General features: G+C 43.4%; 3 protein-coding genes across 7 annotated transcripts; 1 reads left to right on the forward strand and 2 right to left on the reverse strand.

Annotated features, from left to right (window-relative positions):
* The first annotated feature begins 26,339 nt into the window (after positions 1-26,339).
* On the forward strand, positions 26,340-29,584 carry LOC110528627 (L-rhamnose-binding lectin CSL3-like). 3 transcript variants are annotated; one of them, XR_005052683.1, is made up of 10 exons: positions 26,340-26,454; positions 26,744-26,779; positions 26,860-26,904; positions 27,045-27,180; positions 27,304-27,422; positions 28,640-28,684; positions 28,785-28,920; positions 28,998-29,105; positions 29,347-29,448; positions 29,481-29,584. XR_005052683.1 is itself a non-coding variant. In XM_036984242.1 (9 exons), exons 1-8 carry the CDS (start codon positions 26,424-26,426, stop codon positions 29,101-29,103), a joined length of 654 nt encoding a protein of 217 aa, XP_036840137.1. In that variant the 5' UTR covers positions 26,340-26,423; the 3' UTR covers positions 29,104-29,105; positions 29,347-29,584. The 3 variants fall into 3 exon arrangements, 2 of the variants coding, with proteins under 2 accessions (XP_036840137.1, XP_036840138.1); XM_036984242.1 differs by having other exon boundaries at positions 29,347-29,584; XM_036984243.1 differs by lacking the exon at positions 26,744-26,779 and having other exon boundaries at positions 26,388-26,454; positions 29,347-29,584.
* A 6,857-nt stretch (positions 29,585-36,441) lies between these two features.
* Positions 36,442-53,264, reverse strand: stl3 (rhamnose binding lectin STL3). Of its 2 annotated transcripts, XM_036981845.1 has the most exons (18): positions 53,128-53,264; positions 52,800-52,835; positions 52,678-52,722; positions 52,415-52,550; positions 52,180-52,298; positions 50,909-50,953; positions 50,673-50,808; positions 50,494-50,596; positions 50,201-50,255; positions 39,596-39,700; positions 39,268-39,303; positions 39,146-39,190; positions 38,883-39,018; positions 38,648-38,766; positions 37,334-37,378; positions 37,098-37,233; positions 36,913-37,020; positions 36,442-36,679 (listed from the first exon to the last, which is right to left on the reverse strand). In XM_036981845.1, exons 1-17 carry the CDS (start codon positions 53,156-53,158, stop codon positions 36,915-36,917), a joined length of 1,434 nt encoding a protein of 477 aa, XP_036837740.1. In that variant the 5' UTR covers positions 53,159-53,264; the 3' UTR covers positions 36,442-36,679; positions 36,913-36,914.
* Positions 53,265-61,868: 8,604 nt separating this feature from the next.
* LOC110528630 (L-rhamnose-binding lectin CSL3) lies at positions 61,869-65,112 on the reverse strand. Of its 2 annotated transcripts, XM_036984244.1 has the most exons (9): positions 65,013-65,112; positions 64,685-64,720; positions 64,560-64,604; positions 64,284-64,419; positions 64,049-64,167; positions 62,764-62,808; positions 62,528-62,663; positions 62,343-62,450; positions 61,869-62,109 (listed from the first exon to the last, which is right to left on the reverse strand). In XM_036984244.1, the coding sequence occupies exons 1-8, from the start codon at positions 65,041-65,043 to the stop codon at positions 62,345-62,347; spliced, it is 654 nt and encodes a 217-aa protein (XP_036840139.1). In that variant the 5' UTR covers positions 65,044-65,112; the 3' UTR covers positions 61,869-62,109; positions 62,343-62,344. The 2 variants fall into 2 exon arrangements, with proteins under 2 accessions (XP_036840139.1, XP_036840140.1); XM_036984245.1 differs by lacking the exon at positions 64,685-64,720 and having other exon boundaries at positions 65,013-65,076.
* Between the last annotated feature and the right edge of the window lie 6,392 nt (positions 65,113-71,504).

Raw genomic sequence — 71,504 nt, forward strand, 5'->3', positions numbered from 1 at the left:
AGAACTGAGAGTATTTACCTGTCATGTTAGGATATGTCAGTTATCCAGTGAGAAATGTTGTGCCGAACCCACTAAGGTGTTTCAGATGCCAAGTTATGGTCATGTTGCAGCACTGCGTAGGAGGGAGATTCCGAGATGTTTGCAAGAGGGCATGGGACAAAGGAATGTGTAGTGTAGGTGGAAAAAACTGTGTCGATTGTGAGGGGTGCCTATGTTGCTGGGGATAAGAAGTGCCCAGTGCAAGAGAGACAGGTTGAGGTTGTCAGGGTAGAACAGAAGGTGTCATATGCTGAGGCAGTGAAAAGAGTAGAGGATGATGGGTAAAGGGTGAGCACCAGGCCTAGGCCAATACAGAGTGATATGAATTTGTGCTTCAGTAAGATTGGCTTCTTAGCATTCATTGCCATGGTTATCAAATGTACTGCAGAAATGGAACATCAATCACAGAGAATAGATGTTGTGGAGGCAGCTGCAGAGATGTACTTGAGCGTATGAGGTTTCACTGCATAAGAGTAACAAGGTGTGTTGAACGAAATAGTCCCGTCCTCCCAGGCCGTGGAATGGGGTGGGGATTGGTCTCTTTTTTTTAAGTAGTGCTATATACAGTGACCTCCAAATGTATTGTTTTTAACTCTGTTCTCCAGGACTTTGGATTTGAAATGATACAATGACTATGAGGTTAACGTGCAGACTGTCAGTTTTATTTTGAATGTATTGTCAATCATATCGGGTTGAACCGTTTAGAAATTACAGCACTTTTTGTACATAAAAAAAAATATTTTGACAAATTCACTTGTAATATGTATTAAAGAAGTAAAAAGTTAAGTATTTGGTCCCCATATTCATAGCACGCAATTACCACATCAAGCTTGTAACTCTACATATTTGTTGAATGCATTTTCTGTTTGATTTGACTGTTTTAGATAATTTCCTGCACAGTAGAAATGTATGTTAAATATCGTAGTATTGTGTCATTTGAAATCCCTTTTTATTGTAAAAAAGAATATAATATTTTTCTAAACACTATATTAATGTGGATGCTACCATGATTACGGATAATCCTGAATGAATTGTGAATGAGAAAGTTTGTGACGACAGATGTTCAGGTTGAATACCTGAGGAGAATTCCTGGTGTAGTTGGTACCCGACGTCTGACCCGTTGGGTGAAATTAAGAAAGTCTGTCGGTCCTGTTGTTTTTTGATAAAGAGCAAACACCACCTCATGTGAAGATTGGTTACGTAAGATAAACTTTAAGAGCGTTCGTCCCCAAAACCATTGCTGTTTAAGAATTAGAAATAATTTTTCCGTGTTTCAAATGTGTGCAGAAGAACAGAGTATATTGACAAACTGTGTGTAGAAGAATGACGGTGTTGCAATTGATCCTGAGTTCCTGGAGTGCCCTGTAAGGGTGAAGGAGATTGAGGTGGCAAAATTTAGAGCGGTCAATGGAAGCTCCTATGCGGAGACGATCAAACTAATTGAGAAAACAAGTGATGGTAGCGGATGGATGCACCACAGCTTGTATTAAATGTTTGCTGCCAGTCAAAAGATACCCTGTTTGTTAAAATAGTTGATAATATGGCGTTTATTGTCACATTTATAAACTTAGCGGCACAAGTCTCAAAGAAGTCTAAGAAACTAGACTTTAATGTGGTAGAACAGTTCTTGGAACTTAAGGATTTGACATCTGAAGACTTGCGAGATGTACTGGGGCTGGAAGACTAGCCCTCCCAGGTTCCCCTTGAGCCTGTTTCATTTTTTTAATAGATAAGTTGTTTGATTTTTTTTTTTTTTTTTTGGGGGGGTGGGGCTATTTTGTCCCACCTAAAATAAAAATTTTCAACTTCACTTGATTTGATTTCTTATCTAAACTTTCTATGAATTGACACTGGCATTCTTGCGATTCTAAACTCCATAGTTTCTGTTTTGCAAAAAAAAAAAACACAAACATCTGCTCTCCCAAACTTCAAACTAAGATAAATCGTATACTTTGCCCAGCACTGTTGAAGTCAGCACACTGCAAAGTTCAACCATTGTTTCTCGACTATACATTACATGCCTCCCTAATTTGAAAGCCAGCCAACAGCTCCATCCTCAGCGCTGTGCCGCTTAAAATGTGAATTGGAAAGATGAAAATACTTCACTCTATCAGCTTTTTACAGTCCTGTCAGCATGTGCCACACATCAAGAGTACAATGTAACCTACAACACATCTATCACATCTATGATGGATCGCCCAGAGGGGAGGCAGGTATAAATGGAAAAACACACAACATGGTTTCTGTTCAAAGCAAGGTTAACACCATCCGAGTCCAAGGGCTCATTTCAATCAAACCCACATTGCAGTATTGAGGCAGGAACAATTTTTCCAATGGTCAAATTAACTCACAGACTGGTCACGGGTAACGTATAAAAGCCTACAGTACTACCAGGTGCGACGCCCCTCACAAGTAGTATGCTTTATCTTTTCAGATTTAGAAGTGGACCTGAGATTAATATTGTAAATAAAGGCATAAACATTACTATGGCAGTTTCGAAAGAATCCGAAACGGCTAATGCCGAAACATTAAAGCAAGAGTTTTTAAATGAGATCATCAATAAATAAATATTAAATTAGATCATACCATAACAATAATAGGTATTTCAAAATACGTTAAATATGAAGGGTGCCTTAGCTCGGTTCTGCTCTTCACGTTTGGACCAAACATCGGAGTGTGAATGTGTGTTTTGGAGAGGCATCAGGGCAGATATAGCAGCAGGTGACAGGTCTTAAGCAACAGGGCCACCAAGATAAGTGAGGTCGGCGTGAAATATGATTAACGCACTGCCATTAAAGCACCGCCTTCCATTCGCCTTTATTTTAAAAGGAACACGTAGCAAACAATTTATCTTCACAACCCACACACGCAGTCAGCTACTTCTGAAGGAAGAAGAAAGGCAGAGAGAAAAAAAACAAAAACAAAACAAAACAAAGAAAATGTCCTCTTCAGCACTCCCTAAACTAAAGTATATAAAAAAATTGTCTGTTTGAATAGATTTGAAGAAATTCTAGAAAAAGTGGATTGTAACAATATGTGGTATATTGTAGATTATTAGTGGTTTAGAACCATTAATTGTATGGCTGACAATGGGCTATTTACCAGTCCCACCTAGCCAGGTCTGAATAGGGGCGTTCCAGGTCGGCCTTATTGCAGTCCTTATTGAGACCTCAAAACACCTCTTATAATGCAAAGAAAGTACAGAAGTTTCATTACAATAATATAATTATTAATAATAATAATAATAATAATATAATTGGCAAATAACAAGCAGATCCGTAATCTTGATCTGACTTGAACTGTTATACTGGCTTCAACTTTAACAGATAAAAAATTAAAAAAATCAAATAACAATGGGAAGATGATTGGATCATATTGTTTTTGGTTTATCATTAACGTCTTTGAACCAATGGTTTGGAGCCTAGTCTGATGCTAATCTGCACATCTATTCACTGGTGGGGTTTCATCAGACACCTCCATTTCTGACCAAGCTTTTAACCCACTGTGTCAGCAGGAATCCACTCTGAGGTAAAAATCCACTCTGAGAGTACATCCCAAATGGCACACCTATTCCTTTTGGGCCCTGGTCAAAAGTAGCTCACTACATAAGGAGTAGAATGCCATTTGGGACACAGACTGAGAGTATATATTTCCTGGGTTTAATAGAGTGTTTTACTGGTCCATCTCCTCCTTCCTGCTTCCTGCTCTCTGCTTCTTCCCACGTTGTTGACGTTGACAGACTGTCTAACAACAGGAGGGGTTGGCTGCTGGCAGGCACAGCTAGCTACAACATCTATGGGAACATTAGTTGTTTCTCATACCCATAGAGAATACATGAAGATAACTAATTGGTTGGAATATAAGTACTGTTATACTGTATGTGTCTGCTATGTACAGTGACTTGCGAAAGTATTCACCCCCCTTGGCATTTTGTTGCCTTACAACCTGGATTTAAAATATATTTTGGGTGGAGTTTGTATCATTTGATTAACACAACACTTTGAAGTATTATTGTGAAACAAACAATAAATAAGTTAAAAAAACAGAAAACTTGAGCATGCATAACTATTCACCCTCCCCAAAGTCAATACTTTGTAGAGCCACCTTTTGCAGCATTTACAGCTGCAATTCTCTCTTGGGGTATGTATTTATAAGCTTGGCACATCTAGCCACTGGGATTTTTGCCCATTCTTCAAGGCAAAACTACTGCAGCTCCTTCATGTTGGAAGGGTTCCGCTGGTGTACAACAATCTTTAAGTCATTCCACAGATTCTCAGTTGGATTAAGGTCTGGGCTTTGACTAGGCCATTCCAAGACATTTAAATGTTTCCCCTTAAACCACTCGAGTGTTACTTTAGCAGTATCCTTAGGGTCATTGTCCTGCTGGAAGGTGAACCTCCATCCCAGTCTCAAATCTCTGGAAGACTGAAACATGTTTCCCTCAATAAATTTCCTGTGTTTAGCGCCATCCATTATTCCTTCAATTCTGACCAGTTTCCCAGTCCTTGCTTCACTGTGGGAATGGTGTTCTTGGGGTGATAAGAGGTGATAAAAGGTGTTGGGTTTGTGCCAAACATAGCGTTTACCTTGATGGCATAAAAGCTCAATTTTAGTCTCATCTGAACAGAGTATCTTCTACCATATCTTTGGGGAGTCTCCCACATGCCTTTTGGTGGACACCAAAGGTGTTGCCAATTTGTTTCATTAAGCAATGGCTTTTTTCTGGCCACTCTTCTGTAAAGTCCAGCTCTGTGGAGTGTATGGCTTAAAGTGGTCCTATGGACAAATACTCCAATCTCTGCTGTGGAGCTTTGCATCTCCTTCAGGGTTATCGTTGGTCTCTTTGTTGCCTCTCTGATTAATTTGCCAGGTCCGTAAGTTCTGGTGGGTGATCCTCTCTTGGCAGATTGTTGTGGTGCCATATTCTTTCAATTTTTTAATAATGGATTTAATAGTGGGATGTTCAAAGTTTCAGATATTTTTTTATAACCCAGCCCTGATCTGTACTTCTCCACAACCTTGTCCCTGACCTGTTTGGAGAGCTCCTTGGTGCCGCTTGCTTGGTGGTGTCCCTTGCTTAGGTTTGTTGCAGACTCTTTCAGAACAGGTGTAAATATACTGAGATCATGTGACACATCATGTGACACGTAGATTGCACACAGGTGCACTTTATTTAACCAATTATGTAACTTCTGAAGGTAATTGGTTGCACCAGATCTTATTTAGGGGCTTCATAGCAAAGGGGGTGAATAAATACGTACTCACCACTTTTCTGTTGTTTTTTTTTGTTCCATTTTTTGAAACAAGTTCTATTTTAAATTTCACTTCACCAATTTGGACTATTTGGTGTATGTCTGTTACATTAAATACAAATAAAAATAGATTTAAATTACAGGTTCTAATGCAACAAATTTGGAAAAAACGCCAAGGGTGATGAATACTTTTTGCAAGGCGCTGTATGTTGTCGTATCATCTGGTTGTTGATTGGCCGTCTTTTGCCCCGCAGTTCGTCCAGGTTTGGGGGAAGGTGTTTACCTCCTGTCCCTGGTATTCACCTCAGACTGGCGATATTCATTTATGTATAGGGTATGGAGGTAAAGGGGCTTGTTTGCACAACACCGCTGAATGGAAAGCTGGCGAGTAACTTATCTCCAGAGGCTAAAAATAAATCTAATCTTAGCACTGTGCTACCAAATAAACAGTGCTTCTTCTTGGAGGATCAACTGGACACAGTGTACCGTAATGAGGGTGTCGCTGCACGATCATGTAATGTGGTCACAATGCTGCAGATGTATTAAATATATTTGCTGCAGGACCGTGGAGGCGGGGAAGCCGGCTTCAGATAATCTCCACCAAATCCATGTGACGGCTGATTTTTATGTCTGTTCCAATGAACTATCTTGGCGCCACCTCTGGTTGACGTTGTCCCGGACCAACCGATGCATTTAGATGAGCCAGTTTCGCCAAAAAGGTTGTTTGGCCTAGCTGTGGAGTACTTACAGGCCCGTTTTGAGGAGAAACAAAAAACAGGACCAAGCTCTACCCGTCCTTTTCCCATGAAAATCCTTTGTGGGGGAGGCTCGGCAGTTGCTGAGGCATGAAGGAAAGGGTCCAGGCCAGAGGCGGGTTGCCATGGTCACTGGGGCAGCTTTGAGGTCGGTTTTTGACCGTCTTAGGGATTCTGGGCAGCTGCGAACGTCTTGGCACAGGCGCCATGCTCGGCCGTAGGATAGCGGGATGAAAGAAAATTCTTACGCGGCGCAGGGGACGAAGCAGACCTCACGACCATAGCTTGAGGCCGCGGAGGGGAAGTGTTCTCGACACACTCATCCCCAAGCATTACTGTGGCAACGCTGCTCCCAAGTGGCTTGGTCAACGGCCTCAAGTTACTGGTTGCTGAAGTACCCAAAAGTTCCAGAATGAAAAGCATATTGTTTCTACCCAAGGTTCCTCTGTGTTCACAGGTTTTGCGAGTGCGGTATCATCCAAGTGTGGACATATCAAACACAGTTCATTCCCCACATTCAGACATAGGGTTGGCAAGAGTGGGGGATATGAAAACAAACATGACAAAACAAAAACAAATCATCTAAGTCCTCAGGGTGACTCTCTGCCTCTTCAGGAGATAATGAGACTGGCAACATGCTCTGTCCAATGGTGGGCATGCAAAGTTTCATTATGGGGAATGGGGACGGGGGTGAGTCGGTACGGTCTGCAGTTCATTATGTGTCCTCCTCCTTTTCGTTGTGTCATTACATCAATGGTCCCGAGGTCCTAGCTCCTGTCTTATTTCCTCTCTCCTTCAAAAGCAGGTTACTTTTCAGAAGTACAGAGTGGTTGGTACAGTCAATTCCCATTAGCTTTGTTCCCATTCCATACAGCTTAGGTCCCATTAGCGCTGGAATGTTGTGTCCCATCCTTGACTTGCTCCTCAATATTAAAATGCTCTCACTTTGCTGGCTATTTCATTCGGTGTGTCCTAGTGATTAGTTAACCCCATAGATCTGAAGGATGCGTATTTTAATGTCGCTGTACATCCTCCCCACAGAAAGTTTTGGAGGTTTAATTTCGAGGGTGTGGTCCTTCCTTTCAGACTCTCCCTATCGCCAGTCAACTTTTCCATGCTGGTGGTGGCGGCTTTGGCTCCAGTGTGGTGGGATCAGAGTGTTGGCCTATCTGGATGATTGCCCGGCCATAGCGGAGTCGAGGGAACAGGTCGAACTGATTTCCCATATTCAGTCTCTGGGGTTCCTAGTGAATCACAAGAAAAGTTTCTGGGTCTCATTCTAGACTCGGTTCTGAATCATGTGTTTTTGTCCCAACAGAGGTGGGTCGCATTCCGGCTCTGTCTGGCACAGTTTCAGCTAGGGCACTCGGTGCTTTTTAGCTTGTGCCTGCAGTTATTGGGTCCTGATGGCCTCTATGATAGCTGTTGTACCTCTGGGACTTCTGTTGATGCACCTGTTTCAGCGCTGGGTGATTGCTTAGCGACTGGACACATCTCATCACTGCTCAAGGTATCCCTGTCATGCCTCAGGGCGTTGACTCCTTCGAGGAACCAGTGACTATTGTTGCAGGGGTTATTAATTTGTCGGGTAGTGTCTCGCAGGGCGATCGCGACAGACGTATCCTTACCGGGATGGGGAGTGTTGTGTGTGGCCACTCGGATAAGAGGGAATTGGGCAACAGCGCAAAAGTTCACTGCATATAGATTACCTAGAGCCACGGACTATTTTGCTAACACTGAGGCATTTCCTTTCAATGTTGGAGGGCCAGCATGTGTTGGTAAGATCCGACAACAGACAGGGGGGACGCAGTCTATCTCTCTCCTAAACCTGCCTGTTATCTGCTTGTATGGAGCAGTTCGCATTTCCTGTTGCTCAAGGTGACATATCTTCCAGAATCTCTTAAAGTTGGTGCAGATCTACTTTCCAAGAGGGGTCCTATCTCTACAGAGTGAAGACTGTACCCCGAGGTGGTTGGCCAGATATGGGACCGGTTCGGCAGGGCCGACGTAGATCTTTACGCATTGTGAGAAATCACACATTGTCATATGTTGTTCTCAATGAGGGATTTAGGCAATTTGTTGAGAACGGATGCTTTGACATATCAGTGGCCTCGAACCCTGCACTATGCATTTCCTCTAGGGGACCTTATTCAGAATACCATGGAGAGGATCCGTCAGGAGGATCTGTTGTTGATTCTGCTCCCCGTTGGCCAAGACAACCCTGATTCCCGGAGATCATTTGCATGTTGGTTGAGGACCGGTGGAGGGTTCCGTGTTATCGGGATCTATTGTCGCAGGCACACGGGAGAGTTTGGCACCCACGTCCGCAGATATGGGATCCGTGGGTTTGGCCTCTGAAAGGTTGAATTGGATTGGTAGGGGTTTACCTTCAATCGTAATTACGACTATACGGTCGGAGCGTGCACTGTCTCAGAGAAGGTTGCATACATATAAGTGCAGTGTGTTTGAGGGTTGGTGTCAGGTTAAATGTATTTCTCCTTTTCAGAGCTCTTTAGTGAAAATGTGGATTTCCTTGCAAGATATTTTTTAGCTGGGCCTTTATTTATCCATATTTAAGGTTTATATGGCAGCCATCTCAGCATGTAATGTAGGGAATGACGTCTTTACCCTGGGTTCTCTGGTGGTGCGGTGCCTGACAGACGTGCGTCGGCTCAGACTAGTCTCTAAGCCTATGGTACCAACCTGGGACCTGGCGTTTGTCCTGGACACTCTGTGTGAGCCTCCTTTTGAAACCATTGGAGTCTGTGGGCCTGAAGGTCCTTTCCTACAAAACTGGCCTTAGCATCGGCTAAGCATGTTGGGGATCTCCACATGCTATCAGTACACCCTCACTAGAGGTGTGGCAGCTTCTTGGGCGTTGTTCAGGGGCCTGATAATTGGGGCAGCGAGTTGGGGTTCCCACATACCTTTGTGAGATTTTATCGCTTGAATGTAACTGTGCCCAGTCTGACTCACAGTGTTCTTATGGCTGGGTCCATGAGTGGGTGTTAGGCAGCGTGCAGGTTGAGCATTTATCCGGGTTACTACAGTTCCCTGTGGGTTTGAGCCTTGGGATAGTTCATTGACTTTGATTGATGCTATGCAGCGTTCATGTGCTCTTTACCAAGTCATGACAGATATTCTGTTGTTTTGGACATGCAGTTTCTTGTATGAGGTCTGACATTTCAGACTCGAAAATACAGTGCATTCAGAAAGTATTCAGACCCCTTGACTTTTTCCACATTTTGTTGCATTACAGCCATATTCTAAAATGAATTAATTCTTTTTTTTTCATCATCAATCAACACACAATACCCCATAATGTCAAAGCAAAAATAGGTTTTTAGACATTTTTTCACATTAAGGGTTCCTAACTTCTTCCATTTAAGAATGATGGAGGCCACTGTGTTCTTGGGGACCTTCAATGCTGCAGAAATGTTTTGGTACCCTTCCCCAGAGCAGTGCCACTACACAAACCTGTCTCCAATCCTGATTTGATCTAATATTCTTCCTTGTGTCTATCATCAGGTACTTTAATTTATTAAATATTGTACTATTGTCGTCATTGTTGTGATGTTTAATTACAAATGTCCAGTCTGATATTGACGTGCAAGCGACAAATCACAAGTCTACTGCACTTCTTCAGTTTTCTTCTGGTGATTGGTCATTGACTCCCATAGTATGTAATACCTTGTTCCCTCCTTCAGGGATCAGCAGTTATATTTGGAACTGTTTTCCCCTAAAGCTAAACACACATTTGCATCTAAATCTCTACAGTACTCTTGCCTATGCATAACTGAGGATACTAGGGTAGTATTCACTAGGCATCAAACAGAAGGAAACAGACTGAAAAAGGGGAAGGACATGTGCAATAAGAAACACTAATAACTGTTTTTCGTTGCATGCTAATGAACACGACCCAGGCAACGCTGGCTCCAAAGAGCCAGACCAAACTGCTGGTGAACAGTAGAACGTTTCTGCCTGTATAATGTAATGGAATCCCAAGTTCTACAGCTAGGCTAGATAAGCCTCATGCAGCCTGCTCTCTGCTTGTCACAAAACCCTTTCAATTTCAGAAGCCAATATTTCCATATCCAAGGTTTGCAGTATTCTGCAACCTTTGAAACTACTTTGGAAAATTGTAATCTAGCCACAGACAGAAACTGACCTTGTTTAAGGTCTAACACAGGGGGTGTCAAAACTAATTCCATGGAGGGCCTAGTGTCTGCGTTTTTTTTTTTTCTTCTTTCAATGAAGACCTACACAACCAGGTGATAGGAGTTATTTACTAATTAGTGACCTTAATTCATCAACCAAGTACAAGGGAGGATCAAAAACCCGCAAACATTCGGCCCTCCGTGGAGTTTGATACATGGACTAACAGGACTTCCTCTTTTATCACTGATTTAAGCCTCGTTCAAATAGCCATATGACCCTACTGGCTAAGCCTTTTGCTACGTGCCATGTGATGTCTACTGTCCAAGCTCATCTCTGTCCTGGCTGCCCAATGGTGAAATCAGCTGCCCCCATGAAACCAGCACAGCAGAGTTCCTGCCCATCTTCTGAATAACATCTGAAACAATACCTCATCGTATTGTATCTTAAATATTCCCCCCTCCAAAAATAAAAAACACATTTTAACCTTTAGTGAACTAACACTCAAACTTGACTTTTCCAACCTAACTAGCTGATAGCAACCTAACAACCTGATAGCTGCTTTAATGAAGAATAATGTACTTACTATGACTGCGCTATGTGGCCATTTTTAGATGAATGCAATAACTGTAAATCACTCTGGATTAGAGTGTCTACTATATGACTAAAATGTAAAATGTACTGACCACTGAAGGTCAGGACCTTGGTTGGAACATCTCATCCCAAGGATATTAAAGAGAATATGTTCTCAGTGAAATACTTGTTAGACAATGTTAAATAAATCAATTCTGTAAGCTTTACAGCTGCTGAAGTTGTTCTGTATGTAACATGCAAATGAAAGAACTGAGAATCTTACGTACTTTGGGACATATTTTTCAATCCACAGGCTTATGCCAGTAGATATCAGGTTGACAGACCATATCACTGTAGATATCAGGTTGACAGACCATATCACTGTAGATATCAGGCTGACATACCATACTACTGTAAATATCAGGCGGACATACCATACTGCTGTATAAATCAGGTTGACAGACCATATCACTGCAGATGTCAGGTTGACAGACCATATCACTGCAGATGTCAGGTTGACAGACCATATCACTGCAGATGTCAGGTTGACAGACCATTCTACTGTAGATGTCACGTTGACATACCACACTACTGTATATATCAGGTTGACAGACCATATCCCTGTACAGATGTCAGGTTGACAGACCATATCACTGCAGATGTCAGGTTGACAGACCATTCTACTGTAGATGTCAGGTTGACAGACCACACTACTGTAGATGTCAGGTTGACAGACCATATCACTGCAGATGTCAGGTTGACAGACCATATCACTGCAGATATCAGGTTGACAGACCATATCACTGCAGATGTCAGGTTGACAGACCATATCACTGCAGATATCAGGTTGACAGACCATATCACTGTGTAGATGTCAGGTTGACAGAAAATATCCCTGTGCAGATGCCAGGTTGGCAGAACATATCCCTGTGCAGATGCCAGGTTGACCGACCATGCCTCAGGACAGCCCTCTCACTGAACCTTTTATCTCTCAGTTATGTCCCCAATAGAGTGTTTACATGCTTTATCCTGGAGGATAAGTGTGTGTCACTCTCTCTCGCTCTCTAACACAGTTCACTCACCACAGCTAGTCATAATTGAACATTTACTGTACGACAGGCAGACGGGGAGTGAGAAAGAGCCGTAAAATCACAGATATATGGAGAACCACAAGAGAGAGTCCCCATGTTAGCGTACTGTTGGGATGTGAGAAGACGATACAGGTGAGTGATATTGCCAGAGAATCACATTACCACTCCATGACGGTATGACTATTGGGTAACCTTACATTGAGAACACTGTGGGTGTTCATGTTTTATACAAACACCTGACAGACACTCTTAACTACACCATATATTTGAGCAAAATTTGTCTGATGCATAAATCTATACACATTTCATGTACAGGCTGGAAGTGTGTTATCTGACAGAGACATAGGCCTATGTAACTTTCAATGTCTTCTAATCAAACAGTGTGAGTGGATTTGTCTGTACATTTTTCTCTCCGAGATTGCTACATGTTTTTCTGCACTGCACTAGCCAAGCTAGCCAACGGGGAATCTGTGCTCTACTTGACAGACACGGCGGGGGCCTACTTTGCATTCAGAGTATGGGGATACATCAGATCAAAGTGCCCGTGGTCCAAAATATTGGAACTGCTGTTGTCCAGAAATATGCTGCTTCACAGAGGTGCCGGGTTCAGACAAACGTCATTTCCGTTCAACCCAGTTTTGAAGAACCAGCACAATATAGCTAAGCTTTTTTTGTCGTTGATTTTGTCTTTTAACTTGTTTCTGTTTCAATTTCAACTCCTGCAGTTTAGAATAATTCATATTTTTCATTCAAAGGCTAGTTTTATATTATGAAATTAAAACGTTACTTTTTGTTATCAAACGTAGGTACAACTCTAAAATATAATTCCTTGCTTGGTATTGTCATTTAAAGGTCAAACTACAATACACCTTTTAAAATTAAGATTTCATTACAATGGTTGACCAATGAGCATGAGTTATTCTTATCAAGCAATCAAACAATGGACAACAACCAGGACTGCTGGTCCCTACGCACGGTAGGCTGCATTTCTTGCTGTTAAGTTGCGTTTGCCTGTCTGTAAGCGCCTTAGAGGGATAATTTGGGATTTTGGCAACGAGGCCGGTTATATACAATGACAGTCAAACGTTGGGACACACCTACTCATTCAAGGCTTTTTCTTAATTTTTTACTGTTTTCTACATTGTAGAATAATAGTGAATGAAATCAACACTTTGACATAACACATATGGACTCATGTAGTAAACAAAAAAAGTGTAAAAAAAAATCTGAATGTATTTAGATTCTTCAAATTAGCCTTTGCCTTGATGACACCTTCATTACCTTGTAAATGGAGAACATTGCCAATCAAATAAAGTTCTATCACAGCGAACATGTTATTTTTGGGAGAGAGAGAGAGAGAGAGAGAGAGAGAGAGAGAGAGAGAGAGAGAGAGAGAGAGAGAGAGAGAGAGAGAGAGAGAGACAGAGAGAGAGAGAGAGAGGGAGAGGGAGAGAGAGAGAGAGAGAGAGAGAGAGAGAGAGAGAGAGAGACAGAGAGAGAGAGAGAGAGAGAGAGAGAGAGAGAGGGAGAGAGAGAGAGAGAGAAAAATCTTGAATGGTCGTTCTGTTTGTCTGTTGAAAGAAAATGCCTGATTTAGGGTTGAGCCCTAGCCTTGATCGCATTACTCCTGTCCTTGACACCTTTAGGTAGCAGAGAGCTCCTGGGTTGTGCGGGTTAATGGAATTGAAAGGGATGTGCAGTGAGCACGACCAGATTGTTTGTTTCCCTGCTGAGCGAACTGAGAGGGAGACTAAAAAAATAAACGTCCCAACACATTACAACAACCCACCTCACCTAGCAGCACAGGACAGATAAGAGTAGGTGTGTTCCTGTAGAAAATGTTCAGGACCTCCATCAAATCACAGTCAGCGGTGAATACAATCTTATTCTGTTTTCCTCTGAGCCTGTTGATGGTCTCCATATTGTCCTTTTTACATCCATTGGACTGATGTAGTGTGTAAATTAACAACACTACAACGATCATTTATTCAACAATGTTTGGTTCACATGAAGTGATTGTCCAAATATTACAACTTGAACAACCAAATGGACAGGATGAGAACGGAACACGATGTAATTAGCATTGCATTATGAAGGGCTCACGGCTTGATTACATTATGAAAGATGAACGTGTCAGAACCCCCCTTGATTGTGGTGTTCATTATGTGGCATCAAACTGTAATAAAATGACGTAAGAAAAATGTCCTCATGTATGCAAAAACAAGAACAAGTGTGTGTGCTTTTGTTATTGTTATTGGGAAGTTATTGGGAAGAAAATATCAGAGTATGTGAATCTTAAACTCATTCATAACAAGATGCACCGATTGTGTCAAGGTCAAGACCAACCTGTGTAATGGGAGTAAGATATGATTTAAATAATTTAGTGGAATAGGAAGCGTCATTTTTCACTATCATTTAGCCATAGTAGGTCAAGATCCTTCTGTTTTGGTAAAAAGCTGAAAGATGGGACTGGAAAAATGTAACCAGTCTCATATTCACATTGTAGTGGCTTCCTTTCCTCTTTACCATTCTGTATTTTACACAAATATGTCCAAATCAGCTCTAACACACATCATGGGGGATCTGTAGACGTCTTCTTCTTCTTCTTATTATTATTGGTTTATTGGTAGACTATGTTGGGGATGAATCAGAAATTGTTGGGTAACATAGATAAGATGTTTTATTTTCATAATATGCTTGTGAGATACTTGTCATTAGAATGTATCTCTTTGGACTATAGGGTTGGCAGTTTGCAGTTATCCCTTCTCAGCTAGCTAGCTCATCTATACTAACGTTTACCTTTTCTAACAACCTATACAAACATGTACAGTGCCTTGCGAAAGTATTCAGCCCCCTTGAACTTTGCGACCTTTTGCCCCATTTCAGGCTTCAAACATAAAGATATAAAACTGTATTTTTTTTGTGAAGAATCAACAACAAGTGGGACACAATCATGAAGTGGAACGACATTTATTGGATATTCCAAACTTTTTTAACAAATCAAAAACTGAAAAATTGGGCGTGCAAAATTATTCAGCCCCCTTAAGTTAATACTTTGTAGCGCCACCTTTTGCTGCGATTACAGCTGTAAGTCGCTTGGGGTATGTCTCTATCAGTTTTGCACATTGAGAGACTGACATTTTTTCCCATTCCTCCTTGCAAAACAGCTCGAGCTCAGTGAGGTTGGATGGAGAGCATTTGTGAACAGCAGTTTTCAGTTCTTTCCACAGATTCTCGATTGGATTCAGGTCTGGACTTTGACTTGGCCATTCTAACACCTGGATATGTTTATTTTTGAACCATTCCATTGTAGATTTTGCTTTATGTTTTGGATCATTGTCTTGTTGGAAGACAAATCTCCGTCCCAGTCTCAGGTCTTTTGCAGACTCCATCAGGTTTTCTTCCAGAATGGTCCTGTATTTGGCTCCATCCATCTTCCCATCAATTTTAACCATCTTCCCTGTCCCTGCTGAAGAAAAGCAGGCCCAAACCATGATGCTGCCAACACCATGTTTGACAGTGGGGATGGTGTGTTCAGCTGTGTTGCTTTTACGCCAAACATAACGTTTTGCATTGTTGCCAAAAAGTTCAATTTTGGTTTCATCTGACCAGAGCACCTTCTTCCACATGTTTGGTGTGTCTCCCAGGTGGCTTGTGGCAAACTTTAAACGACACTTTTTATGGATATCTTTAAGAAATGGCTTTCTTCTTGCCACTCTTCCATAAAGGCCAGATTTGTGCAGTATGCGACTGATTGTTGTCCTATGGACAGAGTCTCCCACCTCAGCTGTAGATCTCTGCAGTTCATCCAGAGTGATCATGGGCCTCTTGGCTGCATCTCTGATCAGTCTTCTCCTTGTATGAGCTGAAAGTTTTAATATTATCGCTTGCACAGTGCTCCTTGGGATGTTTAAAGCTTGGGAAATCTTTTTGTATCCAAATCCGGCTTTAAACTTCTTCACAACAGTATCTCGGACCTGCCTGGTGTGTTCCTTGTTCTTCATGATGCTCTCTGCGCTTTTAACGGACCTCTGAGACTATCACAGTGCAGGTGCATTTATACGGAGACTTGATTACACACAGGTGGATTGTATTTATCATCATTAGTCATTTAGGTCAACATTGGATCATTCAGAGATCCTCACTGAACTTCTGGAGAGAGTTTGCTGCACTGAAAGTAAAGGGGCAGAATAATTTTGCACGCCCAATTTTTCAGTTTTTGATTTGTTAAAAAAGTTTGAAACATCCAATAAATGTCGTTCCACTTCATGATTGTGTCCCACTTGTTGTTGATTCTTCACAAAAAAAATACAGTTTTATATCTTTATGTTTGAAGCCTGAAATGTGGCAAAAGGTCGCAAAGTTCAAGGGAGCCGAATACTTTCGCAAGGCACTGTACTTCCATAGACACCCTGGAGATGGGGGCCCTAGTCCAAAGCAGGTGTTTGAAACGGTTCAGGGAACAGAACAGAAAACAATAAAATAACATTTTTAGAGGAACAGAATCAGAACTGGGAACGAAAGTGATCTACACTCTGAAAAAAATGGCTCTTTAGAGTTCTATGTAGAACCTATTGGAACCTCAAGGGTTAAAATCCTACCCAAGCATGTAATGGGAATTTTAGAAATCAACAGCTAATAAAAGCTAACCCAGTCGCATCAAACTCTGAAATGAGAGCTAACATTCACTTAAACAAATTTGAGCTATTTTCCATTGACCATTGTCAAATGTGAATTCCATAAACTTGAATACCCCTCGGTTATCAAATCACATTGAAGGATTCGGCTATTGACCGACAGCAACCAAAACCCATGTATGTCTATAACATTCCATCGGTTGTTACCCTGAAAGTGATATTGCCATTGGGTGTGGCCTAAGGCTAATAGCGAGATACTAAATGGTGCAGTTCTATGCAATCTAATAGCAACTATATCAATATCAACCATCAGACAAGGCCTGCATCAGCTTATTGAGCGTAGCTTGTTTGAGTTGGAGATTCAGGTAACTTTAAAAATTGTAAAGGACTTAGGTTGATGCATCTGAACATTTGAAGCTTACTTCCTTAATTGGATTACATCCAGATTTGACCTTTGCAGACGAATCCAGACGTTCTGGTATTGACTGAAACTCGGATCTCTGGAGACAAGCTGGACTCCGATATGACATTTTAAGGGATATATTGTGTTCAGGGCTGACAGACAGGGTAGAGGTGGTGGAGTGGCCATTTTCATAAAAAAAAATTGTATCTGTGTCTTTACTGAAATCCATATCCCTCACCAAAAAATGTAAGCTATTATCTTTAACCTGTTGAGTGTAGGGGGCAGTATTTTGATGTTTGCGATGAAAAACGTACTCAAACTAAACTGCCTATTTCTCAGGCCCAGAATATGCATAGAATTGTCAGATTAGGATAGGAAACTCTAAAGTTTCCAAAACAGTCAAAATATTGTCTGTGAGTAGAACAGAACTGACATTGCAGGCGAAAACCTGAGGAAAATCCAACCAGGAAGTGGCTTCTATTTTGAAAACTCCATGTTCCATACCCTGCCTTCGCTCCATTTAAAGGGATATCAACCAGATTCCCTTTCCTATGGCTTCCCCATGGTGTTAATGTCTTTAGACATAGTTTCAGGCTTTTATTTTGAAAAATGAGTGAGAAAATCACATTGCGTAAGTGGATGGCTGGGTGCCAGCAGCGTTTTGCATGAGCAACAGCTTGGAGCTGCAGTTTTTTCTCTCTCCTATTGAAGAAGCTACAGTCCCGGTTGATATACAGTGGGGAGAACAAGTATTTGATAACCTGCAAAATCGGCAGTGTTTCCTACTTGCAAAGCATTTAGAGGTCTGTCATTTTTATCATAAGTACACTTCAACTGTGAGAGACGGAATCTAAAACAACTCAGAAAATCACATTGTAGGATTTTTAAGTAACTCATTTGCATTTTATTGTATGACATAAGTATTTGATACATCAGAAAAGCAGAACTTAATATATGGTACAGAAACCTTTGTTTGCAGTTACAGAGATCATTCCTTTCCTGTAGTTCTTGACCAGTAGTTCTCTTCCTGTAGTTCTTGCACACACTGCAGCAGGGATTTTGGCCCACTCCTCCATACAGACCTTTTCCAGATCCTTCAGGTTTCGGGGCTGTCGCTGGGCAACAGACTTTTAGCTCCCTCCAAAGATTTTCTATTGGGTTCAGGTCTGGAGACTGGCTAGGCCACTCCAGGACCTTGAGATGCTTCTTACGGAGCCACTCCTTAGTTGCCCTGGCTGTGTGTTTCGGGTCGTTGTCATGCTGGAAGACCCAGCCACAACCCATCTTCAATGCTCTTACTGAGGGAAGGAGGTTGTTGGCCAAGATCTCGCAATACATGGCCCCATCCAGCCTCCCCTCAATACGGTGCACTCATCCTGTCCCCTTTGCAGAAAAGCATCCCCAAAGAATAATGTTTCCACCTCCATGCTTCACGGTTGGGATGGTGTTCTTGGGGTTGTAAACCAAATCACATTTATTCATATAGCCCTTCGTACATCAGCTGATATCTCAAAGTGCTGTACAGAAACCCAGCCCAAAACCCCAAACAGCAAGCAATGCAGGTGTAGAAGCACGGTGGCTAGGAAAAACTCCCTAGAAATGCCAAAACCTAGGAAGAAACCTAGAGACGAACCAGGCTATGTGGGGTGGCCAGTCCTCTTCTGGCTGTGCCAGGTGGAGATTATAACAGAACATGGCCAAGATGTTCAAATGTTCATAAATGACCAGCATGGTCCAATAATAATAAGGCAGAACAGTTGAAACTGGAGCAGCAGCACGGCCAGGTGGACTGGGGACAGCAAGGAGTCATCATGTCAGGTAGTCCTGAGGCATGGTCCTAGGGCTCAGGTCCTAGGAGAGAGAGAAAGAGAGAAAGAGAGAATTAGAGAGCACACTTAAATTCACACAGGACACCGAATAGGGCAGGAGAAGTACTCCAGATATAACTGACCCTAGATAAAATTGCAAATTTTATCTAATATTGCACTCATCCTTCTTCTTTCTCCAAACACAGCGAGTGGAGTTTAGACCAAAAAGCTCTATTTTTGTCTAATCAGACCACATGATCTTCTCCCATTCCTCCTCTGGATCATGGTCATTGGCAAACTTCAGACGGGCCTGGACATGCGCTGGCTTGAGCAAGGGGACCTTGCGTGCGCTGCAGGATTTTAATCCATGACGGCGTAGTGTGTTACTAATGGTTTTCTTTGAGACTGTGGTCCCAGCTCTCTTCAGGTCATTGACCAGGTCCTGCCGTGTAGTTCTGGGCTGATCCCTCACCTTCCTCATAATCATTGATGCCCCACGAGGTGAGATCTTGCATGCGGCCTCAGACCGAGGGTGACTGACAGTCATCTTGAACTTCTTCCATTTTCTAATAATTGTGCCAACAGTTGTTGCCTTCTCACCAAGCTGCTTGCATATTGTCCTGTAGCCCATCCCAGCCTTGTGCAGGTCTACAATTTTATCCCTGATGTCCTTACACATCTCCCTGGTCTTGGCCATTGTAGAGAGGTTGGAGTCTGTTTGATTGAGTATGTGGACAGGTGTCTTTTATACAGGTAACGAGTGCAAACAGGTGCAGTTAATACAGGTAATGAGTGGAGAACAGGAGGGCTTCTAAAATAAAAGCTAACAGGTCTGTGAGAGACGGAATTCTTATTGGTTGGTCGGTGATCAAGTACTTATGTCATGCATAAAAATGCAAATTAATTACTTAAAAATCATACAATGTGATTTTCTGGATTTTTGTTTTAGATTTCGTCTCTCACAGTTGAAGTGTACCTATGATAAAAATTACAGACCTCTACATGCTTTGTAAGTAGGGAAAACCTGCAAAATCGGCAGTGTATCAAATACTTGTTCTCCCCACTGTATTATCGATTATATATTGTAAAAACAACCTGAGGATTGATTATAAAAAACGTTTGACCTGTGTCTACTAACATTACGATAAGGCAATAAATCGGCCATAGTGGCAAAATAATGACAATATAGCAATTAAACACTGGAGTGATAGATGTGCAGAAGACGAGAGAGCAAGTAGAGATACTGGGGTGCAAAGGAACAAAATAAATAAAATAAATAACAGTATGGGGGATGAGGTAGTTGGATGGGCTATTTACAGATAGGCTATGTACAGGTGCAGTGATGCTCTGACAGCTTGTGCTTAAAGTTAGTGAGGGAGATATGAGTCTCCAGCTTCAGTGATTTTTGCAGGTCATTCCATTCATTGGCAGCAGAGAACTGGAAGGAATGGCGGCCAAAGAGGAATTGGCTTTGGGGGTGACCAGTGAAATATACCTGCTGGAGTGAGTGCTACGGATGGGGGCTGCTATGGTGACCAGGCAAAGACTTATAGATGGTGCCAGTGGGTTTGGCAACGAATATGAAGTGAGGGCCAGCCATCGAGAGCAGACAGGACGCAGTGGTGGGTAGTATATGGGGCTTTGGTGACAAAACGGATGGCACTGTGATAGACTGCATCCAGTTCACTGAGTAGGGTGTTGGAGGCTATTTTGTAAATGACATCTCTGAAGTCAGGGATTGGTAGGATTGTCAGTTTTACGAGGGTATGTTTGGCAGCGTGAGTGAAGGATGCTTTGTTGCGAAACAGGAATCCGATTCCAGATTTAATTGGAGATGCTTAATGTCAGTCTGGAAGGAGAGTTTACAGTCTAACCAGACACCAAGGTATTTGTAGTTTTCCACATATTCTAAGTCAGCACCATCCAGAGTAGTGATGCTGGATGGGCAGGCAGGTGTGGACATCGATCGGTTGAAGAGCATGCATTAAGTTTTACTTCCATTTAAGAGCAAATGGAGGCCACAGAAGGAAAGTTGTATGGCATCTGGAAGTTAGTTAACACAGTGGACAAAGATAGGCCAGAAGTATACAAATTGGTGTTGTCTGCAAAGAGGTGTATCAGAGAATCACCAGCAGCAAGAGCGACATCATTGATGTATACAGAGAAAAGAGTTGGCCGGAAAATTGAACCCTGTGGCACCCCAATAGAGACTGCCAGAGGTCCGGACAACAGGCCCTCCAATTTGACACAATGAACTCTGTCCGAGAAGTAGTTGCTGAACCAGGCGAGTCAGTAATTTAAGGAAACAAAGACTGTTGAATCTGCCGATAAGAATGTGGTGATTGACAGAGTCGAAAGCCTTGGCAAGGTCGATGAATACAGCTGCACAGTATTGTCTCTTATCAATGGCGATTATGATATCGTTTAGGACCTTGAGTGTGGCTGAGGTGCACTCATGACCAGCCGGAAACCAGATTGCATAGCAAAGAAGGTACAGTGGGATTCTAAATGGTCGGTGATCTGCTTGTTAACTAGGCTTTCAAAGTTTTAAAAAGGGCAGGGTAGGATAGATATAGGTCTGTAGCAATTTGGGTCTAGAGTGTCTCCACCTTTGAAGAGAGGGATGACCGTGGCAGCTTTCCAATCTTTGTGGATCTCTGGCGATACAAAATAGAGTTTGAACAGGCTAGTCATAGTTGTTGCAACAATTTCTGCGGATAATTTTAGAAAGAGAGGGTCCAGATTGTCAAGCCGAGCTGATTTGTAGGGGTCCAGATTTTGCAGTTCTTTCAGTATATCAGCTATCTGGATTTGGGTGAAAGAGAAACGGGGGAGCCTTGGGCAAGTTGATCTGGGGGGGTGTAGGGCTGTTGACCGATGTAGGGTTAGCCAGGTGGAAAGCAAGGCAAGCCGTAGAAAAATGCTTATTGAAATTCTCAATTATCATATATTTATCGGTTGTGACAGTGTTTCCTAGCCTGGGTGTAATGGGCAGTTCTCAATATTGATGGATTTAACAGTGTCCCAGAACTTTTGTAGTTTGTGCTACATGGATGCAAATTTCTGTTTGAAAAGCTAGCCTTAGCTTTCCTAACTGCCTGTATATTTTGGTTCCTAACTTCCTTGAATATTTGCATATCGCGGGGGCTATCTGATGCTAATGCAGTACGCCACAGGATATTTTTGTGATGGTCAAAGGCAGTCAGGTCTTGAGTGAAGCAAGGGCTGTATATGTTCCTGGTTCTACATTTTTTGAGTGGGGGATGCTTATTTAAGATGGTGAGGATAGAACTTTTAAAGAATAACCAGGCATTCTCTACTGTTGGAATGAGGTCAATATCCTTCCAGGATATCCGGGTCAGGTCGATTAAAAAGGCCTGCACGCTGAAGTGTTTTCGGGAGCGTTTGACAGTGATGAGGGGTGGTCGATTGACCACAGACCCATTACGGACGCAGGCAATGAGACAGTGATCGCTGAGATCCTGGTTGAAGACAGCAGAGGTGCATTTGGAGGGCAGGTTGGTTAGGATGATATCTATGAGGGTACCGTCTGAATGAATTTGGGGTTGTACCTGGTAGGTTCATTGATAATTTGTATGAGATTGAGGGCATCAAGCTTAGATTGTAGGATGGCCAGGGTGTTAACCTTTCTGCGCACGGAAACCAATAGCGGGCTGAAATTCCACAACATACGGTGATCGCTACATAAATAGTCATATTAAACATTCATGAAAATACAATTGTCTCACATGTATCGAAAGCCTAGAATCTTGCTAATCCAACTGCGTTGTCAGATTTAAAAAAGGATTTACTGCGAAAGAATACGATGCAATTATCTGAGCATGGAGCCCCAGAATTTTATTTTTCTTAACCAGCACAGGCGTAACATAATCACAAACTGCATTAAAATAAATCGTTTACCTTTGACGATCTTCGTCTGTTTGCAATTCCAATGCTCATTGTTACACAATGAATGATCTTTTGTTTGATAAAATCTGTTTTTATAGCCTAACACAAAACATTTTGTGAACCGCTTGTGTCGTGAATTCCGTCTCATTCCATTTTCAATCACACATTCCAGGTAAATAACCCAAACAGAACGTGACTTTTTCAGTCATGTTTGGTTTCACTGCAATCAACTGTTTTGTTTGTAACACAATCAAACCTGATTGGCCATTTTGCGGGACGTATTGACTGTAAGAAACCGATTTGAAGACAACAAGTCATGACATCAATGTGCACCAATGATTTGCCCGCTGTTTCGCTTATTGACTGTCTTTTAACCCAATGACCACTGATCGTCTTGAAATCTAGCTGGGTAGATAGCCAATGAGCTGAGCTAAACAGCAATACGCCATGTTTATGTGCTGCAAGACCAACCCATGTAGTAAGCTCCAGCGTAAAGTGAGTCATTCGCTATTGAAGTTTCATACCGGATGGAGCTACGCATATTACGCACCGCATTGTTCGGTAAACGCGCAGATTCAGCTGTTTATATATCAATCATTATGGCGACTAAGTCAGGGAAAGCTAAATCTAAGTCTAGATATACAGATGTACACACAATTTTAGAATAAATTGATTGTGAAGTTGAGACAGAGATTGTTGCAGGATGCTTCATTTAGCAATTGTGGAGGAATATTTTTTGAACGGGAGAGGACATCGTTTTGGACTGGTAAGTTCTTATCATGCTAATGCCCTTGTTTGAAATTAATAATATAAAATATTATTGTGTTTTTTTTCTTGTTTTTTCGAAGCAATATATAAACATGTAATGTCATGAAATGTGAGATGCGTGTGTCTGCCGCCCCACCCCAACCCACATGAAATAGCCTATTTGAGGCTGTTGAGGAGAGGGCAGGACCACATCAATGGCCAAAGTGAAATGGAGACAGTAGATCTAGCTGAAATATCATAATGTAAAAGAGACGGTAGATCTAGCAGGTAATAATAATATAATAATATATTCAACCTAATATATTCACCTTCAACCTTCAACTCTCTATATTTATCTGTTTATTATACCTGTTGATACAGGGCTCATATGTGAAACTATTCTAACTGAATATTTTCATTCACAGTGACACTGACTCCGAATGGGAGTCTTATCTGGTGTCCTGTGTGAATTTAAGTATGCTCTCTAATTCTCTCTTGCTCTCTCTCGGAGGACCTGAGCCCTAGGACCATGCGTCAGGACTACCTGGCATGATGACTCCTTGCTGTCCCCAGTCCACCTGGCCTTGCCGCTGTTCCTGTTTCAACTGTTCTGCCTGCGGCTATGGAACCCTAAACTGTTCATTTTTACTCTTGAGGTGCTGTCCCTTTGCACCCTCTACAACCACTGTGATCTCCACCCGGCACAGCCAGAAGAGGACTGGCCACCCCTCATAGCCTGGTTCCTCTCTAGGTTTCTTCCTAGGTTTTTGCCTTTCTAGGGAGTTTTTCCTAGCCACCGTGCTTCTACACCTGCATTGCTTGCTGTTTGGGGTTTTAGGCTTGGGCTATATAAAAATATTTGATTTCATAGAGGACTGAGGGTATTCCAAATATTGAAAGTGTGTAAATAGTTACCCATGTTATTTTGTATATGTATATATATGTATATTTTCATATTTTTTTATCAATAAATGTAAAAAAATCTTTTTTTTTTTCTCAATTTTTTTGGGGGGTGTGTTAGAATACCATTTTGGTATTTTGTATATAGTTATTTGTTTCTAAATGTACACCTTCACCAATTTGGCCACTTGGGTACATTTGGGCTACTTGTTTGGGACACCTGGGTGACTTCATAATAAATGTCATGTAGCACACTCATTTTGGAAGTTATCATTCTGAAACTTTGCTACTGTTGTACTGTTGCCCTCTATTATTTTTCACTCAAATTGTCCCCATCATCCTATCTGAATGTTTGTTTTATGTTGTTCATTGTAAAGATGATGATATAAAAATATCTAAAAAATATCTATTTTGTTATATTCTCCTACATTCAATTCACATGTACACAAACTTCAGAGTGTTTTCTTTCAAATGGTACCAAGAATATGCAAATCCTTGGTTCTGTTAGATTTGGGTATGTCTTCAGGCGGAAATTGCACAAAGTAGTGGGGGAGCTGTAAGAGGTTAACGATGTCCCAGTTTAGGTCACCTAACAGCACGAGCTCTGAAGATAGATGGGGCAATCGATTCATATATGGTGTCAAGGGCACAGCTTGGGACAGAAGGTGGTCTGTAGCAAGTGGTAACGGTGAGAGACTTGTTTCTGGAAAGGTAGATTTTTAAAAGTAGAAGCTCAAATTATTTGGGCACAGACCTGGATAGTTAGACAGAACTCTGCAGGCTGTCTCTGCAGTAGATTGAAACTCCGCCCCCTTTGGATGTTCTATCTGTTAGAAAATGTTATAGTTAAAGATGAACATTTCAGGGTTTTTGGAAGTATTCCTAAGTCAGGATTCAGACACGGCTAGGACATCTGGATTGACAGAGTGTGCTAAAACAGTGAATAAAACAAACTTAGTGAGTAGGCTTCTAACGTTGACATGCATGAAACCGAGGCTTTGACGGTTACAGAAGTCAACAAATGAGAGCGACTGGGGAATGGGAGTGGAGCTAGCCACAGCAGGGCCTGGGTTAACCTCTACATAACCAGAGGAACAGAGGAGGAGTAGGATAAGGGTACGGATAAGTGCTATAAGAACTGGTCGTCTGGTACGTTCGGAACAGAGAGTAAAAGGGCACGTTTCTGGGCACGGTATAATAGATTCAAGGCATAATGTACAGACAAAGGTATAGCAGTATGTGAATACAGTGGAGGTAAACCTATGCATTGAGTGACGATGAGAGAGATATTGTCTCTAGAAACATCATTTAAACCAGATGAGGTCGCCGCATGTGTGGGAGGTGGAACTAAAGGATTAGCTAAGGCGTATTGAGCAGGGCTAGAGGCTCTACAATGAAATAAGGCAATAATTACCAATCAAAACAGCACTGGACAAGGCATATTGACATTAGGGAGAGGCATGCGTAGCCGAGTGATCATTGGGTCCATTGAGTAGCTGGGCGAGCTGGAGACACAGCGATTCAGACAGCTTGCGGGCCTGGGCTTGCAGGCTAGCAGAAGGGCCTTAGAGGGACTTTGCGATGGACAACGTCATTTGTAGCCCCTTCGTGCGGTTACGTCGGCAGATCAGTCATGATGGATCAGCAAGACTCCGTGTAGTAAAAGGGTCCAGGCCAATTGTCAAAAAATTTATAGTAGCCCCCAGACGGGCCGACCTCGGGTGTGAAGGTAGGCAACAACACATCCGCCACGTTGATCCTCAAGACTGTGGAACAACAAGGGTGTGATCTAAGCCTCCTCCTGTCCTCCCTGTTCACCCATGACTGAGTGGCAACTCAATAATCAAGTTTGTTGACAACAGTGGTAGGCCTGTGGTAGGGTACTTTAAAATGTTGGAAGACCTCAATGAAAAATGGTCATGCCAACGTGGATTTCATCCATCTAGAGTCCTCTATCTAACTCCATGAGACTGACTCAATAGCCAGGTTTTGACCGGCAAACACTGGCCCCTAATTGCAATGAGGTGCACCTGGAGACAAATAGATACACCTGGGTAAATTAAGACATGTCACATAACATAAATACCAGGTGTATTGGAGCTTGTTATCATCAGTTGCTTTTTCTCTGTTAGTACCACTCCTGTACCTGGCATCATGTGCATTTTGAGACTGACGGTGGTCACATGTGAGTATACAAAATCTGTTTCTGATGCAGATTAGAATTTAAATATATATGCCAATATTTATTTTTGTGAGTAAGAAGTACATATAATATGATTTGAGTGACATTCAGTTCCTTTTGGGCAAAAAGGTATTCAAAGCATGGAATATGAGACCAAATGCTGAACTTGAATATAATAAACTTAGTATAACTGAAATGCTTGAGTATAGAGCCCAATGCTGAGTTGTAGCTTAATGGTCCAAGTGCATATGATGTTGAATGTTGCTGAACTAGCTGTGTGATGTTGTTTCAGTGCTGGCTACAGCTTGCTGCACACTAACAGATGGAGGTACTGTATGTAATAATGATGATACTACTTAACCAAGCTAATGTGAGTGGTGTGTAATTCCTGTTTATTTGTCGTGGCAGCAATCAGCATCACGTGTGAAGGCTCTGATGCTTTACTGCAATGTGGTAAGCTAGTCCACACTGCTGAACAGTATACTCACCGACCACCTATGATCATTTATACTGTAGATTAGCGTCACTAGCCCACACCATAGAGACCCATACTTGGCTCTCCTTCGTGCCTCACTGTTCTCCATCTCCCTCAGATGGAGGTAAGATCCATATCAAGCGTGCGAACTACGGTCGTCGTCAACACGATGTGTGTTCTATTGGGCGCCCTGATCACCAACTCACCGACACCAACTGCCTCAGCCAATCCTCCACCAGCAAGATGGCAGAAAGGTACTAGAACCTGTAACTCCTTGGCTGTAGTGTAAACAACCACCAGCAAGAGGGCAGAAATGTGCTGGAACTTGTGTTTACCTGTATGAACTCATGTCCTCAACCTGTCTTTGAAACACACAGATGCGGTGGGAAGAGCGAGTGTATTGTCCCTGCATCCAATTTCGTTTTTGGAGACCCCTGTGTCGGGACTTATAAGTACCTGGACACCAAATACTCCTGTGTCCAACAGCAAGAAACAAGTCAGTCTCTGAATGTGTGCTAATAATATTTAGTGGTGGGCACCGATATCCTAATTTGGATTCGATGTATTGTCGGTATGACTGTGGCATGTTGGGATACTGTTTAATTCTCCTACCCACTATTAATCTTGTAAAAAACTAAGCTCAGCTGATTGCTAGAAAATGAATTTAATGGGTTGGTTCCCCTATGGTACCAGCTTGTTAACTTTTGTTTCTCCAAGTGTAAACCACCCTCACCTGCTAACTAACCCTAGCAAGCTGTGGATATGCAGCTTGTTTAGTTTGAGTAGCCTATAGGGAGGTCAGAGACCTGGCAGTGTGGTGCCAAGATGCCAAAGGAACTGGTAGTTGACTACAGGAAACTGAGGGCTGAGCCCTTCCCTGCCAGGAGGCTAAAATGATTGGTATCAGCCCTCCGATCCTGAATTCTAAACCATTGAAAGCTTCTTGACTGGCTGCATCACCACTAGGTATGGCATCTGACCACAAGGTTCTACAGAGGGTATCGCTTACGGCCCAGTACGTCGGAGGCCGCGCTCCCTGCATCAGGATTTCGACACCACGTGTGTCAGCAGGCCCTACATTGTCAATAACTCGCGCAACCCAAGTTATACTGGTCTCTGTTACTCCATAACAAATGGTACGAATGTACCAAGTCTGGAACCAACAGGACCCTGAACGGCTTCTACTTCCACCAAGCCATAACTGCTGAGTTACTACCCGACTCTCTGCATTGACCCTTCTTGCAGTAACTTTTGACTTGTCTCATATGCTGCTGCTGTTCCTTTAAATTGACATATCTAGCTCAATTAGCCAGCAAGAACATGGAAGGGTTAATCTGGTTTACCATGTTTCAGTGAACGGTAACTTGCTAGCGCAACTCCCACAGTTTTGTAGGGTTTATAGCCAATCTGACAGCTGGCACAAACTGCGTAGAAATACAGATTAGGTGTAGCAGGTCAACTTTATTTTTTCACCAGTTTAGGTCTAGCCAGCCAGTTTGCTTAACATGTTAGCATTTTGAGAACTGCTAGTAAGTGGCAGATGACGCGCCTAACTTTTTGTACTTTGGTTCATGCTAACGAGTTTATAATGACTTTTAAAAAATGCACCTGAAATCAACATTCCCTTTTAGTGCCCATCACTAACACTTCACCAGGCTAATGTATGTCTTAATGTGTCTGGCCAGTGGTGTAACTCCTGTGTTGTCTTTGCAGTAAGCAGCATCATATGTGAAGGCTCTGATTCTCAACTACTATGTGGTAAGCTGGTCAACACTACCGTACAGTTTAATTATGTGGTGCCGTGTATATTAGTCACTAGCCCACACCAACACCCAGGTTTGTCCTTTCTCTTCCTCAGATCGAGGTGAGATCCGTATTCAGCGTGCCAACTATGGTCGTCGTCAACACGATGTGTGTTCCATTGGGCGCCCACATAAACAACTCAAAAACACCAACTGCCTCAGCCAATCCACGACCAGCATAATGGCAGAAAGGTACGGGAACCTTCAGTGTGCATTTAGCTGTAGGAAGTCATTGGCTGTGGTGTTAACCTCTACCTGTTGACACACAGGTGTGATGGAAAGCGCCAGTGTATCGTCAAGGTATCCAACTCTGTGTTCGGTGACCCCTGTGTCGGAACCTATAAGTGCTTGGATGTGGCTTACACCTGTGACTGAATGTGAGTTTTGTATATGTGCACATGACTGGGAACTAGACTTTGTATTTTATTTTACCTTTATTTAGCAAGTCAGTTAAGAACATCCTTATTTTCAATGACTGCCTAGGAACAGTGACTGCCTGTTCAGTGGCAGAATGTAATATTTGTACATTGTCAGCTCGTGATTTGTACTTGCAACCTTTCGGTTACTAGTCCAATTCTCTAACCACTAGGCTATCCTGCTGACGCTTTTGTCTTGCAGGATATCTTCCTGGTGAACGTGAAGATGTACAAGGCTTCTGGAATGTCTTCATCAGGTCGTGCTGTTTTCCTCCAACCTCTAAATCAACTTCAATGACCATTGTAAACCTATGTATATTGTGCTGAAGCTGTTCTTAAACAATTTCTGAATTGTGGTTGTTGTCTGACTTAAACGAAGCGGCAGGAAGACGATACTAGTTGCCTCTTGTACATCAATAAATGTCACCAATATTACTGAACATGTGTCCTTTTCTCACAAGCTTTTCACCGGCTTCGTTTGTACCTAGAGGCTAATGTAACTTTGTCTTGATGTTTGTAATCTGTGCCCACCTTTTAGGCAGTGGTTGACAAGTTAAATACTCATTGTGATCACTTTCCTGACCACCTCAGGCGGTATGATCTGGATAGTCAAACTATTTCTAAATCAATTGTACCCGGGTCTCAACTCACTGACAGGTAGTACTTATGACACCAGCAGCCTTAATGGTCCTAATTTGTTTGCATCACCAGCTAATCTGGTCACAAAGCAGGATGGGTAAGACATTTTTATACAGTTTGTAGTCCTTACAAACCTTGACTGTTAAGTGGTTGGCTCATGAACCAAATGTTACCGTGATGTGTAAATTCAGCCAGACTTTCATCTCGTAATAAAAATATACTTGCAGGGAAGCTGCCCAACTCCATCACATTAGTCATCGAACAGCCTCTTAGCCAGAGACACAAAGGGTCAATGGCGCGTCGACAGATCTCCCACTGTCAAATGGGGACCTGACCGATACAGCCCTCCAAGAGCTGCCCCTCAAACATCAGATTCCACCCTGAGAAATACATTTGAATTCCATTCCCTGCCCCATGCACCACCAATGAACAAGCAAAACATCCAGGCCAACGATGTATGGAACCATGTCCATCTATGAGCATTGGAATGAGTGCATTTGTACAAACACTTGCATGGCATCAGCCTCAACTGTATCAACAAAGCCCCTCAGTGTCATTCAAATGTATTTGTTTAATTTGGAGTTTATTTTACATCTGTCATTCTATCCTTCGCCCAGCAACTCCACTCCCCCTTATCTCCAATTCCACATCCCAAACCTCAGCTTCCCTTAGCCCATCCCACCTGTCTCTGCTGGCCACATGCTTTGGATTTCTACGCAGCATATACATTTCAACTATGCTGTGATTAACATACAATTTCTATTGAATAGACAGCTTGATTTGAGAAACAGCTCTCCAACAGCATATCTAGGGTCAATTTTTAGATCAATTTGTAAATCAAAAATCTCTTTCCAACTATTTTGCAATCTAAATGACAATGATAACATCCTGGTACTCAAATGAAACTGGTATACATTCCTATTTTTATTCCTCCAAGTTCTGATCATTTATATTGGGCAGACAGACCACTTCCCTACCTCCTGCTGCCACAAGCCTCCATTTTTGGGGTAATGCTGTAGTCAAGTGGTTATGATCTTGGACTGAGCAGACCTTTCCATATAATTCTGATAACTCCATGAAAGACAACTCAACCTTTCCAATTTACAATATCATTTAAAAACAAAATACCCTTTTCAAACTTGTTTCCCATAAATACAGGTCTTTCATCCCCCAGCACATTTATATTCAGCCATAATATTTGTTCTATCTTTTCAGGGGGATGAAATTGAAATTGTAGCCAGCTCTGCAATGCTTGTTTGAAAAAGAGATACTTTGAAAAAGGTATATGCAGTCAATCAAAAATGAGACATCGAAATCTGTACACAGGCGAAAGGCTATTTAAACAGTGGATTATCTTTTCTTAGTAGTTTACTTGAGAACCATTTAGGGTTCAAGTAAAACTTTTGAATAAGTGAAGATTCTAGAGATGTTTAGTGCTTTTATATTTAATCTCACAACACCCAATTCATATTCATTATAAAGCCAACCAGGCCTGCATACCACCCATCATACCACTGCTGGTTTACTTCTTAAGCTAAGCAGAGTTGGTCCTGGTAAGTCCCTGGATGGGAGAACAGATGCTTCTGGAAGTGGTGTTGGAGGCACCCTTTCCTCTTGTCTAAAACATATCCCAATGACAAAAGGCAGTAGGGTGCCGTCTTTTGGATGGGATGTTAAATTGGTGTCCTGACTCTCGGTGGTCAATAAAGATCACATGGCACTGATTGCAAGAGTAGGGGTGTTAACCACAGTGTCCTGGCTAAATTCCTTTCGTCAAAGTTTACGATGAGTATTTCTGTTAGCTGACGTAGCTCTCTGTAATTACTCCGGATATTTTGGAGGCATTTCTGAACATGGCGCCAATGTAAACCGAGATTTGTGGATATACATATAAATATTTTCGAACAAAACATAAATGTACTGTGTAACATGATGTCATATGATTGTCATCTGATGAAGATTATCACAAGTTAGTGATTCATTTTATCTCTAATTCTGCTTTTGTAGCTATCTTTGGCTGGGAAAAATGGCTGTGTGTTTTTTTGGATTTGGTGGTGATCTAACATAAATATATGTTGTGTTTTGGCTGTAAAACATTTTACAAATCGGACACGATGGGTAGATTAACAAGATGTGTATATTTTATTTGCTGTATTGGACTTGTTAATGTGTGAAAGTTAAATATTTAAAAAAAATAGTAATTTAAATGTTGTATTTTTTAAAGATCCAATACTTAATATTGGACACTTATCATAATTAGGTTTTGTTCCAGAGTGTACAGAAAAGTTATCTAGATCTTCAATGAGACATTGCAGGGATCTAGCTAGCAGATTAAATATAAAACTTCAGTCATCGGCATACATGGACACCTTTGTTTTTAAGCCTTGGATTTATAATCCTCTAATGTTATTTGATATGATTTAATAGCCAGCATTTGGATGGCCATAATGAATAGATATGGTGACAGCGGACACCCTTGTTTAACTCTTCTTGACAATTCAAAACTCTCTGAGAAGTAGCTGCTATTTATAAATGTACACCTGGGGTTGCTATACAGTACTTTTAACAATTTCTAAGAGAATCACCGAAATTGTAAACATCCAGGCATTTTATGAATACATTTGAAGTCCGTAATTGCCTGTAGACCCTGCCACATATACATCTCTTGTCTGGGCCATTGAATTGCGACTCCATTTTGTCCCTATACTGACATTCCGCTTGTTTGATTGCCTTGCGGAGGGAATAACTATACTGTTTATATTCAGCTTTATTCCCGACCTCTTTCCAGTCACAGTGGGTACAACCTCTCCAATGCACATCCTAATAAATTCACTCACAGAGTTGGCGTATAAAACAATTGTCACACCCTGACCATAGTTTGCTTTGTATGTTTCTATGTTTTGTTTGGTCAGGGTGTGATCTGAGTGGGCATTCTATGTTACATGTCTAGTTTGTCTATTTCTATGTTTGGCCTGATATGGTTCTCAATCAGAGGCAGGTGTTAGTCATTGTCTCTGATTGGGAACCATATTTAGGTAGCCTGTTTGGTTTTGGGTTTTGGTGGGTGATTGTTCCTGTCTCTGTGTTTGCACCAGATAGGGCTGTTTTGGTTTTTGCCCATTTATTGTTTTTTTAGTCTGTTCATGTATAGTTTTCTTCATTAAAGAAACATGAATAGAAACCACGCTGCATTTTGGGTACTGGACATGGGAGGATGAGTTGGATGGTAAAGGACCCTGGGCACATCCTGGAGAATATCGCCTCCCCAAAGAATAGCTGGAGGCGGCGAAGGCGGAGAAGCGCTGGTATGAGGAGGCATCACGGCGGCGTGGATGGAAGACCGAGAGTCAGCCCCAAAAATGTATTGGAGGGGGCACACAGGAAATGTGGCGAAGCCAGGTAGGAGACCAGCGCCAACTTCCTGTGCTTACCGGGGGGCTGGAGAGACCGGGCAGGCACCGTGTTATGCTGTGAAGCGCACGGTGTCCCCAGTGCGGGTGCATAGCCCGGTGCGGTACATTCCAGCTCCGCGTATCGGCCGGGCTAGAGTGGGCATCGAGCCAAGTGCCATGAAGCCGGCTCTACGCATCTGGTCTCCAGTGCATCTCCTTGGGCCGGCTTACATGGCACCAGCCTTGTGCATGGTGTCCCCGGTTCGCCTGCATAGCCCAGTGCGGGCTATTCCACCTCGCCGCACTGGCAGGGCGACCGGGAGCATGCAACCAGGTAGGGTTGGGCAGGCTCGGTGCTCAAGAGCTCCAGCGCGCCTGCACGGTCCGGTCTATCCGTCACCATCTCCAAGCTCCAGCATTCCGGTGGCAGCCCCCCGCACCAGCCTGTCTCTCCGGCTCATCCTTACAGGGGCTCCCGCCTGTCCAGCGCTGCCGGAGCCTTCCTCCTCTCCAGCGCTGTCGGAGTCTCCTGCCTCTCCGACGCTGCTAGAGCCCCTCATTCCAGAGGCGCCAGAGCTACTCAGTCCAGCGCTGCCAGAGCCTTCCTCTCCAGCGTTGCCGCAGCTTTCCGTCTGCCCAGCGCCATCAGAGCTGCCCGTCTGCCCAGCGCCGCCTGGGTCGGCAGTCTGCCCAGCGCCGCCTGGGTCGGCAGTCTGCCCAGCGCCGCCTGAGTCGGCAGTCTGCCCAGCGCCGCCTGAGTCGGCAGTCTGCCCAGCGCCGCCTGAGTCGGCAGTCTGCCCAGCGCCGCCTGAGTCGGCAGTCTGCCCAGCGCCGCCTGAGTCGGCAGTCTGCCCAGCGCCGCCTGAGTCGGCAGTCTGCCCAGCGCCGCCTGAGTCGGCAGTCTGCCCAGCGCCGCCTGAGTCGGCAGTCTGCCCAGCGCCGCCTGAGTCGCCAGTCTGCCCAGCGCCGTCTGAGTCGCCAGTCTGCAGGGAGCTGCCAGTGCCGCCAGTCTGCAGGGAGCCGCCAGTGCCGCCAGTCTGCAGGGAGCCGCCAGTGCCGCCAGTCTGCAGGGAGCCGCCAGTCTGCAGGGAGCCACCAGTGCCGCCAGTCAGCCAGGGGCCGCCAGTGCCGCCAGTCAGCCAGGGGCCGCCAGTGCCGCCAGTCAGCCAGGGGCCGCCAGTGCCGCCAGTCAGCCAGGGGCCGCCAGTGCCGCCATTCAACCAGGGGCCGCCAGTGCCGCCATTCAACCAGGGGCCGCCAGTGCCGCCAGTCAGCCAGGGGCCGCCAGTGCCGCCAGTCAGCCAGGGACCGCCAGTGCCCCTCAGCCCAGAGCCCCTCAGCCAAGAGCCCCTGCCCCTCTGTCCCGAGCCGCCGCCCCTCTGTCCCGAGCCGCCGTCCCTCTGTCCCGAGCTGCCCCTCAGTCCAGTGGGGTCATTTAGAAGGGTCGCCGTGGTTAGGAGGCCACGGAAGCGGACAAGGTGGTGGACTAAGACTATGGTGAAGTGGGGGCCACGTCCAGCACCAGAGCCGCCACCGCGGACAGATGCCCACCCAGACCCTCCCCAATAGGTTCAGGTTTTGCGGCCGGAGTCCGCACCTTGGGGGGGGGGGGTACTGTCACACCCTGACCATAGTTTGCTTTGTATGTTTCTATGTTTTGTTTGGTCAGGGTGTGATCTGATTGGGCATTCTATGTTACATGTCTAGCTTGTCTATTTCTATGTTTGGCCTGATATGGTTCTCAATCAGAGGCAGGTGTTAGTCATTGTCTCTGATTGGGAACCATATTTAGGTAGCCTGTTTGGTGTTGGGTTTTGGTGGGTGATTGTTCCTGTCTCTGCACCAGATAGGGCTGTTTTGGTTTTTGCACATTTATTGTTTTGTTAGTCTGTTCATGTATAGTTTTCTTCATTACAGAAACATGAATAGAAACCACGCTGCATTTTGTTCCGCCTCTACTTCACCACAAGAAAACCATTACAACAATTTTATTGTCTGAGGCTTCCCAGAACATTTTCCATTCCACGTGATCAAAACAATCTTGAAGCGTGGATTCCGATGGATCAGACCAGTGTTGAATGGTTTTAGTCACGGGTAGATCCTGCTTGACTAGCCAGAAGCTGCTTTGTTGAAAATTGAATTGAAGGACCTCTGAAGGTACATTTAAACTTATCCCAAACGATAAGGGGATTTGCTGAACTTGTTGTACTGGAAAAATGTAATTATAAATGATTGTCTAAATTAAACATTGTCAACCAGTAAACTTTGATACCATTTCCAATATCCCCATCCACGTGGACATTCCGTAAAAGTTGTGAAGGCCAATTAGATGATCCGAACGCATTCGGTTTCCTATTGTCCATTGGTTTGAGCAGAGCAGTACCACAACGACAGTCCCACAGGACATATTAATGGCATAATAAAAAAACTGGATCACGCCGCCATTTCCTGATATTCTGGTTCGCCTAATTTCAGTTTGACAAAAGTATAGTGTCGCATCATTGTACCATCTAAACTGCAGTGAAATATATTTTCAGACCAAAAATACTATTTTCAGCTGTTGGACACTGGTGTACAAAAACGTAACTCAGCATTGAAATTGCGCACTACTGATCTACCACTTGATTTTAATGTGGGACAGATCAATTTTGGTGCATTGCCAAAATATGTGGGACAGTGCCAGAGATACCTTTGAGGGGATGGGGAAACTCCCTTGGCATCGTATTAATGCCCATGTTGTATGTTGCCCATACGTTGTCAATGGTCTGCGCAGTGCATTCTGGACTATTCTGGAACAAGGAGAGCTCTTCAAGGAGTGAATGGGAATTAATTGGGCGCCAGCTCAAAAACCCAACTTTAGCATGAATTCCGTGAACACATGCAAAATTGCAACTGTAATCCGAGATGTTTGATAATATTGTATTGCTCTGGAATAGGGACATGATCTACTTTTGAGGAAAACAGGCAGGTTTCTCGACTTTGAGAAGGCATTGCGTGATCATTAGCTTAGCAACCGTGTGACGCTTTATGACAACCAATGTGATTCGTCAAATGTTTGTGGGGCGTTATACGTTTCTCCTACTGTTCTCTAAAAATCAAAAGCAGCCTTAACAGGTTTTTCACAATATATCATCAACACGTATCCTGCTTCACAAGAGGATCCAGACTGCTTGACAATGAACAAGCAAAACATCTGTGATAACTAAAGCCATCCCTGCGTAGGCCAATCATATCACGTCTCTGTTCCTAATAAAGGACACATGTTCAGTAATATTGGTGTGACATTTATTAATGTACAAGAGGCAACTAGTATCGTCTTCCTGCCGCTTCATTTAATTCAGACCAACAACCACAGTTCAGAAATGGTGTTGAAGCATTTCTTAAACAATCTACACAGGTTTACAATGGTCATTGAAGTTGATTTGGAGGTTGGAGGAAAACAGCACAACCTGATGAAGATATCCCTGAAGCCTTGTACATCTTCAGGCTCCCCAGGAAGATATCCTGAAAGACAAATCGTCAGCAGGGTAGTCTAGTGGTTAGAGAGTTGGACTAGTAACCGAAAGGTTGCAAGTACAAATCACGAGCTGACAATGTACCAATCTGTCGTTCTGCCACTGAACAGTGGGTTGTCATTGAAAATAAGAATTTGTTCTTAACTGACTTGTCTAGTTAGATAAAGGTAAAATAAAATACAAATTCTAGTTCCCAGTCATGTGCACATATACAAAACTCACATTCAGTCACAGGTGTAAGCCACATCCAAGTACTTATAGGTTCCGACACAGGGGTCACCGAACACAGAGTTGGATACCTTGACGATACACTGGCGCTTTCCATCACACCTGTGTGTCAACAGGTAGAGGTTAACACCACAGCCAATGACTTCCTACAGCTAAATGCACGCTGAAGGTTTCCGTACCTTTCTGCCATTATGCTGGTGGTGGATTGGCTGTGGCAGTTGGTGTTTTTGAGTTGTTTATGTGGGCGCCCAATGGAACACACATCGTGTTGACGACGACCATAGTTGGCACGCTGAATACGGATCTCACCTCGATCTGAGGAAGAGAAAGGACAAACCTGGGTGTTGGTGTGGGCTAGTGACTAATATACACGGCACCACATGATTAAACTGTACGGTAGTGTTGACCAGCTTACCACATAGTAGTTGAGAATCAGAGCCTTCACATATGATGCTGCTTACTGCAAAGACAACACAGGAGTTACACCACTGGCCAGACACATTAAGACATACATTAGCCTGGTGAAGTGTTAGTGATGGGCACTAAAAGGGAATGTTGATTTCAGGTGCATTTTTTAAAAGTCATTATAAACTCGTTAGCATGAACCAAAGTACAAAAAGTTAGGCGCGTCATCTTCCACCGTTACCTTTTAGTTTCACTTCCTTATGAGCAGTTCTCAAAATGCTAACATGTTAAGCAAACTGGCTGGCTAGACCTAAACTGGTGAAAAAATAAAGTTGACCTGCTACACCTAATCTGTATTTCTACGCAGTTTGTGCCAGCTGTCAGATTGGCTATAAACCCTACAAAACTGTGGGAGTTGCACTAGCAAGTTACCGTTCACTGAAATATGGTAAACCTGATTAAGTGCACAAGCATCAAATAAACTTGAGACACTTCCCTTCCATGTTCTTGCTGGCTAATTGAGCTAGATATGTAAATATAACAAGGAACAGCAGCAGCATATGAGACAAGTCAAAAAAGTAACTGCATAAAGGTTCAATGCAGATAGTCAGGTAGTCATTCAGCAGTTATGGCTTGGGGAAGTAGAAGCCGTTCAAGGTCCTGTTGGTTCCAGACTTGGTGCATCCGTACCATTTGTTATGGGGTAGCAGAGACCAGTATAACTTGGGTGGCGCAAGTCAATGACAATGTAGGGCCTGCCGACACACGTGGTGTCGAAATCCTGATGCAGGGAGCGCGGCCTCTGATGTACTGGGCCGTACGCGATACCCTCTGTAGCACCTTGTGGTCAGATGCCATACCTAGTGGTGATGCAGCCAGTCAAAAAGCGCTCAATGGTGTAGAATTCATGATCGGAGGGCTGATACCAATCCTTTTAGCCTCCTGGCAGGGAAGGGCTCGGCCCTCCGTTTCCTGTAGTCCACTACCAGTTCCTTTGGCATCTTGGCACCACACTGCCAGGTCTCTGACCTCCCTATAGGCTACTCAAACTAAACAAGCTGCATATCCACAGCTTGCTAGGGTTAGTTAGCAGGTGAGGGTGGTTTACACTTGGAGAAACAAAAGCAAACAAGTTGGTACCATAGGGGAACCAACCCATTAAATTCCTTTTCTAGCAATCAGCTGAGCTTACTTTTTTACAAGATTAAAAGTGGGTAGGATTATTAAACAGTATCCCAACATGCCACAGTCATACCGACAATAAATCGAATCCAAATATCGGTGCCCACCACTAAATATTATTAGCACACATTCAGAGACTGACTTGTTTCATGCTGTTGGACACAGGAGTATTTGGTGTCCAGGTACTTATAAGTCCCGACACAGGGGTCTCCAAAAACGAAATTGGATGCAGGGACAATACACTCGCTCTTCCCACCGCATCTGTGTGTTTCAAAGACAGGTTGAGGTCATGAGTTCATACAGGTAAACACAACAAGTTCCAGCCATCTTGCTGGTGGTTGTTTACACTACAGCCAAGGAGTTACAGGTTCTAGTACCTTTCTGCCATCTTGCTGGTGGAGGATTGGCTGAGGCAGTTGGTGTCGGTGAGTTGGTGATCAGGGCGCCCAATAGAACACACATCGTGTTGACGACGACCGTAGTTCGCACGCTTGATATGGATCTTACCTCCATCTGAGGGAGATGGAGAACAGTGAGGCACGAAGGAGAGCCAAGTATGGGTCTCTATGATGTGGGCTAGTGACGCTAATCTACAGTATAAACGATCATAGGTGGTCGGTGAGTATACTGTTCAGCTTACCACATTGCAGTAAAGCATCAGAGCCTTCACACGTGATGCTGATTGCTGCCAGGACAAATAAACAGGAATTACACACCACTCACATTAACTTGGTTACATAGTATCATTATTACATACAGTACCTCCATCTGTTAGTGTGCAGCAAGCTGTAGCCAGCACTGAAACAACATCACACAGCTAGTTCAGCAACATTCAACATCATATGCACTTGGACCATGAAGCTAAAACTCAGCATTGGTCTCCATACTTGTGTATTTCAGTTATACTAAGTGTATTATAGTCAAGTTCAGCATTTGGTCTCATATTCCATGCTTTGAATACCTTTTTGCCCAAAAGGAACTGAATGTCCCTCAAATCATACTACATGTACTTCTTTTTACTCACAAATACAAACATTGTAATATATATTTAAATTCTAATCTGCATCAGATACAGATTTTGTATACTCACATGTGACCACCGTCAGTCTCAAAATGCACATGATGCCAGGTACAGGAGTGGTACTGACAGAGAAAATGCAACTGATGATAACAAGATCCAATACACCCGGTATTTATGTTATGTGACATGTCTTAATTTACCCAGGTGTATCTATTTGTCTCCAGGTGCACCTCATTCAAATTAGGGGCCAGCGTTTGCCGGTCAAAACCTGGCTATTGAGTCAGTCTCATGGAGTTAGATAGAGGACTCTATATGGATGGAATCCATGTAGGCATGAACATTGCCACTGAGGGCTTCCAGCAAAGTAGCCATCTAGGTGGAGCTGCATCATTAAGGAAGAATTACACGGCCACGTTCAGTCGCAAAACCTTTGAGCATTGCAGATATACATTTCATGAATAGAGACAACGTATTTCCTTAATAATCTCCATGTCGGGGAGACATATTTGTTCAATATAGCATATTTTTATCTGAACCTTCCATAAGGTTGCATCCTGGCTAACGCTCCCCATTATTCAATCCGAGTAATCAGGAGGGATCAGCCAATTAATTATACTCTTGAGCAAACACTGCATAACTGTAGGTGGCATTAAATTGCCAACTTTGGCTTCATACAGTACCTTTTAAAACAACACACTCTGTGATGGTGTGCAGCCTTCAAATTTGTTTACCAACTCATAGAAATTATAGAAGACAATGGACTACTTTAATAACATGTAATTACATTTGTTATTTGATTTGAATGGAGCTGCCCTTGCGCTCACGTACTCCATAATGGGACACATATAAAGATGATATACTGTGACTATCATTCTCTATGGTCCGATCCCTACGATGTGTTGTTCTGGTGGCTGAGTGTGTGTCCGTCCTCTTCCTCTCAACCGTCCATTCTCAGGGCTGCTGGACAGGTGCCTTGCCCGTCAACGTTGCAGCCCTTTGGGTGTTGCACTTATCAGGCTTCACCGCCATGGACCAGAAAGGCTGGTCCTAGTCATTTTGTGCATTTATATGTTCCCAGTTGCCACTCCTGTGAAGGGAGACCGCTGCGCTTGAAGGCAGTTTGGTGACCACAGAACCCAGTACAGGTACTCTATTGTAAACATTATTAAAGTGAACCGTGTTGAATGACTATGTACATATGGCAGCAGTCTCTATGGTACAGGGTAGAGTACCAAGTGGTATCAACCCTGTACCCTGCTTTTATTAGTGACTAAGTTTGGGCAGGGTGCTTGGAGGAGGTCGGCTAGAGGAGACGATTTTAACGTTCGATGGACTGGAGTAAGAAACTTCTATCTCTTGGTCACAGCTTTGATGCTCCTGTACTATCACCTCCTTCTGGATGGTAGCAGGGTGAACAGGCCATGGCTCGAGTGGCTGAGGTCCTTGATGATCTTCTTGGCCTATCTGTGACACCGAGCGCTGTAGGTGTCCTGGAGGGCAGGCAGTGTGCTCCCGGTGATGCGTTGGGCTGACCGCACCACCATTTGGGGAGCCCTTTGGTTGCAATTGCCGTACTAGGCGTTGACACAGCCCTACAGCAACCTCTCAATGGTGCACCTGTAGAAGTTCATGAGGCTCTTACAGGACAAGCCAACTTTCTTCAGCCTCCTGATGTTGAGTAGGCGCTGTTGCGCCTTCATCACATTGTCTCTGTGAATGCATAATTTCAGGTTGATTGTGATGTGCACGCCGAGTAACTTGAAGCTTTTCGTCCTCTCCAGTGCGACCCTGTAGAATTTGATGGGGACTAGCTCTCTCTGCTGTCTACTGTAATCCACAATCATCTCCATTGTTTTGTTGACATTGAGGGAGAGGTTATTTTCCTGGCACCATTCCGTCAGGGTCCTCACATCCTCCCTGTATGCCGTCTTGTCGTTGTTGGATATCAGGCCTACCACTGTTGTCAGCAAACTTGATGATTGAGTTGCCACTCAGTCATGGGTGAACAGGGAGTACAAGAGGAGGTTGAGCACACACCCTTTTTGTTCCACAGTCTTGAGGATCAGCGTTGCGAAGGTGTTGTTGCCTACCTTCACACCCGAGGTCAGTATGTCTGCCCAGCTGCAAAGGGCGGGGTTGAGACCAATTGTCCAAGCTTGGTGATGTGGTATGATTCTGCTATTTTCTTTACATTTGATCCGGAACCCCTAACAGAAGCTAGCCAGCTAACTAGCTACTAGCTAGTAGTCAGCTTGCCACTGCTAGTGGTCATCAGCTACCTTTAGCCAAGGACATCTCTCGCCAGTCTGCACAGCCCGACTCAAACCAGAGCTAATCGGGCTTCTTTTTCTCCATATCTCTGGATTCCTACCTCAAGCTCTGAACCTTTTCAACTATGTCATCGTAGCTAGCTAGCTGCTATCCGATTGGCTTCTCCTGGCTAACGTCTCTGTCCCGAAGCAACCACCAATTAGCCTGGAGCTAGCCTATGCTAGGCCCATCTCCCAGCTAGCTGAAGAGGTCAATCAGCCACTCCTTAAGCTACAATACCTATTTTGCCAATTGGCCTGGACCCCTTTAATTGCCGATATGGAGCCCTGCCGATCCATCACGACTGGACAACTGACGTATTCCGCCCGAGGGGGTTTCAACTGGCTCCCCCGTCGCGACGTCCCCTGAATGCCCATCTGCTAGCCTGCAATCCGCGGCTCGCTAGCTGTCCAGAGCACACCGGACTGTCAGCTGAAGAAGTCCATCAGACAAGTTTTGGGGGGCTACTGTACATATTTTGAAAATTGGCCTGGACCCTTTTACTGCACAGAGTCCTGCTGATCCATGTCTCAATTGTCTCAAGGCTTAAAAATCCTTGTTTAACCAATCACCTACCCTTCATGTACACTGATTGAAGTGGATTTTACAAGGGACATCAATAAGGGATCAAAGCTTCCACCTGGATTCACCTGGTCAGTCTATGTAATGTTTTGTATACTCAGTGTATATATACTGTATATATATTTATTTTTTATTCATATTTTTGTTTACCCTGACATTGCTCATTCTGATATTTCTTAATTGCTTTATTAACATTTTTGGGGATTTGTGTTAATTGTTTTGTAATGTTAGGTATTACTGCACTTTAACTAAAGCTTGTAACATGCACATTTTGCTGCACCTGCAATAACATGTGCAAAATATCTGTAGTCAGTAGTCTGATGGATTGTAGAAAGAAACGGTCTCTAAGCCAGTTGGAATCAGATTGCATACACCAATGTGGTCTGCCCGACGATAAGGGAGAGAAGAGTTTGTGGTTGATTTGTGTGGGGTCCTTGATAATGCTGCATGCCTTCCTCAGGCAGATGTCCTGGATGGGTGAGGGCACGGTCCCAGTGATGTACTTCACAACCCGCTGGAGTGCCTTGCAGTTGTGGACGGAGGAATTGCCATTCCAGGCCATGATGCATCCCCTCAGGACGGTGGTGCAGTAGTAGTATTTAGAGAGGAGGCAGCATGCCAAATTTCATCAGCCACCTTAGGAAGTAGAGACGCTGTTGTCATGTTGGTCCATGACGAGTCCGCAGTGATGTGGATCAGGGTATGTTCCATCCTCTGCTTCCAGAAGTCAACAATCAAATCCTTTGAAGCACCTGGTCATTCAGAGCAGCAAGAGTTCTCCTTGATGACTTGGTATTGTCTACCTCGGAGCGAACATAGAATAAGTTAAGCTCGTCTGAGAGGGAGGTTTTGGTGGGCATCGCACAGCAGGATTGCCTTTTTCAGTCTGTGATAGTCTGAAGTCCTTGCCACGCGACGCAAGTTTGAGTTGTCGGACATCAATTAAAGTTTCAGTCTTGTCTTTTTGTATCCTAATTTATTTTTGGAGCTCGTACCTGCTAGGCATTGCACACCACCAGGTCATCATGTTCGTTCTGCTGACATCGAATGCTACAGTATGGAATATCTCCGTTCATCCAGGGTTTTTGGTTTAGACCTGTAGGGATTTTTATTGTGGGCACATCATCATCAACACATTTCCTAATAAGGACTGTGACTGATGATGTAGGTTCTTCAATGTTGATGAATGAGTCCTGGGTGGACTGTCTTTTTTTACCCCCTTTTTCTCCAATTCAATGGCCCAGACAAGAGACGTATATGTGGCAGGGTCCACAGGCAATTACGTACTACAAATGTATTCATAAAATGTCTGGATGTTTACAATTTCAGTGATTCTCTTAGAAATGGGTAAAAGTACTGTATAGCAACCCCAGGTGTATAATAGTAAATAGCAGCTACTTCTCAGAGAGTTTTGAATTGTCAAGAAGAGTTAAACAGGGGGGTCCGCTGTCACCATATCTATTCATTATGGCTCTCGAAATGCTAGCTATTAATTCATTTCAAATAACAACATTAGAGGATTATAAATCCAAGGCTTAAAAACAAAGGTGTCCATGTATGCCGATGACTCAAGTTTTATATTTAATCTGCTAGCTAGATCCCTGCAATGTCTCATTGAAGATCTAGCTAACTTTTCTGGACTCAAACCTAATTATGTGTACAATATTACGTATTGGATCTTTAAAAAAATACAACTTTTACATTACTATGCAGTTCATATTTAAAAAATGGGCTGACGGTGAAGCAGAAATGCTTGGTATTCATTAAAATATATATATTATTAAATGAGTCCTACACAATGAATTTCATTAGAAAACAGACAAGATCCTGCAACCATGTAGAGGTAATACTTGTCTATTCACGGAACATTTTCCCTGATTAACTCCTTAGTCATATCTCAGTTTACTCACTTACTTATGGCGCTGCCTACTCCTGATGATTTGTTTTTCAAATCGTATGAGCAAAACATACTTAGCTTTATCTGGGATTCTAAACCAGACAAGATACAGTGTGAATATCTATATTTATACATTTGTATATTTTTATTTAAATAGGTAAGTTGTCTGAGAACCCATACTCATTTACAGCAACAACCTGGGGAATAGTTACAGGGTAGAAGAGGGGGGATGAGTGAGCCAATTATAAAACAGGGATGATTAAGTGGCCATGATGGTATGAAGGACAGATTGGGAATTTAGCCAGGACATTGTGGTTAACACCCCTACTCTTGCGATCAGTGCCATGGGATCTTTAGTGACCACAGAGAGTCAGGACACCCATTTAACGTCACATCCAAAAGACGGCCTTTGGTCATTAGGATATGTTTTAGACAAGAGGAAAGGGTGCCTCCTACTGACCCTCCAACACCACTTCCAGAAGCATCTGTTCTCCCATCCAGGGACTTACCAGGACCAACTCTGCTTAGCTAAGCTTCAGAAGCAAACCAACAGTGGGATTTTTTATTTTACCTTTATTTAACTAGGCAAGTCAGTTAAGAACAAATTCTTATTTTCAATGACGGCCTAGGAACAGTGGGTTAACTGCCTGTTCAGGGGCAGAACGACAGATTGTCAGCTCAGGGATTTGAACTTGCAACCTTTCAGTTACTAGTCCAACACTCTAACCACTAGGCTACCCTGGCTATATAAGGAATATGATTTGAGTGTTGTGAGATTATTAAATATAAAAGCACTAAACATCTCTTGAATCTTCACTTATTCAAAAGTTGTATTTGAACCCTAAATGGTTCTCAAGTAAACTACTAAGAAAAGCTAATCCACTGTTTAAATAGCCTTTTGCCTGTGTACAGATTTCATTGTCTCATTTTTGATTGACTGCAAATGATACCTTTTTCAAAGTCTCTCTCTTTCTCAAACAAGAATTGTAGAGCTGGCTACAATTTCAAATTCATCCCCCTGAAAAGATAGAACAAATATTATGGCTGAATATAAATGTGCTGGGTGATGAAAGACCTGTATTTATGGGAAACCAGTTTGAAAAGGCTATTTTGTTTTTAAATTATATTGTAAATTGGAACGGTTGAGTTGTCTTTCATGGAGTTATCAGAATTATCTGGAAAGGTCTGCTCAGTCCAAGATTATAACCAATTGACTACAGCATTACCCCAAAAATGGAGGCTTGTGGCAGCAGAAGGAGGTAGGGAAGTGGTCTGTCTGCCAAATATAAATGATCAGAACTTGGAGGAATAAAAATATCATAAATAGGAATGTATACCAGTTTCATTTGAGGACCAGGATGTTGATATCAGTGTCATTTAGATTGCAAAATAGTTGGGAAGATCTATTTGATTTAACCGATTCCATGGTACAGGGTGTATTCAAGACTTGTGCTTTTCAGCTAATGCAGATTTGTGAGAATACAGAATCAATTGACCATTTCTTTTAGTATTACCCTCAAGTAGCTTCTCAGGAATGGTTGAAAATGCAAAACATTGATCTAAAATTGACCCTATATATAGTACTATTGGAGATCTGTTTCTCAACTCAATCTGTAGTCTATTCAATAGAAATTGTATGTTAATCACAGCATAGTTGAAATATATATGCTGCGTAGAAATCCAAAGTGTGTGGCCAGCAGAGACAGGTGGGATGGGCTAAGGGAAGCTGAGGTTTGGGATGTGGAATTGGAGATAAGGGGGAGTGGAGTTGCTGGGCAAAGGATAGAATGACAGATGTAAAATAAACTCCAAATTAAACAAATACATTTGAATGACACTGAGGGGCTTTGTTGATATAGTTGAGGCTAATGCCATGCAGGTGTTTGTACAAATGCATACACATTAAAATGCTCATAGATGGACATAATTCCATACATCGTTGGCCTTGCTGTTACATTGGCCTGGATGTTTCTTGTTCATTGGTGGTGCATGGGGCAGGGAATTGGAATTAAATGTATTTCTCCTCAGGGTGGAATCTGATGTATGAGGGGCAGCTCTTAGAGGGCTGTATCGGTCAGGTCCCCATTTGATATTGTGGGAGATCTGTCGATGTGCCCTTGACCCTTTGTGTCTCTGGATAAGAGGCTGTTAGTAAGTAAGTTTATTACGAGATGAAATCATCTCTGGCTGAATTTACACGTCACGGTAACATTCAGTTCAGGAAGGCAACTCCTATGACTAACTGGGAATGGGACGCAAGCGTAGGATTGATCACCCTGTCACTGGCCGCCTTTGGGGAGGGTTTATAGTGTGAAACGCCGAAACACCCTAGGAACCAAAGGTACACTACTGACGATGCACTCCCCACATTTCACCAGGCTCACTGTTCATGAACTCTTGGAAGTGCTTGCACAAAGGATAGTAATATCCCATCCTGTGTTCTTGGAATCTGAATATCTGGACTTGTCCAGTGACTGCTGAGAAAGATCAGCTGACAACAGGGGAAAGTCCTTGTGGCGGCACGGAGAGACGGCTGACAGGAGGGAATAGACCCCACTGGGACAGTCATGGGGTAGCTTCCCATGCATGTTGGAAACACCCGCTTTAGCTACAGAAAGTCAACATACGAGAATACCCCTAGAGTCTGCGGGGGCGGAAGATGACTCATCGGCTGACAACATGGTAACGACTGGACCGGAAACAACTACGAGTAATGAGAGCACAGCACAAGAGAACACTACAGCAACTGTCACAAGTTCCGCTGCAACAGCGGGCCACAAACAGATGCAGGTATGTGTCTGTAGTTGGAGGAAAGTTACATCACACCATGGGTTGAGGATCCACCAGGGGAAGAAGGGGTGTTGGGTAAAGAGAGACAGAGGCCTCGCATTGATTACTTTCTTCGAAAGCGATCAAATCAGTCGAATGATGCACAGCAACTGGACGCAAGCCATAGTTTGCAGTGCATCAGTACCACTGTCATGGAGGACGTAAACTCAAGCACCGAAGTAACAACTGAGGTGGAACCAACAACAGGAGTGGAACTCACCGAGCCTCCCAGACCTGCAGTCGAGAGGAGACTACCAGGGCACAGACCGTATGTGAAGTGGCCTGGCGCCAGTAACAAGAAGTTGTGGGAAACAGTGAATACTGACTTTATCTTGACCCTCGAAACTTCGAGGCACAGTGGAGAAGAAGTTGGAGAGGATGGGGGACATCTATGAGTACGGGGCAGAAAGCTTTGGAGTGCAAGAGGCAAAAGGCAGGAGAAAGGTTCCAACCCCACCAGTTTCCAGGAGGCAACAAGAAATCAAGCGCCTCGTTCAAGAAAGGAGACAGCTTAAGAAACAGTGGAAGAAGGCCTCGGAAGTGGAAAAGGAGGGCATAGAGGCACTTCAGGCTGACATCAAAACCCGGTTGGCATCCCTTCGTAGAGCAGAGAACCTACAGAAACGCAGAAGGAAGAAAGAACAAACTAGAACTCGATTCTATAAAGATCCCTCCAAGTTCCTTAAAAGTCTCTTCACGAAAGAAAAAAGTGGAGCTCTAAAAACAACAAAGAAAGACCTAGAGGAGCACAAACTTTGACTCAAAGCGACATGAACATCTGGCCATCCCATCAGATATCCCACCCATTGAACCCCCGGAACATCATATTGAGACCAGCCCTCCGACATGGAAAGAGGTGGAAAACACAGTTCGACAGGCAAGAACAGCATCAGCCCCGGGGCCAAATGGAGTCCCGTACAAAGTGTATAAGAACGCACCAGACGTCCTGAGGTTCCTCTGGAGGCTTATGAGAACAGCTTGGCAAAATAAGATAATACCCAAAGTGTGGCATAGGGTAGGCGGGGTCTTGATCCCTAAGGAGAAGGATGCAGTAAACATCAGCCAATTCCGCCCAATCTCCTTACTGAATGTCGAGGGTAAAATCTTCTTTAGGGTCATTGCCCAGAGGATGGCCGAGTACCCGCAAAGAAATGCGTACGTCGATACATCTGTACAGAAGGCAGGAATATCTGGGTTCTCTGGCTGCTTGGAACATTCCAACATGATCTGGCACCAGATCCAAATGGCCAAGGTGGAGAAAAGGGACCTCCATGTAGTCTTCCTCGACCTCGCCAATGCATTTGGCTCTGTGCCCCATGAACTCCTGTGGTCTGCCTTCAGATTTTTCAACATACCGGACACCATCACAACCCTGGTGAAGTCCCACTTCCAGGATCTGCAGTTCTGCTACACAACCTCATGGCAGTGCCTGAATGTAGGTATAATGGCGGGATGTACCATTTCTCCGTTGGCATTCATAATGGCAATGGAGGTTATCAGATCCTCAAAATGGGTTGCTGGTGGACAGTGAGTCGACTGGTTTCCGCCTCCCGCCACTCAGAGCCTACATTACAACATTGACCACCAGTCCCATGCACCAGGAGAATGCTCAGAAAACTTGAAGAACATCAGCTGGGCCCGTATGAAGATTAAACCATCCAAGTCACGCAGCATCTCAATTGTGAAGGGAGAACTCTCTGACCTGAAATTCATCGGAGATGACCAACTCCCAACAGTGTCTGAGCAGCCGCTAAAAAGCCTTGGAATGTGTTATGATGCAAGCCTGAAGGACAAAGACCAGGTGCAACAGCTGTGCAAAGACATTAGTAGCCTACAGTACATCGACAACACCCAGCTACCTGGAAAGTTAAAGGCCTGGTGTCTGCAGTTTGGTCTCCTACAACGGGTGTTGTGGCCCCTAGCAGAGTATGAGGTGCCAATCTCAACAGTGGAGAAGATGGAAAGAGGAGTCACAGGCTACTTAAAGTGGCTCGGAGTTCCACGATGCCTTACCACCATAGGCCTCTATGGAGATGGTGTCCTCAAGCTGCCCCTCAAGTCTATCAGAGGAATTCAAGTGTGCAAAAAACCAGGCTCCAGATGACACTGAATGAATCTCGAGACCCAGTAGTGAGCATCAACACGCCGACCTTGGCAACTGGGCGCAAATGGAGGCCAGGAAAAGCAGTCCAGGAGGCAACAGCAGCCCTCAGACATGACATTGTGGGTCATTGTGGGGGACACCCCTGCCATGCATAGTCCCATGGGATGTTGGCTAACAACAAGGCAACTCCTATGACTAATTGGGAATGGGGACGCAAGCGTAGGATTGATCATTCTGTCGCTGGCCGCCATTGGGGAGGGTGCATAGTGCGAAAGGCCGTAACACGCTAGGAACCAAAGGTACACTGACGGTGCGCTCCCCAAATTTCACCAGGCTCACTGTTCATGAACTCTTGGAAGTGCTTGCACCAAAGGATAGTAACATCTCATCCTGTGTTCTTGGAATCAGGAGCCTACCACTTAGCAATCAAGGTTTGTAAGGACTACACATTGTATAAAAATGTCTTACCCAGCCTGCTTTGTGACCAGATTAGCTGGTGATGCATACAAATTAGGACCATTAAGGCTGCTGATGTCATAAGTACTACCTGTCAGTGAGTTGAGACCCGGGTACAATTGATTTAAAAATAGTTTGACCATCCAGATCATACCGCCTGAGGTGGTCAGGAAAGTGATCACAATGAGTATTTAACTTGCCTACAACTGCCTAAAGGTGGGCACAGATTAGACATCAAGACAAAGGCACGTTAGCCCCAGGTACAAATGAGTCCGGTGAAAAGCTTGTAAGAGAGAATAAAGGACACATGTTCAGTAATATTGGTGTGACATTTATTAATGTACAAGAGGCAACTAGTATCGTCTTCCTGCCGCTTCATTTAATTCAGACCAACAACCACAGTTCAGAAATGGTGTTGAAGCATTTCTTAAACAATCTACACAGGTTTACAATGGTCATTGAAGTTGATTTGGAGGTTGGAGGAAAACAGCACAACCTGATGAAGATATCCCTGAAGCCTTGTACATCTTCAGGCTCCCCAGGAAGATATCCTGAAAGACAAATCGTCAGCAGGGTAGTCTAGTGGTTAGAGAGTTGGACTAGTAACCGAAAGGTTGCAAGTACAAATCACGAGCTGACAATGTACCAATCTGTCGTTCTGCCACTGAACAGTGGGTTGTCATTGAAAATAAGAATTTGTTCTTAACTGACTTGTCTAGTTAGATAAAGGTAAAATAAAATACAAATTCTAGTTCCCAGTCATGTGCACATATACAAAACTCACATTCAGTCACAGGTGTAAGCCACATCCAAGTACTTATAGGTTCCGACACAGGGGTCACCGAACACAGAGTTGGATACCTTGACGATACACTGGCGCTTTCCATCACACCTGTGTGTCAACAGGTAGAGGTTAACACCACAGCCAATGACTTCCTACAGCTAAATGCACACTGAAGGTTTCGTACCTTTCTGCCATTATGCTGGTGGTGGATTGGCTGAGGCAGTTGGTGTTTTTGAGTTGTTTATGTGGGCGCCCAATGGAACACACATCGTGTTGACGACGACCATAGTTGGCACGCTGAATACGGATCTCACCTCGATCTGAGGAAGAGAAAGGACAAACCTGGGTGTTGGTGTGGGCTAATGACTAATATACACGGCGCCACATGATTAAACTGTACGGTAGTGTTGACCAGCTTACCACATAGTAGTTGAGAATCAGAGCCTTCACATATGATGCTGCTTACTGCAAAGACAACACAGGAGTTACACCACTGGCCAGACACATTAAGACATACATTAGCCTGGTGAAGTGTTAGTGATGGGCACTAAAAGGGAATGTTGATTTCAGGTGCATTTTTTAAAAGTCATTATAAACTCGTTAGCATGAACCAAAGTACAAAAAGTTAGGCGCGTCATCTTCCACCGTTACCTTTTAGTTTCACTTCCTTATGAGCAGTTCTCAAAATGCTAACATGTTAAGCAAACTGGCTGGCTAGACCTAAACTGGTGAAAAAATAAAGTTGACCTGCTACACCTAATCTGTATTTCTACGCAGTTTGTGCCAGCTGTCAGATTGGCTATAAACCCTACAAAACTGTGGGAGTTGCGCTAGCAAGTTACCGTTCACTGAAACATGGTAAACCAGATTAACCCTTCCATGTTCTTGCTGGCTAATTGAGCTAGATATGTCAATTTAAAGGAACAGCAGCAGCATATGAGACAAGTCAAAAGTTACTGCAAGAAGGGTCAATGCAGAGAGTCGGGTAGTAACTCAGCAGTTATGGCTTGGTGGAAGTAGAAGCCGTTCAGGGTCCTGTTGGTTCCAGACTTGGTACATCCGTACCATTTGTTATGGAGTAACAGAGACCAGTATAACTTGGGTTGCGCGAGTTATTGACAATGTAGGGCCTGCTGACACACGTGGTGTCGAAATCCTGATGCAGGGAGCGCGGCCTCCGACGTACTGGGCCGTAAGCGATACCCTCTGTAGAACCTTGTGGTCAGATGCCATACCTAGTGGTGATGCAGCCAGTCAAGAAGCTTTCAATGGTGTAGAATTCAGGATCGGAGGGCTGATACCAATCCTTTCAGCCTCCTGGCAGGGAAGGGCTCAGCCCTCAGTTTCCTGTAGTCCACTACCAGTTCCTTTGGCATCTTGGCACCACACTGCCAGGTCTCTGACCTCCCTATAGGCTACTCAAACTAAACAAGCTGCATATCCACAGCTTGCTAGGGTTAGTTAGCAGGTGAGGGTGGTTTACACTTGGAGAAACAAAAGCAAACAAGTTGGTACCATAGGGGAACCAACCCATTAAATTCCTTTTCTAGCAATCAGCTGAGCTTACTTTTTTACAAGATTAAAAGTGGGTAGGATTATTAAACAGTATCCCAACGTCATACCGACAATAAATCGAATCCAAATATCGGTGCCCACCACTAAATATTATTAGCACACATTCAGAGACTGACTTGTTTCATGCTGTTGGACACAGGAGTATTTGGTGTCCAGGTACTTATAAGTCCCGACACAGGGGTCTCCAAAAACGAAATTGGATGCAGGGACAATACACTCGCTCTTCCCACCGCATCTGTGTGTTTCAAAGACAGGTTGAGGTCATGAGTTCATACAGGTAAACACAACAAGTTCCAGCCATCTTGCTGGTGGTTGTTTACACTACAGCCAAGGAGTTACAGGTTCTAGTACCTTTCTGCCATCTTGCTGGTGGAGGATTGGCTGAGGCAGTTGGTGTCGGTGAGTTGGTGATCAGGGCGCCCAATAGAACACACATCGTGTTGACGACGACCGTAGTTCGCACGCTTGATATGGATCTTACCTCCATCTGAGGGAGATGGAGAACAGTGAGGCACGAAGGAGAGCCAAGTATGGGTCTCTATGATGTGGGCTAGTGACGCTAATCTACAGTATAAACGATCATAGGTGGTCGGTGAGTATACTGTTCAGCTTACCACATTGCAGTAAAGCATCAGAGCCTTCACACGTGATGCTGATTGCTGCCAGGACAAATAAACAGGAATTACACACCACTCACATTAACTTGGTTACGTAGTATCATTATTACATACAGTACCTCCATCTGTTAGTGTGCAGCAAGCTGTAGCCAGCACTGAAACAACATCACACAGCTAGTTCAGCAACATTCAACATCATATGCACTTGGACCATGAAGCTAAAACTCAGCATTGGTCTCCATACTTGTGTATTTCAGTTATACTAAGTGTATTATAGTCAAGTTCAGCATTTGGTCTCATATTCCATGCTTTGAATACCTTTTTGCCCAAAAGGAACTGAATGTCCCTCAAATCATACTACATGTACTTCTTTTTACTCACAAATACAAACATTGTAATATATATTTAAATTCTAATCTGCATCAGATACAGATTTTGTATACTCACATGTGACCACCGTCAGTCTCAAAATGCACATGATGCCAGGTACAGGAGTGGTACTGACAGAGAAAATGCAACTGATGATAACAAGATCCAATACACCCGGTATTTATGTTATGTGACATGTCTTAATTTACCCAGGTGTATCTATTTGTCTCCAGGTGCACCTCATTCAAATTAGGGGCCAGCGTTTGCCGGTCAAAACCTGGCTATTCAGTCAGTCTCATGGAGTTAGATAGAGGACTCTATATGGATGGAATCCATGTAGGCATGAACATTGCCACTGAGGGCTTCCAGCAAAGTAGCCATCTAGGTGGAGCTGCATCATTAAGGAAGAATTACACGGCCACGTTCAGTCGCAAAACCTTTGAGCATTGCAGATATACATTTCATGAATAGAGACAACGTATTTCCTTAATAATCTCCATGTCGGGGAGACATATTTGTTCAATATAGCATATTTTTATCTGAACCTTCCATAAGGTTGCATCCTGGCTAACGCTCCCCATTATTCAATCCGAGTAATCAGGAGGGATCAGCCAATTAATTATACTCTTGAGCAAACACTGCATAACTGTAGGTGGCATTAAATTGCCAACTTTGGCTTCATACAGTACCTTTTCAAACAACACACTCTGGATTCCTACCTCAAGCTCTGAACCTTTTCAACTATGTCATCGTAGCTAGCTAGCTGCTATCCGATTGGCTTCTCCTGGCTAACGTCTCTGTCCCGAAGCAACCACCAATTAGCCTGGAGCTAGCCTATGCTAGGCCCATCTCCCAGCTAGCTGAAGAGGTCAATCAGCCACTCCTTAAGCTACAATACCTATTTTGCCAATTGGCCTGGACCCCTTTAATTGCCGATATGGAGCCCTGCCGATCCATCACGACTGGACAACTGACGTATTCCGCCCGAGGGGGTTTCAACTGGCTCCCCCGTCGCGACGTCCCCTGAATGCCCATCTGCTAGCCTGCAATCCGCGGCTCGCTAGCTGTCCAGAGCACACCGGACTGTCAGCTGAAGAAGTCCATCAGACAAGTTTTGGGGGGCTACTGTACATATTTTGAAAATTGGCCTGGACCCTTTTACTGCACAGAGTCCTGCTGATCCATGTCTCAATTGTCTCAAGGCTTAAAAATCCTTGTTTAACCAATCACCTACCCTTCATGTACACTGATTGAAGTGGATTTTACAAGGGACATCAATAAGGGATCAAAGCTTCCACCTGGATTCACCTGGTCAGTCTATGTAATGTTTTGTATACTCAGTGTATATATATATACTGTATATATATTTATTTTTCATTCATATTTTTGTTTACCCTGACATTGCTCATTCTGATATTTCTTAATTGCTTTATTAACATTTTTGGGGATTTGTGTTAATTGTTTTGTAACATGCACATTTTGCTGCACCTGCAATAACATGTGCAAAATATCTGTAGTCAGTAGTCTGATGGATTGTAGAAAGAAACGGTCTCTAAGCCAGTTGGAATCAGATTGCATGCACCAATATAGGTCTGCCCGACGATAAGGGAGAGAAGAATTTGTGGTTGATTTGTGTGGGGTCCTTGATAATGCTGCATGCCTTCCTCAGGCAGATGTCCTGGATGGGTGAGGGCACGGTCCCAGTGATGTACTTCACAACCCGCTGGAGTGCCTTGCAGTTGTGGACGGAGGAATTGCCATTCCAGGCCATGATGCATCCCCTCAGGACGGTGGTGCAGTAGTAGTATTTAGAGAGGAGGCAGCATGCCAAATTTCATCAGCCACCTTAGGAAGTAGAGACGCTGTTGTCATGTTGGTCCATGACGAGTCCGCAGTGATGTGGATCAGGGTATGTTCCATCCTCTGCTTCCAGAAGTCAACAATCAAATCCTTTGAAGCACCTGGTCATTCAGAGCAGCAAGAGTTCTCCTTGATGACTTGGTATTGTCTACCTCGGAGCGAACATAGAATAAGTTAAGCTCGTCTGAGAGGGAGGTTTTGGTGGGCATCGCACAGCAGGATTGCCTTTTTCAGTCTGTGATAGTCTGAAGTCCTTGCCACGCGACGCAAGTTTGAGTTGTCGGACATCAATTAAAGTTTCAGTCTTGTCTTTTTGTATCCTAATTTATTTTTGGAGCTCGTACCTGCTAGGCATTGCACACCACCAGGTCATCATGTTCGTTCTGCTGACATCGAATGCTACAGTATGGAATATCTCCGTTCATCCAGGGTTTTTGGTTTAGACCTGTAGGGATTTTTATTGTGGGCACATCATCATCAACACATTTCCTAATAAGGACTGTGACTGATGATGTAGGTTCTTCAATGTTGATGAATGAGTCCTGGGTGGACTGTCTTTTTTTACCCCCTTTTTCTCCAATTCAATGGCCCAGACAAGAGACGTATATGTGGCAGGGTCCACAGGCAATTACGTACTACAAATGTATTCATAAAATGTCTGGATGTTTACAATTTCAGTGATTCTCTTAGAAATGGGTAAAAGTACTGTATAGCAACCCCAGGTGTATAATAGTAAATAGCAGCTACTTCTCAGAGAGTTTTGAATTGTCAAGAAGAGTTAAACAGGGGGGTCCGCTGTCACCATATCTATTCATTATGGCTCTCGAAATGCTAGCTATTAATTCATTTCAAATAACAACATTAGAGGATTATAAATCCAAGGCTTAAAAACAAAGGTGTCCATGTATGCCGATGACTCAAGTTTTATATTTAATCTGCTAGCTAGATCCCTGCAATGTCTCATTGAAGATCTAGCTAACTTTTCTGGACTCAAACCTAATTATGATGTGTACAATATTACGTATTGGATCTTTAAAAAAATACAACTTTTACATTACTATGCAGTTCATATTTAAAAAATGGGCTGACGGTGAAGCAGAAATGCTTGGTATTCATTAAAATATATATATTATTAAATGAGTCCTACACAATGAATTTCATTAGAAAACAGACAAGATCCTGCAACCATGTAGAGGTAATACTTGTCTATTCACGGAACATTTTCCCTGATTAACTCCTTAGTCATATCTCAGTTTACTCACTTACTTATGGCGCTGCCTACTCCTGATGATTTGTTTTTCAAATCGTATGAGCAAAACATACTTAGCTTTATCTGGGATTCTAAACCAGACAAGATACAGTGTGAATATCTATATTTATACATTTGTATATTTTTATTTAAATAGGTAAGTTGTCTGAGAACCCATACTCATTTACAGCAACAACCTGGGGAATAGTTACAGGGTAGAAGAGGGGGGATGAGTGAGCCAATTATAAAACAGGGATGATTAAGTGGCCATGATGGTATGAAGGACAGATTGGGAATTTAGCCAGGACATTGTGGTTAACACCCCTACTCTTGCGATCAGTGCCATGGGATCTTTAGTGACCACAGAGAGTCAGGACACCCATTTAACGTCACATCCAAAAGACGGCCTTTGGTCATTAGGATATGTTTTAGACAAGAGGAAAGGGTGCCTCCTACTGACCCTCCAACACCACTTCCAGAAGCATCTGTTCTCCCATCCAGGGACTTACCAGGACCAACTCTGCTTAGCTAAGCTTCAGAAGCAAACCAACAGTGGGATTTTTTATTTTACCTTTATTTAACTAGGCAAGTCAGTTAAGAACAAATTCTTATTTTCAATGACGGCCTAGGAACAGTGGGTTAACTGCCTGTTCAGGGGCAGAACGACAGATTGTCAGCTCAGGGATTTGAACTTGCAACCTTTCAGTTACTAGTCCAACACTCTAACCACTAGGCTACCCTGGCTATATAAGGAATATGATTTGAGTGTTGTGAGATTATTAAATATAAAAGCACTAAACATCTCTTGAATCTTCACTTATTCAAAAGTTGTATTTGAACCCTAAATGGTTCTCAAGTAAACTACTAAGAAAAGCTAATCCACTGTTTAAATAGCCTTTTGCCTGTGTACAGATTTCATTGTCTCATTTTTGATTGACTGCAAATGATACCTTTTTCAAAGTCTCTCTCTTTCTCAAACAAGAATTGTAGAGCTGGCTACAATTTCAAATTCATCCCCCTGAAAAGATAGAACAAATATTATGGCTGAATATAAATGTGCTGGGTGATGAAAGACCTGTATTTATGGGAAACCAGTTTGAAAAGGCTATTTTGTTTTTAAATTATATTGTAAATTGGAACGGTTGAGTTGTCTTTCATGGAGTTATCAGAATTATCTGGAAAGGTCTGCTCAGTCCAAGATTATAACCAATTGACTACAGCATTACCCCAAAAATGGAGGCTTGTGGCAGCAGAAGGAGGTAGGGAAGTGGTCTGTCTGCCAAATATAAATGATCAGAACTTGGAGGAATAAAAATATCATAAATAGGAATGTATACCAGTTTCATTTGAGGACCAGGATGTTGATATCAGTGTCATTTAGATTGCAAAATAGTTGGGAAGATCTATTTGATTTAACCGATTCCATGGTACAGGGTGTATTCAAGACTTGTGCTTTTCAGCTAATGCAGATTTGTGAGAATACAGAATCAATTGACCATTTCTTTTAGTATTACCCTCAAGTAGCTTCTCAGGAATGGTTGAAAATGCAAAACATTGATCTAAAATTGACCCTATATATAGTACTATTGGAGATCTGTTTCTCAACTCAATCTGTAGTCTATTCAATAGAAATGGTATGTTAATCACAGCATAGTTGAAATATATATGCTGCGTAGAAATCCAAAGTGTGTGGCCAGCAGAGACAGGTGGGATGGGCTAAGGGAAGCTGAGGTTTGGGATGTGGAATTGGAGATAAGGGGGAGTGGAGTTGCTGGGCAAAGGATAGAATGACAGATGTAAAATAAACTCCAAATTAAACAAATACATTTGAATGACACTGAGGGGCTTTGTTGATATAGTTGAGGCTAATGCCATGCAGGTGTTTGTACAAATGCATACACATTAAAATGCTCATAGATGGACATAATTCCATACATCGTTGGCCTTGCTGTTACATTGGCCTGGATGTTTCTTCTTCATTGGTGGTGCATGGGGCAGGGAATTAAATGGATTTCTCCTCAGTGGAATCTGATGTATGAGGGGCAGCTCTTAGAGGGCTGTATCGGTCAGGTCCCCATTTGATATTGTGGGAGATCTGTCGATGTGCCCTTGACCCTTTGTGTCTCTGGATAAGAGGCTGTTAGTAAGTAAGTTTATTACGAGATGAAATCATCTCTGGCTGAATTCACACATCACGGTAACATTCAGTTCAGGAAGGCAACTCCTACAAGGCAACTCCTATGACTAACTGGGAATGGGACGCAAGCGTAGGATTGATCACCCTGTCACTGGCCGCCTTTGGGGAGGGTGTATAGTGTGAAACGCCGAAACACCCTAGGAACCAAAGGTACACTACTGACGATGCACTCCCCACATTTCACCAGGCTCACTGTTCATGAACTCTTGGAAGTGCTTGCACAAAGGATAGTTATATATCCCATCCTGTGTTCTTGGAATCTGAATATCTGGACTTGTCCAGTGACTGCTGAGAAAGATCAGCTGACAACAGGGGAAAGTCCTTGTGGCGGCACGGAGAGACGGCTGACAGGAGGGAATAGACCCCACTGGGACAGTCATGGGGTAGCTTCCCATGCATGTTGGAAACACCCGCTTCAGCTACAGAAAGTCAACATACGAGAATACCCCTAGAGTCTGCGGGGGCGGAAGATGACTCATCGGCTGACAACATGGTAACGACTGGACCGGAAACAACTACGAGTAATGAGAGCACAGCACAAGAGAACACTACAGCAACTGTCACAAGTTCCGCTGCAACAGCGGGCCACAAACAGATGCAGGTATGTGTCTGTAGTTGGAGGAAAGTTACATCACACCATGGGTTGAGGATCCACCAGGGGAAGAAGGGGTGTTGGGTAAAGAGAGACAGAGGCCTCGCATTGATTACTTTCTTCGAAAGCGATCAAATCAGTCGAATGATGCACAGCAACTGGACGCAAGCCATAGTTTGCAGTGCATCGGTACCACTGTCATGGAGGACGTAAACTCAAGCACCGAAGTAACAACTGAGGTGGAACCAACAACAGGAGTGGAACTCACCGAGCCTCCCAGACCTGCAGTCGAGAGGAGACTACCAGGGCACAGACCGTATGTGAAGTGGCCTGGCGCCAGTAACAAGAAGTTGTGGGAAACAGTGAATACTGACTTTATCTTGACCCTCGAAACTTCGAGGCACAGTGGAGAAGAAGTTGGAGAGGATGGGGACATCTATGAGTACGGGGCAGAAAGCTTTGGAGTGCAAGAGGCAAAAGGCAGGAGAAAGGTTCCAACCCCACCAGTTTCCAGGAGGCAACAAGAAATCAAGCGCCTCGTTCAAGAAAGGAGACAGCTTAAGAAACAGTGGAAGAAGGCCTCGGAAGTGGAAAAGGAGGGCATAGAGGCACTTCAGGCTGACATCAAAACCCGGTTGGCATCCCTTCGTAGAGCAGAGAACCTACAGAAACGCAGAAGGAAGAAAGAACAAACTAGAACTCGATTCTATAAAGATCCCTCCAAGTTCCTTAAAAGTCTCTTCACGAAAGAAAAAAGTGGAGCTCTAAAAACAACAAAGAAAGACCTAGAGGAGCACAAACTTTGACTCAAAGCGACATGAACATCTGGCCATCCCATCAGATATCCCACCCATTGAACCCCCGGAACATCATATTGAGACCAGCCCTCCGACATGGAAAGAGGTGGAAAACACAGTTCGACAGGCAAGAACAGCATCAGCCCCGGGGCCAAATGGAGTCCCGTACAAAGTGTATAAGAACGCACCAGACGTCCTGAGGTTCCTCTGGAGGCTTATGAGAACAGCTTGGCAAAATAAGATAATACCCAAAGTGTGGCATAGGGTAGGCGGGGTCTTGATCCCTAAGGAGAAGGATGCAGTGAACATCAGCCAATTCCGCCCAATCTCCTTACTGAATGTCGAGGGTAAAATCTTCTTTAGGGTCATTGCCCAGAGGATGGCCGAGTACCCGCAAAGGAATGCGTACGTCGATACATCTGTACAGAAGGCAGGAATATCTGGGTTCTCTGGCTGCTTGGAACATTCCAACATGATCTGGCACCAGATCCAAATGGCCAAGGTGGAGAAAAGGGACCTCCATGTAGTCTTCCTCGACCTCGCCAATGCATTTGGCTCTGTGCCCCATGAACTCCTGTGGTCTGCCTTCAGATTTTTCAACATACCGGACACCATCACAACCCTGGTGAAGTCCCACTTCCAGGATCTGCAGTTCTGCTACACAACCTCATGGCAGTGCCTGAATGTAGGTATAATGGCGGGATGTACCATTTCTCCGTTGGCATTCATAATGGCAATGGAGGTTATCAGATCCTCAAAATGGGTTGCTGGTGGACAGTGAGTCGACTGGTTTCCGCCTCCCGCCACTCAGAGCCTACATTACAACATTGACCACCAGTCCCATGCACCAGGAGAATGCTCAGAAAACTTGAAGAACATCAGCTGGGCCCGTATGAAGATTAAACCATCCAAGTCACGCAGCATCTCAATTGTGAAGGGAGAACTCTCTGACCTGAAATTCATCGGAGATGACCAACTCCCAACAGTGTCTGAGCAGCCGCTAAAAAGCCTTGGAATGTGTTATGATGCAAGCCTGAAGGACAAAGACCAGGTGCAACAGCTGTGCAAAGACATTAGTAGCCTACAGTACATCGACAACACCCAGCTACCTGGAAAGTTAAAGGCCTGGTGTCTGCAGTTTGGTCTCCTACAACGGGTGTTGTGGCCCCTAGCAGAGTATGAGGTGCCAATCTCAACAGTGGAGAAGATGGAAAGAGGAGTCACAGGCTACTTAAAGTGGCTCGGAGTTCCACGATGCCTTACCACCATAGGCCTCTATGGAGATGGTGTCCTCAAGCTGCCCCTCACAAGTCTATCAGAGGAATTCAAGTGTGCAAAAAACCAGGCTCCAGATGACACTGAATGAATCTCGAGACCCAGTAGTGAGCATCAACACGCCGACCTTGGCAACTGGGCGCAAATGGAGGCCAGGAAAAGCAGTCCAGGAGGCAACAGCAGCCCTCAGACATGACATTGTGGGTCATTGTGGGGGACACCCCTGCCATGCATAGTCCCATGGGATGTTGGCTAACAACAAGGCAACTCCTATGACTAATTGGGAATGGGGACGCAAGCGTAGGATTGATCATTCTGTCGCTGGCCGCCATTGGGGAGGGTGTATAGTGCGAAAGGCCGTAACACGCTAGGAACCAAAGGTACACTGACGGTGCGCTCCCCAAATTTCACCAGGCTCACTGTTCATGAACTCTTGGAAGTGCTTGCACCAAAGGATAGTAACATCTCATCCTGTGTTCTTGGAATCAGGAGCCTACCACTTAGCAATCAAGGTTTGTAAGGACTACACATTGTATAAAAATGTCTTACCCAGCCTGCTTTGTGACCAGATTAGCTGGTGATGCATACAAATTAGGACCATTAAGGCTGCTGATGTCATAAGTACTACCTGTCAGTGAGTTGAGACCCGGGTACAATTGATTTAAAAATAGTTTGACCATCCAGATCATACCGCCTGAGGTGGTCAGGAAAGTGATCACAATGAGTATTTAACTTGCCTACAACTGCCTAAAGGTGGGCACAGATTACAGACATCAAGACAAAGGCACGTTAGCCCCAGGTACAAATGAGTCCGGTGAAAAGCTTGTAAGAGAGAATAAAGGACACATGTTCAGTAATATTGGTGTGACATTTATTAATGTACAAGAGGCAACTAGTATCGTCTTCCTGCCGCTTCATTTAATTCAGACCAACAACCACAGTTCAGAAATGGTGTTGAAGCATTTCTTAAACAATCTACACAGGTTTACAATGGTCATTGAAGTTGATTTGGAGGTTGGAGGAAAACAGCACAACCTGATGAAGATATCCCTGAAGCCTTGTACATCTTCAGGCTCCCCAGGAAGATATCCTGAAAGACAAATCGTCAGCAGGGTAGTCTAGTGGTTAGAGAGTTGGACTAGTAACCGAAAGGTTGCAAGTACAAATCACGAGCTGACAATGTACCAATCTGTCGTTCTGCCACTGAACAGTGGGTTGTCATTGAAAATAAGAATTTGTTCTTAACTGACTTGTCTAGTTAGATAAAGGTAAAATAAAATACAAATTCTAGTTCCCAGTCATGTGCACATATACAAAACTCACATTCAGTCACAGGTGTAAGCCACATCCAAGTACTTATAGGTTCCGACACAGGGGTCACCGAACACAGAGTTGGATACCTTGACGATACACTGGCGCTTTCCATCACACCTGTGTGTCAACAGGTAGAGGTTAACACCACAGCCAATGACTTCCTACAGCTAAATGCACGCTGAAGGTTTCCGTACCTTTCTGCCATTATGCTGGTGGTGGATTGCCTGAGGCAGTTGGTGTTTTTGAGTTGTTTATGTGGGCGCCCAATGGAACACACATCGTGTTGACGACGACCATAGTTGGCACGCTGAATACGGATCTCACCTCGATCTGAGGAAGAGAAAGGACAAACCTGGGTGTTGGTGTGGGCTAGTGACTAATATACACGGCACCACATGATTAAACTGTACGGTAGTGTTGACCAGCTTACCACATAGTAGTTGAGAATCAGAGCCTTCACATATGATGCTGCTTACTGCAAAGACAACACAGGAGTTACACCACTGGCCAGACACATTAAGACATACATTAGCCTGGTGAAGTGTTAGTGATGGGCACTAAAAGGGAATGTTGATTTCAGGTGCATTTTTTAAAAGTCATTATAAACTCGTTAGCATGAACCAAAGTACAAAAAGTTAGGCGCGTCATCTTCCACCGTTACCTTTTAGTTTCACTTCCTTATGAGCAGTTCTCAAAATGCTAACATGTTAAGCAAACTGGCTGGCTAGACCTAAACTGGTGAAAAAATAAAGTTGACCTGCTACACCTAATCTGTATTTCTACGCAGTTTGTGCCAGCTGTCAGATTGGCTATAAACCCTACAAAACTGTGGGAGTTGCACTAGCAAGTTACCGTTCACTGAAACATGGTAAACCAGATTAACCCTTCCATGTTCTTGCTGGAGAATTGAGCTAGATATGTCAATTTAAAGGAACAGCAGCAGCATATGAGACAAGTCAAAAGTTACTGCAAGAAGGGTCAATGCAGAGAGTCGGGTAGTAACTCAGCAGTTATGGCTTGGTGGAAGTAGAAGCCATTCAGGGTCCTGTTGGTTCCAGACTTGGTACATCCGTACCATTTGTTATGGAGTAACAGAGACCAGTATAACTTGGGTTGCGCGAGTTATTGACAATGTAGGGCCTGCTGACACACGTGGTGTCGAAATCCTGATGCAGGGAGCGCGGCCTCCGACGTACTGGGCCGTAAGCGATACCCTCTGTAGAACCTTGTGGTCAGATGCCATACCTAGTGGTGATGCAGCCAGTCAAGAAGCTTTCAATGGTGTAGAATTCAGGATCGGAGGGCTGATACCAATCCTTTTAGCCTCCTGGCAGGGACGGGCTCAGCCCTCAGTTTCCTGTAGTCCACTACCAGTTCCTTTGGCATCTTGGCACCACACTGCCAGGTCTCTGACCTCCCTATAGGCTACTCAAACTAAACAAGCTGCATATCCACAGCTTGCTAGGGTTAGTTAGCAGGTGAGGGTGGTTTACACTTGGAGAAACAAAAGTTAACAAGCTGGTACCATAGGGGAACCAACCCATTAACTTCCTTTTCTAGCAATCAGCTGAGCTTAGTTTTTTACAAGATTAACAGTGGGTAGGAGAATTAAACAGTATCCCAACATGCCACAGTCATACCGACAATACATTGAATCCAAATTAGGATATCGGTGCCCACCACTAAATATTATTAGCACACATTCAGAGACTGACTTGTTTCTTGCTGTTGGACACAGGAGTATTTGGTGTCCAGGTACTTATAAGTCCCGACACAGGGGTCTCCAAAAACAAAATTGGATGCAGGGACAATACACTCGCTCTTCCCACCGCATCTGTGTGTTTCAAAGACAGGTTGAGGTCATGAGTTCATACAGGTAAACACAACAAGTTCCAGCCATCTTGCTGGTGGTTGTTTACACTACAGCCAAGGAGTTACAGGTTCTAGTACCTTTCTGCCATCTTGCTGGTGGAGGATTGGCTGAGGCAGTTGGTGTCGGTGAGTTGGTTATCAGGGCGCCCAATAGAACACACATCGTGTTGACGACGACCGTAGTTTGCACGCTTGATATGGATCTTACCTCCATCTGAGGGAGATGGAGAACAGTGAGGCACGAAGGAGAGCCAAGTATGGGTCTCTATGGTGTGGGCTAGTGACGCTAATCTACAGTATAAACAATCATAGGTGGTCGGTGAGTACACTGTTCAGCAGTGTGGACTAGCTTACCACATTGCAGTAAAGCATCAGAGCCTTCACATGTGATGCTGATTGCTGCCAGGACAAAGAAACAGGAATTACACACCACTCACATTAGCTTGGTTAAGTAGTATCATCATTATTACATACAGTACCTCCATCTGTTAGTGTGCAGCAAGCTGTAGCCAGCACTGAAACAACATCACACAGCTAGTTCAGTAACATTCAACATCATATGCACTTGGACCATTAAGCTACAACTCAGCATTGGGCTCTATACTCAAGCATTTCAGTTATACTAAGTTTATTATATTCAAGTTCAGCATTTGGTCTCATATTCCATGCTTTGAATACCTTTTTGCCCAAAAGGAACAGAATGTCACTCAAATCATATTATATGTACTTCTTTTTACTCACAAAAATAAATATTGGCATATATATTTAAATTCTAATCTGCATCAGAAACAGATTTTGTATACTCACATGTGACCACCGTCAGTCTCAAAATGCACATGATGCCAGGTACAGGAGTGGTACTAACAGAGAAAAAGCAACTGATGATAACAAGCGCCAATACACCTGGTATTTATGTTATGTGACATGTCTTAATTTACCCAGGTGTATCTATTTGTCTCCAGGTGCACCTCATTGCAATTAGGGGCCGGCGTTTGCCGGTCAAAACCTGGCTATTGAGTCAGTCTCATGGAGTTAGATAGAGGACTCTAGATGGATGAAATCCACGTTGGCATGACCATTGCCATTGAGGTCTTCCAACATTTTAAAGTACCCTACCACAGGCCTACCACTGTTGTCAACAAACTTGATTATTGAGTCGCCACTGGGTGAACAGGGAGGACAGGAGGAGGCTTAGATCACACCCTTGTTGTTCCACAGTCTTGAGGATCAACGTGGCGGATGTGTTGTTGCCTACCTTCACACCCGAGGTCGGCCCGTCTGGGGGCTACTATACATTTTTTGACAATTGGCCTGGACCCTTTTACTACACGGAGTCTTGCTGATCCATCATGACTGATCTGCCGACGTAACCGCACGAAGGGGCTACAAATGACGTTGTCCATCGCAAAGTCCCTCTAAGGCCCTTCTGCTAGCCTGCAAGCCCAGGCCCGCAAGCTGTCTGAATCGCTGTGTCTCCAGCTCGCCCAGCTACTCAATGGACCCAATGATCACTCGGCTACGCATGCCTCTCCCTAATGTCAATATGCCTTGTCCAGTGCTGTTTTGATTGGTAATTATTGCCTTATTTCATTGTTGAGCCTCTAGCCCTGCTCAATACGCCTTAGCTAATCCTTTAGTTCCACCTCCAACACATGCGGCGACCTCATCTGGTTTAAATGATGTTTCTAGAGACAATATCTCTCTCATCGTCACTCAATGCATAGGTTTACCTCCACTGTATTCACATACTGCTATACCTTTGTCTGTACATTATGCCTTGAATCTATTCTACCGTGCCCAGAAATGTGCCCTTTTACTCTCTGTTCCGAACGTACCAGACGACCAGTTCTTATAGCACTTATCCGTACACTTATCCTACTACTCCTCTGTTCCTCTGGTTATGTAGAGGTTAACCCAGGCCCTGCTGTGGCTAGCTCCACTCCCATTCCCCAGTCGCTCTCATTTGTTGACTTCTGTAACCGTCAAAGCCTCGGTTTCATGCATGTCAACGTTAGAAGCCTACTCACTAAGTTTGTTTTATTCACTGCTTTAGCACACTCTGTCAATCCAGATGTCCTAGCCGTGTCTGAATCCTGACTTAGGAATACTTCCAAAAACCCTGAAATGTTCATCTTTAACTATAACATTTTCTAACAGATAGAACATCCAAAGGGGGCAGAGTTTCAATCTACTGCAGAGACAGCCTGCAGAGTTCTGTCTAACTATCCAGGTCTGTGCCCAAATAATTTGAGCTTCTACTTTTAAAAATCTACCTTTCCAGAAACAAGTCTCTCACCGTTACCACTTGCTACAGACCACCTTCTGTCCCAAGCTGTGCCCTTGACACCATATATGAATCGATTGCCCCATCTATCTTCAGAGCTCGTGCTGTTAGGTGACCTAAACTGGGACATCATTAACCTCTTACAGCCTCCCCACTACTTTGTGCAATTTCCACCTGAAGACATGCCCAAATCTAACAGAACCAAGGATTTGCATATTCTTGGTACCATTTGAAAGAAAACACTCTGAAGTTTGTGTACATGTGAATTTAATGTAGGAGAATATAACAAAATAGATCTGGTTTAGATATTTTTATATCATCATCTTTACAATGAACAACATAAAACAAACATTCAGATAGGATGATGGGGACAATTTGAGTGAAAAATAATAGAGGGCAACAGTACAACAGTAGCAAAGTTTCAGAACGATAACTTCCAAAATGAGTGTGCTACATGACATTTATTATGAAGTCACCCAGGTGTCCCAAACAAGTAGCCCAAATGTACCCAAGTGGCCAAATTGGTGAAGGTAAACATTTAGAAACAAATAACTATATACAAAATACCAAAATGGTATTCTAACACACCCCCCAAAAAAATGGAGAAAAAAAAAAGATTTTTTTACATTTATTGATAAAAAAATATGAAAATATACATATATATACATATACAAAATAACATGGGTAACTATTTACACACTTTCAATATTTGGAATACCCTCAGTCCTCTATGAAATCAAATATTTTTATATAGCCCAAGCCTAAAACCCCAAACAGCAAGCAATGCAGGTGTAGAAGCACGGTGGCTAGGAAAAACTCCCTGGAAAGGCAAAAACCTAGGAAGAAACCTAGAGAGGAACCAGGCTATGAGGGGTGGCCAGTCCTCTTTTGGCTGAGCCGGGTGGAGATCACAGTGGTTGTAGAGGGTGCAAAGGGACAGCACCTCAAGAGTAAAAATGAACAGTTTAGGGTTCCGTAGCCGCAGTCAGAAAAGTTGAAACAGGAACAGCGGCAAGGCCAGGTGGACTGGGGACAGCAAGGAGTCATCATGCCAGGTAGTCCTGACGCATGGTCCTAGGGCTCAGGTCCTCCGAGAGAGAGCAAGAGAGAATTAGAGAGCATACTTAAATTCACACAGGACACCAGATAAGACTCCCATTCGGAGTCAGTGTCACTGTGAATGAAAATATTCAGTTAGAATAGTTTCACATATGAGCCCTGTATCAACAGGTATAATAAACAGATAAATATAGAGAGTGGAAGGTTGAAGGTGAATATATTAGGTTGAATATATTATTATATTATTATTACCTGCTAGATCTACTGTCTCTTTTATATTATGACTAGATCTACAGCTAGATCTACTGTCTCCATTTCACTTTGGCCATTGATGTGGTCCTGCCCTCTCCTCAACAGTTTCAAATAGGCTATTTCATGTGGGTTGGGGTGGGGCGGCAGACACACGCATCTCACATTTCATGACATTACATGTTTATATATTGCTTCGGAAAAAAAAGAAAAAAAACAATAATATTTTATATTATTAATTTCAAACAAGGGCATTAGCATGATACGAACTTACCAGTCCAAAACGATGTCCTCTCCCGTTCAAAAAATATTCCTCCACAATCGCTAAATGAAGCATCCTACAACAATCTCTGTCTCACCTTCACAATCAATTTATTCTAAAATTGTGTGTACATCTGTATATCTAGAATTAGATTTAGCTTTCCCTGACTTAGTCGCCATAATGATTGATATATAAACAGCTGAATCTGCGCCTTTACCGAACAATGCAGTGCGTAATATGCGTAGCTCCTTCCGGTATGAAACTTCAATAGCGAATTACTCACTTTACGCTGGAGCTTACTACATGGGTTGGTCTAGCAGCACATAAACATGGCGTATTGCCGTTTAGCTCAGCTCATTGGCTATCTACCCAGCTAGATTTCAAGACGATCAGTGGTCATTGGGTTAAAAGACAGTCAATAAACGAAACAGCGGGCAAATCATTGGTGCACAATGATGTCATGACTTGTTGTCTTCAAATCGGTTTCTTACAGTCAATACGTCCCGCGAAATTGCCCATCAGGTTTGATTGTGTTACAAACAAACCAGTTGATTGCAGTGAAACCAAACATGACTGGAAAAGTCACGTTCTGTGTGGGTTATTTACCTGGAATGTGTGGTCGAAAATGGAATGAGACGGAATTCACGACACAAGCGGTTCACAAAATGTTTTGTGTTAGGCTATAAAAACAGATTTTATCAAACAAAAGATCATTCATTGTGTAACAATGAGCATTGGAATTGCAAACAGACGAAGATCGTCAAAGGTAAACGGTTTATTTTAATGCAGTTTGTGATTATGTTACGCCTGTGCTGGTTAAAAAAATATAATTATTATGGGGCTCCATGCTCAGATAATTGCATCGTATTCTTTCGCAGTAAATCCTTTTTTAAATCTGACAACGCAGTTGGATTAGCAAGATTCTACGCTTTCGATACATGTCAGACAATTGTATTTTCATGAATGTTTAATATGACTATTTATGTAGCGATCGTATGTTGTGGAATTTCAGCCCGCTAGTGGTTTCCGTGCGCAGAAAGGTTAACACCCCGGCCATCCTACAATCTAAGCTTGATGCCCTCAATCTCATACAAATTATCAATGAACCTACCAGGTACAACCCCAAATTCATAAACATGGTACCCTCATAGATATCATCCTAACCAACCTGCCCTCCAAATGCACCTCTGCTGTCTTCAACCAGGATCTCAGCGATCACTGTCTCATTGCCTGCGTCCGTAATGGGTCTGTGGTCAATCGACCACCCCTCATCACTGTCAAACGCTCCCGAAAACACTTCAGCGTGCAGGCCTTTTTAACCTGTTGCGACGAGCAAACCCGGATCCGGGATCCTATTTATAGCTCATTACCATAACTCAACGTTAACTATTCATGAAAATCGCAAATTAAATGAAATAAATATATTAGCTCTCAAGCTTAGCCTTTTGTTAACAACACTGTCATCTCAGATTTTCAAAATATGCTTTTGAACCATAGCATACCATTAAGCCTAGCATTCAGCATGCAACATTTTCACAAAAACAAGAAAAGCATTCAAATAAAATAATTTACCTTTGAAGAACTTCAGATGTTTTCAATGAGGAGACTCTCAGATAGCAAATGTTCAGTTTTTCCAAAAAGATTATTTGTGTAGGACAAATCGCTCCGTTTTGTTCATCACTTTTGGCTACGAAAAAAACGTGTATCCAGGAGTGTAATTATCCCCGCAAGCTCATTAGCATAACGCAACGTTAACTATTCATGAAAATCGCAAATGAAATAAATATATTGGCTCTCAAGCTTAGCCTTTTGTTAATTATCAACACTGTCATCTCAGATTTTCAAAATATGCTTTTGAACCATAGCTAAACAAGCATTTGTGTAAGAGTATTGATAGCCTAGCATACCATTAAGCCTGGCATTCAGCATGCAACATTTTCACAAAAACAAGAAAAGCATTCAAATAAAATAATTTACCTTTGAAGAACTTCAGATGTTTTCAATGAGGAGACTCTCAGTTAGATAGCACATGTTCAGTTTTTCCAAAAATATGATTTGTGTAGGAGAAATCGTTCCGTTTTGTTCATCACATTTGGCTGAGAAAAAAAACCTGAAAATTCAATCATAACAACTCACATTTTTTCCAAATTAACTCCATAATATCGACAGAAACATGGCAAACGTTGTTTAGAATCAATCCTCAAGGTGTTTTTCACATATCTCTTCGATGATATATCGTTCATGGAAGTCTGGATTCACCTCTGAATCACATGGAAGAATGCTTGCAGCTGGAGATTGCGCACCAATTTCGACGCAGGACACCAGGCGAACACTTGGAAAATGTAGTCTCTTATGGTCAATCTTCCAATGATATGCCTACAAATACGTCACAATGCTGCCGACACCTTGGGGAAACGGCAGAAAGTGTAGGCTCGTTCCTGTCGCATTCACAGCCATATAAGGAGACAATGAAAAACAGCGCCTCAAAAATTTTGCTCACTTCCTGTTTGAAGTTTCATCTTGCTTTCGCCTGTAGCATCAGTTCTGGGGCACTCACAGACTATATCTTTGCAGATTAGGAAACGTCAGAGTGTTTTCTTTCCAAAGCTGTCAATTATATGCATAGTCGAGCATCTTTACATGACAAAATATTGCGCTTAAAACGGGAACGTTTTTTTATCCAAAAATGAAATACTGCCCCCAGAGGTTCAAGAGGTTAATTGACCTGACCCGGAAATCCTGGAAGGATATTGACCTCATTTCAACAGTAGAGAATTCCTGGTTATTCTTCTATCCTATTCTATCCTATCTATCCTCACCATCTTAAATAAGCATCCCCCACTCAAAAAATGTAGAACCAGGAACATATACAGCCCTTGCTTCACTCCAGACCTGACTGCCTTTGACCATCACAAAAATATCCTGTGGCGTACTGCATTAGCATCAGATAGCCCCCGCGATATGCAAATATTCAAGGAAGTTAGGAACCAAAATATACAGGCAGTTAGGAAAGCTAATGCTAGCTTTTCAAACAGAAATTTGCATCCATGTAGCACAAACTCCAAAAAGTTCTGTGACAATGTTAAATCCATCGATAATGAGAGCACCCCCTCCCAGCTGCCCATTGCACCCAGGCAAGGAAACACTGTCACAACCGATAAATATATGATAATTGAGAATTTTTCTACAGCTGGCCTTGCTTTCCACCTGGCTACCCCTACATCGGTCAACACCCCCCAGATCAACTTGCCCAAGCCTCCCCCATTTCTCTTTCACCCAAATCCAGATAGCTGATGTACTGAATGAACTGTAAAATCTGGACCCCTACAAATCAACTGGGCTTGACAATCTGGACCCTCTCTTTCTAAAATTATCTGCAGAAATTGTTGCAACAACTATGACTAGCCTGTTCAAGCTCTATTTCGTATCACCAGAGATCCACAAA

This window comes from Oncorhynchus mykiss, chromosome 7, assembly GCF_013265735.2.
Source record: "Oncorhynchus mykiss isolate Arlee chromosome 7, USDA_OmykA_1.1, whole genome shotgun sequence".
Taxonomy (NCBI): domain Eukaryota; kingdom Metazoa; phylum Chordata; class Actinopteri; order Salmoniformes; family Salmonidae; genus Oncorhynchus; species Oncorhynchus mykiss.

What these genes read in the sequence shown, in the direction of transcription:
- LOC110528627 (XM_036984242.1), top strand. Translation starts at nt 26,424, where the DNA reads ATGTGCATTTTGAGACTGACGGTGGTCACAT. An exon ending in GAGACTGACGGTGGTCACAT is followed by an intron (nt 26,455 to 26,743) that starts GTGAGTATACAA and finishes ATGTTGTTTCAG; the next exon opens with TGCTGGCTACAGCTTGCTGC. An exon ending in ACCAGCATAATGGCAGAAAG is followed by an intron (nt 28,921 to 28,997) that starts GTACGGGAACCT and finishes GTTGACACACAG; the next exon opens with GTGTGATGGAAAGCGCCAGT.
- stl3 (XM_036981845.1), bottom strand. Translation starts at nt 53,158, where the DNA reads ATGTGCATTTTGAGACTGACGGTGGTCACAT. An exon ending in CTGCACACTAACAGATGGAG is followed by an intron (nt 39,191 to 39,267) that starts GTACTGTATGTA and finishes TTGTCCTGGCAG; the next exon opens with CAATCAGCATCACGTGTGAA. An exon ending in ACCAGCATAATGGCAGAAAG is followed by an intron (nt 37,021 to 37,097) that starts GTACGGAAACCT and finishes GTTGACACACAG; the next exon opens with GTGTGATGGAAAGCGCCAGT.
- LOC110528630 (XM_036984244.1), bottom strand. Translation starts at nt 65,043, where the DNA reads ATGTGCATTTTGAGACTGACGGTGGTCACAT. An exon ending in CTGCACACTAACAGATGGAG is followed by an intron (nt 64,605 to 64,684) that starts GTACTGTATGTA and finishes TTGTCCTGGCAG; the next exon opens with CAATCAGCATCACATGTGAA. An exon ending in TGATGCTTTACTGCAATGTG is followed by an intron (nt 64,420 to 64,559) that starts GTAAGCTAGTCC and finishes CATCTCCCTCAG; the next exon opens with ATGGAGGTAAGATCCATATC.